Raw genomic sequence first — 58,957 nt, 5'->3', positions numbered from 1 at the left:
TTACTTTTGTGAAAATCATGTTTTATGTCATATTTATGAAACAATTCAAAAGAATTCTAAAGCTTTAACCAAATTTCACGCACCACCGTAGGTGCCACTGAGAGTAATTCAACAGTGGTTTTATTCTGTTTGGCTGATTTTGGCAGCGTCTTTAACAGTCTGAGCCGAGGCCAGGAGAGGCTGATTGGTTCCACAGACAGATGGATGGTTTTACAACCAAACAGTTTTGGTCTGCTGCAGTTTAAGACCTTGTAAAACCCAAATCTGAGGTTGCTTCATGTTATTTCCTTCAAATAAAAATATGGGTGTGAATAAATGAGCATGGTGCTGTATATTGTCTGAGCAACAATGACCAATGGGATAAAAAACCTTAGTGATCAGGTAGACATTATTTTTGTAGATTTCCCATGAAGCACTGTTTCTTCTTCATAACTTATTTTAATCTGTAATTAAGTAAACATTCCTCTTAAATCTGCTAAATGCATGTCTTTGCACTGACATGTACATTGCTATTTACCTTAACCCATGCTCTAATCCTCCTGACAATATATAGTATACAATGTATAATTATTTTAATTCTTGAATGAAAGAAAACAAAAATAAAGAATGACCTGTCCAGGTAAATGGAAACATTGCCCTCTCCTGGACTTTTGTTGTCATTAATATGTTGTAAAAGGTGATTATACAGGACATACAGTCTACAGTTAGAGGTCTGATATGAAGCGTTCCTGCTAGTAAAACATAAAATAAATTAAACATAGTCTAGCATTAAACATGATTTACAAAAATGTATTAAAAAACATTTTAATGTGCTTTCCTACTGTAATGATACAACAGGAAAAAGTCCCATCTTTTCTAAAACAATACACTTTCCTGTAGTCTAATCAATGAGTTATTGCTTAAATGTGTACCTGATACTGATTTCATTTTTAATGCTATCCATATATTGTAAATCTAATGACAAAATTATTAACATTTACTTTTTGTTAATGAACATTCTCCGAAATAAGTCCCGTGAGTGGATATGAGAAATTATTATCCAATTCTAATCTCCAGTATTCTTAAACATGTTTTTGGGAAGGGATAATGATTTAAAAAAAAAAAAAAAAAAAAACCAAAGAAAACCAACAATATTTAGATTTATCCCACCAACAATATTAGGCAGGGTAAACCACCAGTGTCAGTCATAGTTACTTAATCTAGCACATTTCTTTTAGACTAATGTTGCAGCCTCAATATTTATTACTTTGTGATGAACACATCTGTACATTTTGAGAAAAATCATTGATAGACATAAGCTGTGGTTTCTCCAAATTAATTTTATAACCTGAGATTTCAGGATGGCAAGACAGTATTTCAAATACATACAACAAAACCTCATCGGCAAACACTTTATATTCTTATGTTTATATATGTTTTTTAAATTAAGGAAACACAAACTCTAAATAGCATGTGTGGTCATTTTTATTTCCAGGTCTTTAGCGCTCAGAAACAGCTGACCTTGCCAAGCGCTGAAACAGAGGTTTTACATTAGTGATGGTTACTCAGTTCATCAGTTGTCTTAAAGTTTTGAGTTATAGCTTTGGAAGGACTTAATGCTAACGCCAAACTGATCAACGTCATGGTGCGGACGTTTCTTTCAGTCTAAATGAGGATTCTTGGTTTAAATGATTCAGCATAAGCTCAGTAGAACGGAAGACAACAGTTGGCAGATAAACTTGAATTTAGTTTTAGTGAACACGCAGATGGAAATCAGTCATGAAGTCATAAAAAACAAACCTTGTAAATCAGGCCACCCAGGGCCATGTCATCAGCATATTTTAATGTTTTTCTGTTTCCCTTTATTCGTCTGAATAGAGAACAATCAGGATGATAACACAAAGTCCCCGGGTGCCACTTTGCTTGAAATAACCTCATCAGACAAATACTCCTCATCACAGCTCCTCTCTGTGATTAAGAGACTGTTGACCCAGACAACACCCAAGACTCTCATTTACCTCCAATGGAGGCTCAAGCTGTCAGAGAAAGCTGAAGATTCAGCTTTTCCATGTTTTCTCGGAAAGTGTATTTTACTAGAGCTGCATGGATAGCGATTGTTGTCATTACTGATCAATTGGCAGATTATTTTAGCGATTAGAAGCACCCTGTGTAGCTTTTGACCACTAGTACCGATGGATCAGTGATTTTATGAGAGGTCGTCAGTCTGTCCGTGGCTGTGGACATCCGACATTCGTTCTGGCGGTTTCTTGTTATCATCAAAGATGAGCAGCAATGTCCCCAAAAAAGGGAATGAAGAAGAAAAAGACTCATTGCAAGTAAACATGGATATAAACAAAACAGGGTTCTTTTCATATTTTTTTTTATCAGAGAGGAATACTGCATACAGAATGTTGGTTTGCCCTGAATAGTCAGCCCGGTATCACACTAAAGCATGTAATACTCCCGCCTGTCCACTAGAGGATACCGTGTCGGTCACATTTCACCTTGCTTCGGCATGACAAGTACAGCATGTATGACCAGGGTCCAAGAAGGAGATCTTGTGATGGGGGTCATGTGACAAAGTTCACGTTGAGAGGAGGTCATTGGGTTGGATGGAACAAAAACACACTTAAAAACCGGAAGATTCAATGATCAAAAACAGAAAAAAGCAGCAAAATCACACACTTCAGAATTTCAAATGTTTTGGAAAACATCTTTTGAGATTAATCAGTGACCAAAACAGTTGATTTTTTTTTTTAATTCTTATTAGCTCTACATTTTCAAGGCCTGATTTCAACCCAGAGAAATAATTCACATACATTTGAAATGACCTTTAGCACTTTTAAAAAGGTACACTTTTGTTTGTATAAATGATTTTGTAACTAACAGCTTGATTAATACCCATTTAAAATCCCTATCAATGCTTTATAGATAAGTAATGAACAATTATTAAAGTTAACATATGTAGGGCCAGCTTGTGCAAAATCCTTTTGGTTGAGTTCATGTATCTTTTTTTCATGAATGCTTTTTATTTCAACAAGTCCCTCCGTTATTTCATTATAAACAGTATTACTAATAACATTAGGGAATGTCTAAGCAGCGAAGTGAATCCATCATTAAAGAGTCACACAATATTATTAAAGGGTTCTATAGTCTGTAATGGTAATGTTAATAAGTTGTTATTCTCGGATGTCTTATTATATAAAGTGCAAGCATGTCTCCTTTTATAAAATATTGAGGATTGTTACAATATTATAGCCAAAAATTAGATGAAATAAAGCAAGTTATTTTTAGCGTGTGTTACCTGACAGAAAGCTGTAGTTTACCGTATGTCCACAAGATGGCAGCAGAGATCATAACTTGATTTTCTTACATGAATTCCAGGTATGCCTTTGTGATTCAAGATGAAAGGTAGAAATATCGTCCTTACTGTAACCATTCATTCTCATCGCTGAACTATGATCAACACAATACTTCACATTCCTTCAGGGATTTGCATCATCAAATAAATAAGGTCAAAGAGCCGTTTAGAAAGAAGAGTTTGTTTCCATTACATCAGTGGAACGATCACCTGAGCCAACCACTTCCAGTCAGAGTCATACTTATTGTATCTCAGCTCGGAGCACAAACCCGAGCAGGTGCTTTCCTGTCAAATATCAGATCTGCTTCTTCACGTCCTTGTTTGGCCTGTCTGTGATAAACAGGGCAGGGTGGCACCTACATTACAACCTTTTTCTGTAATATCACATGGAAATCTGAAACGGCCCTCTTAGTTTTCACCTGAAGTGTTAAAACTACACAGTAATATATTTAAAAGTTTATTGTGGCATTAATGTCTTTTTATCTTCCTTAAACATCCCCTGAATTACTAGTAAACAATGTGTTCTGTAAGTTTATTCTATTAAATGAGCTCATGGAGGATCAGAGAAGTATCTGTTGATGTCCTGGTGTGTGTGACATCCAACCAAGAGAGCGAACACATCATGAGGAAGTTTGTGAAATCTGTTGTTTGAAGTATTACGTGGTGGGGAAACTTTTAATGATCCCAGATGACAGGGAAGGGTAAAGTTTACACTTTCGGTCAGAGGACAGGATGAACTCACACAGCCACAGAGTGCTTAATACCTGAGCACATTTCTCAACACCGCACCTCAACTCTCTGTTTACCACAAAACCAACAACTTTTCTTTCAGGAAATACACAAACTGACTTTCTTGCCAAGAGTTACATGACAAGATTGATATGTCTGTATGTTCAAGGTGAAGCTGGTGGGTTAGCTTAGCCTGACAAAAAGACGGTTGTCCTAAAGTAACAAATAGCAAGACCAAAGCTCAATAAACTAAATGTCCTCTTGTTTTGTTTTTTTCACTTTCAAAAAACTGTGGTTCCTGTAGGGGCAGGTAGAGTAGTAGCTACGTGCCTCACTCTTGGCTTTTAAAAAAAAGCTGTTTAGTGGATTTTATTACCTTTAGGTGTTCTGTTCCCCTTGCTTCATGTTTTTATGCCCGTTTAGCAAAGCTGCCAGCTTCATATTGAGCCCATGTATCAATCTTCTTATCAAACTGTCAGCAAAAACGTGAAAAAAAAAAACTAGTCGAGTGATGAACTACTCTAATTAAGCTTAAACCTTCTAACCTCAGAATGAAAGACCAAAATTACAGCTTCCTCACACACCTTCACATAAACCCATCCCCACACACACATCTCCAGATATTCATGACTTGACCTAATACTAGCCTACTTTTTAGGGGGCCCTATTGTCATCCCTGGAGGAGCTCAGCTCTGATGTGTTAGGCAATCGCTTGTTTGGCAGCTTCCCAGCAGCTGAGACACTCCAGCTACCCTGTTGATACCTAATCTGACTCTTGTGCTAGCTCTCTCTCTCACTCTCTCACTCTCTCACTCACACACACACACACACACACACACACACACACACACACACACACACACACACACACACACACACACACACGCACATGCAGGCAGGTATGCACATGAACACACACACACACACACACACACACACACACACACATGCAGGCAGGTATGCACATGAACACACACACACACACACACACACACACACACACACACACACACACACACACACACGCACGCACAGTGCTTACGCAAGCCCCGGCCAGCCGTGCCTAGGGTAGTCATAGCACACAGAGGGTGGAGACATGCCAAGCTTTTATAGGTCAAATAGATGATTCACAAGCCAAAGTGAAGTCTGAAAGAATATATACAGTATATTTGAGTTTAAATCGTGCTGCTGTTCAGGGTTTGATGAGTTGACCTCGAGTTCTGCTGGTTATTGTTGAAGCTGAAGGAAAAAAAAGAAAGAGCAGCACTTCTGCTCCCCCTTGTGTATTCCAGGAAAAGACACTGACCCACTATTGACATTTGTGTGTTTGAGGAGTTAAATGTTACATTACGCAAAGGTCAGACAAGAGTAAACGGTTGGAGGCAGAGATGGAGAGAGACAGAGAGAGTGTTTTTTTTCTCTTGCATGGATGAAATTGAAAGTGCTGAGGGAAATGAGAAAATATTTTGTTCGCTCTCTCTGTGATGAAGAGCCATGTGGAGAGAATTCTTGCAGGAAAACCTTTGAGGCACGCCATCGAGCCACGCAGGTGTTCGCATGGGTGTGTTTGTGAAAGACCAGCAGCAGTAATGAAGACAAAAAATTTAAACAAGCCGTGTGAATATGAAAAAACGTGATCTTTATTCAACAACTCCACACATATTTCAAATATACATATTTACATTTTTTTGTACAATGAATATAACTCTTGTGTGTAACCTGTTCGGACTAATAATAGCCTCTAGGTTGTGTCACAAATACATAATTCACAGTGCAATATGACGATTGTGCACCCGTGTCAGTTTACTGTACACGTCACATGAATGCGTGACTCACTTTTACATGTATGAACCAGAAACAAAATCATAAATCTCTTAAATTACTTCTCTATGAGGAACAGTTCAGATTGTCACAAGTCTCTTCCTATGTGGTATCTCAAGCAGATGAGACAAAATAATGAAAGAAGTGTTTTAATAGCCAACTGCGTGGCCCAGAAATTAGATGCGCAGCACTTCTCGGATATATCAAAAATTAGTACCGTCATCAACATTATTGTACCAGAGTGAAACAGCTTGTAACTCTGAATGGCACTGAAACTCTCCATGCGCTTGTCACAAATAATAATTACAAAAAAAAAAAAAAAAAAAAAAAAAAAAAAAAAAAAAGCAAAATTTTTGATGTGGTACATCATGTCATCAACTACAAGGACTAGTCTCCATGGATCCACAGCTTTCAACAGACAACAAATTTAAAAGAAAAGGGGAAAAGATAGTACCATTAGAGAGGTGAAACATTCTGCACAGATTCTTCCAGCCAAGGTCAGGACCCTTCTCTGCAGACACGCTCAAATGTTGAGTCATCAACAGACAACCAACATCAAATATCACCTGACTGCGACTGATTCAGAGTCATTCAGTTTATGAAACACAGTGATACGGGCACAGCACAGCTCGGCTTTGTTAAAGCAAAACAGCTCGACACAATGTTCCAAACAAAAATGAACAAAACATGTTCAACTGCTCAGCTGAGAAAGTCTTCATTTTTCTGTCTCTCTGATCCGATGGTTCCATAAATGGATATATGCAACATTTCTTAAAAAAATACAAACACTGTTAGACTGAGAAAAAAATTGCTATTGCATCAGTAGGAAGTACTGTTTGAATTCTCTGTGTACTTTTTACTTTTCCTGCTGAAATTCCACCGATGCCTTCAGGCGAAATAATTATCCTGTTGCTGCTGAGACATGCGACCGAGTCTTTAAAACCAGAGTTGCTCCCAGTGTTTTGTCTTAAACTAGAAGCATTAGTGTTAGGTCATGCTGTGGCTAATTGCACACGGGTAGGTTTTCAGACAAGCTGAACAGATTGATCACCCTTATCTATATAAGGGTGATCAATCTGTCTATATATTTATATATATATATATATATATATATATGCAGGGTCCGATTAGATACTTCCTGTTCGGCTGCAACCCTTAATGTGGAATATTCAGCTTTGAGCATGTTTTAATAAATGGTCGATAGTTCAGTTTTAAAAGTAACAAATAAGAACATAACTGCAATGCACCTTTCTCTGTTAGCCATTTACAAGGAAATGTGTTAGCCGAGTGTCACTGTTGAGTAAGTGTGACAAGCTTTGCCATTTCTCTGCACGTCTTCCACCAGTAACACCCTGCCTCTCTCAACCTTCTGCGCATGGTGTGAGATTTGTAAATGCTATCCACTTGTTGAGACGCTGCCAGATTGGCAGCGAGACACCTTCGTAGTGTCCCGCTGACTATGACACATCAGTCCTCTGCTAACCATCTTTGCCGCTCTGTTTCACCGCTTCAAGACATCAAGCTCGCGCTCAGCCTTCCTCGAGTTGATCGGTGAGTCAGCCGGTGAAGCCTGCAGCCTGGTCAGAGAGTGAGAGGAACAACATTGCGGTCTCCTCGCCTCCCGTTCAACACTCGTCTAATGCCTCGTGAAGCCTTGTGAGTTCAGGCCGAGAGCGAATATCGATGACTACCGTTTGGGGTTAAATTCCTGTGACACTCACAGAAGCCTGAAAGATTATTTATTTTTAACGTAATCTGACAAATTCTGAGTCACTGTTACTTCTTTTAGCACCAAATCATTTCAAAAATGCACATAACGAAACACAATGACTGATCATTGTGACAATGCCCTTAGCAAGTAACATGTATACGACAACAAAATACAGTACAGTCTTTTTTTGTAGAAAGCTCGAGGGTGTATGTACACACAACAGTACACAAATGGGTTTCTAAAAAGTGCCAATGTAAAAAAAACTACAATGAATCCCTCATAGCAAGTTTTGTTTTGGCCCCTCAGTCAGACTCGGCGGATTTGAGTCCGTCAACAGAACAGATCGTCGTCCTCTTCCACGTCAAAGGACGGCACCATTTGTTCCGCTGAGCTCACTTCCTGTTCACCCAGCGCCACTTCCTGTGACGGTGGCGGCAGGTGGAACCACGGGTGAGCGAGCAGCTCAGTCGCTGTGAGTCTCTCCGAGGGCTCTTTCCTCAGCAGGCTCTGGAGCAGACATTTGGCCTTGGGCGACAAGCCCTCTGGCAAACAGCACTGGCCTCTGCGAATTTTGGAAAACAGCGTGGCCGGGTCCGGGTCATGGAAGGGGTAGCGGCCAACCAGCATGGTGTACAGCATGACCCCAAGGCTCCACATGTCGGCCATCTTGCCGGAGTAAGGTGTGGAGCCGCTGAGGATCTCTGGGCTGACGTAGGCGGGGCAGCCGTGGGTGTCTGACATGGAATCATCATTGGGGTCTTCCAGGACGCGGCAGTCCTCAAGGCTTTCTAGTCTCACCTGTGTTCTGTGAAGACAGAAACAAAACAAGATTCAGGACATTTGGCATGACGTTCAACAGCACCTAATGTTGAAAATGTTTTGTTTAGTATGCATGAGCATCTGTTCTGTTAGTTGTGTGTTTACTCAAAACAGCTAACCCACAACTGCAACTACGAGAGGGCTTTAGCTGTGCTGGAAATTAGGACGAGTGCTGAGAGCATCCTTTCTCTAGCCTTAATCTGCCCAGCAGACAGATGGACAGTCACACACATAGTGTAGATAAATACAACACACACACACACACACACACACACACACACACACACACACACACACACACACACACACACACACACACACACAAACTTTGACCTAAGTGAACCACAGTGAGTCCCGTTTAAGAAACAGAGCTGTCGTAGCAAATTTCCAATGACTGCCTGGCACTCACATGGTCAAGTAAACACATATAAATATACGCCTCCAACACTCCCCTCCTCCTCCTCCCATACTTGCACACACACAATGCTATATTTAGCCATGTAAATGACAGGATGTACATTTAGTCCTACACCAGAACAACTAAGAGTGTGAGAGCGTGTTTGTTGAATGAGATATTTACCAATGAAATGATGACAAAAAGATAGAGGATGTGATGGGAAAAATTTGCCATTTCCAGGGGGGAAAAAAAACATTACCGTTTGAGTGATCAGTTTTCTACAGCAACAGTTATTCAATGTATCTAATTAAAAATGTGTTTATGCACATTGATTGAAGTTTTATCAAGTTAAACACAAATGCACAGAAGAAGTGTTCTGTTTTATCTCGCATTCAGGGGGTCGACTCTGCGAGACACTTCAGTCGTCAGACAGAGTGGCTGGAGCAAGAAATAGATAGCCTGAGAGAGGATAAAAGGAGTGACAGCCAGGAGGAGCGAGACAGAAAGCAAATGATATTTAAACACCAAGATAGTGGAGGAGATAAGTCAGGAGGGGAGAGAGAAAGAAGGAGACAGAAAAGGAAACGGTACAGAGAGAGTTGGAGGGGTGGAGAGAGTGACTCATCCTTCTGTTGAGAGTACATATCTTCTCTCCTCTCTCTCTCTTTCTCGAGTCGAGGCTATCTGCACCTGGGTCCCACACTTGCGGCGCCAGCCATCCCATAATTACCCTCAAATGGCTGTTGCCACATCAGTGACGCACGGGAAGGCTGGCCTGACAGTGAAGCTCTGCATGCTTCACAGTGCTAGTCACCTTTCCTAAACTGGCTTTTCCAACTGTGCTGTGCTGTGCTGTGCTGTGCTGTGCTGTGCTGTGCTTTGCGTTGTGTTGCGGTGTGTCGCATGTGTGTGTGTGTGTGTGCGTGTGAAGATGGCATTTGTCAAATTGTTGTGACTTTCTCTGTCTCTGGCTCGAGTGCTGCATTGTTGGCCGGGACATTACATCACAGCTTGTGTGTTGGGGTTTGAAAGATGTCTGATTGAATTTGGCAGATCATATGAAGGACTAAATGAGGTCATACAGAAATGTAACAGTTCAAGGACACTTATGTTTATGACCACCTGTGATCTCAGGGTGCACCAAGCTGGAAACACGGCCAAATTTCATGATGTCATATAACTCTTTAATGTTATCAGCAAAATCTGCAGGTTTGTTTTCAAAGTCACGTCACGGTAGGATCTTTTTAAGTGGTGCTGCAGTGTGGCGCCCGCCAAATTGAAAAAAGAAGCTGTCATCCCACAACTTCAAGGGTCAAGTGGGTGAATCTACCAACATTAATGTTGCAATGCCGTCACCCTGCTAACAAAATACTGAATTGCAGGCACCGAGCTTTGATCAAAGGATCGTAGCTTTACAAGTCTGAAAGATAAACATGCATGTATAGACACACGCACGCACACACACACACACACACACACACACACACACACACACACACACACACACAAAGAGAGAAAATGAGCTATGCAGGGCCCCCCCTCCCCTGCTCTTCCCCTCTGCACATATACACTGTGACTCATCGTTCTGCAGCCGTATAGCTATCAGAGGGACACAACCAACTTCAACTTCTCTCATGGTCTGTCTGCTCTCATTCATGCACTGTGACCCTGCAAACCCACAGGTCACGGCTGGAGAATGTTACTGTGTAAAAGTCTCCATGAAAAAGGGCCTTTGGAAAGCCAAGGAGGGGTGGTGGGGGGGGTTGTGTGGGATCAGCGGGCGCTTACAGGAAAGACAGTGACGCAAGGGCAAAGAGGCGACAAATAGTTTTGTAAGCAGGGATTTTGTGTGTCTTCCTGAACAGAATGTAGCACTCCGAGATGCAGGCATTAAGGCATATGTGTGTGTGTGTGTGTGTGTGTGTGTGTGTGTGTGTGTGTGTGCGTGCGTGTGTGTGTGTGTGTGTGTGTGTGTGTGTGTGTGTGTGTGTGTGTGTGTGTGTGGGAGTGTGTGTGTGTGTGTGTGTGGGGGGGGGGGGGGGGGGTGTGCGTGGGGGAGCCAGTTCAAAGGATAGTGCTTTGAACTACTCTTTCATGGATGAAAGTGTATCTGAATGAAACCTTGTTGGAAGCATCAGTTATTCTGCAGCATAGATATGATGTAATTTATTAATAAATAATGAGTAATAAATATATTCGAAGATATAGACCGCAGAAGGGTATGATTGTCTCATTCAGCAGCCTCGTCTCGCAGCTTTGCCAAACTACCACCCACTGCATTCACACACACACACACACACACACACACACACACACATGCAAAACAAACACACAACATGCATACAAAGAGACACATCGAGAATGAGAAAGGGAGACAGACAGAGGGCGAAAATCTGGGAAGCTAAGCAGTCTGCCTCCACAAGTACAGAACCTCCTACTCTATCTGTGCCCACATTGCTATCTGCACACATGGCCTCTGTGTGTATCAGCTGCTGCCATGCTTGCTCCGTGTATCACTGGCATGTGCCACTACAATGCAATTATTTAGATTTGAGAGCGTCAATTGATCGTTTGATTACGCTGAGAATCTGTTTCAACGAATGTGAACAGGTGGAGGTTCAGCAGCACAGCACAGAGATTTCAAGTTTTTGCCCTTAAACGTTCTGCTCGTCTCACCTTTTCTCATCAGCGAAGACAAACTTGCGCAGCTTGAGGTCACCTAGCACGATGCCTGCCTGGTGGCAGTGTGCCACGGCCAGAGCAACCTGACGGAAGAGCCCGCAGGCATGCTCCTCATCCAGCCGGCGACAGCTCTTCACCAAGGTGTGCATGTCCCCAAGGTCCTTGTCCAGGAACACGTAGGCCTTGCGTTCGCCGAGGATGATGTCCCTCACGCTGGCCACGTTCTTGTGGGGTGGTAGGATCCCGTAGGCTCGGATCTTTTCCTGGTATACCCCCATATCAAAGACCTGGAAGAGAGATGAGAGTCGGGGGAGGAGGAGGGACGCCGATGCAGGATGGAAATTGGGAAGACAGGGAGGGAGGGGAAGAGGGAGAGAGTGAGTGAGTGTGAGGGGGAGGAGGCAATGGGTCAGTGTGTTCTTAATGATCATCTGAGGAAACAGCCATGCAAATTTGGCAGTGAGATAAAAAAGGCGTAGGATATGCTTTGATTCCAGCTCAATACACTGCTTTTGCAAGAGCATGACAAATGAATCACCAAAGCATAAAGCGATTAACTTTATTAATCAACAAAGCCAAACGCCTGCAGGTCTCTCATGCAAAGTAAACACAAAGATCTGGAACAGTGGAGGGCCTCGTCTTTATCGGGACAGATCCTTATCACGACGAGTCCCTATTTTGCCTCACATGTTTGCATTTTTGTGTCACAGCGTGGCGTATTGCAGTGACGTGCATGCAAATGAGCCGAGTTTACAGACGGTGTGAAGCCATAGTGCTACGGATAGGTGGACTTCAATAGGTATGACTGTGTTTCCACAACACAGCACAGGCTACATGGGGTTGCCTGGGGCTTTCATGTTTTTGTAAGCAGAATAAAAAATAATAGAGCCAGATCAGTATTTACAAATCATGACGCAACACTTGGGCTATTACGCAGTGTGCCACATTTCGCGTAAGAATGACATTTGACAAAAGTCAGCTCAATACGGCTGACATGTCAGACAGGCTATTGAGCAACGCCATGTCTCGAAACATCATTCATTCAAAGAAATTGCACAATGACTGGATTGCGCATACCTTACACAGTAGCTCATCGCCAGTATCGGTGTTCATCGCGCTGTGCATGCTTTCCCGGTCCGCCAGAGGTAGAAGCAGAAACGGTCCTATCCTGGACGGTCCCTGGTGGGTCGGCGGGACGGGGTTGGAGACGGGGCTGATCGGGGAACCGGGAGAGGTGCCGAGGAGTCCCTGCGTGTTGTCCCCCGCCTCGGCACTCAGCCTGACGCATTTGGCCGGCGGCTGGTCGTCTGAGTCCAGCCGCTTGTGCGCGACTCTCCCGGTGCGGATGCAGGGCGCCAGGCTGCTCCACTGCAAGTTCATCCTGATGGGCCGATTCACCATAAAAGCAAAAAAACTAAAACAAAAAAATCCCACCGTAGACAGTGTCTTGTTAAGGATGTGTCCTTAGATGGTTAAAATAAATTACAAACTGTGCGCTCCATTTATCCTTGGTAGACATATAAATGAAACTTCAGCGGATTCACCGGCGGCGCGTTTTGGTAATAATCCAACTCACGTCCTGCTGGAGAGTGAATGCTCGTGGCTCTGAGGTCTGTGTACTTTTGGTGAGAGAATTCCGATCCCTCAGAGCCCAGTGTGTGTGTGTGTGTGTGTGTGTGTGTGTGAGAGAGAGAGAGAGAGCGAGAGAGAGAGAGAGAGAGAGAGAGAGAGAGAGACCGCCTCAAACAACGAGAGGCTGAGAGTGAGTAAGCTCCAGTGATGTTGAGCTCTGAGCTCAAACACTCCGCCCGACCAGTCCAGCCTCCTGGTGACACAACCATTGAGCAATCCTGTAACGGCACCGACTCCAGCTCAGCTCAGCTCGGCTCTGATGACACTGCCCTCTGTATTACCTTTCACAGAATACGTGAGCATATGGTTCAAACATTAGTGTATTTTTTCTTCTTGTTCGTCAGGGTGTCATGAATCTCCACATTCCTACTCTCAGCTCCGAGATTTTGCTGATACGCAAGAACCTGAGAGGAATGAAGAAACCATCTGTTACTTATCATGGCTGCCCCATCAAGCATGCACATGTTTTAGACAATAATTAACAACCTTTAAAACTGGCTGTCTGACTCAGTTGTTCCTCAACCCTCAGCTCTTATTGCCATTTATTACCAGTTGTAACAATTTCGCCACAGACCTCCTGTATGGCACCTGAGCTGTTTGCTTTCCAAATGCAACATGCAACCAAGTGTGAACATGACCGGAACAAAGCTCCAGTGTATGAACCTTAACGCTGGCTTTAACATCACCGTGATATTTTCCCATGTTGGGCCTGTCTGTTATGTGGATATGACTCACCCCCATAAAGATGGTGCTGGGCTATAAGCATCCACATAAAATATGCTAGTGTAGCTCCGTAAACAACATCATAGCAGCTGGGCTCCCAGAGACACCAGTTAAAGCTACTTGTAGACCAAATAACACTATCAAGCGAGCCAATACTGTGCAATCTGTGAGAATTATGCAATATTCTGAAAATATTATCAGTGGACTGTGGACCGCTACTTCAGGAGACTTAGAAATTGAAGGGTGAACTAGTATAAAGTCAAGACATTTCTGACACTATGAGGTAATTATAAATGTGCATGTTTGTGTGTGTTTGTGTTGGTGTTGACAATGTGCGTGTTGTGCAAGAGTTCTCTTTTTTTTCTGCTGCTTTATGTCGAACAAGCACAGTGGCTGCAGTAGAGGCTCAGTAAAACACAGCACCAGCTGGCCTTTGTGTGTGTTTGTTTGTTTGTGTGTGCGTGAGTGTGTGTGTGTGTGTGTGTGTGTGTGTGTGTGTGTATGTCTGTGTGTGTGTGCGCGCACCATCACCCCTCTCTTGTACAATCCTTCCTGCCAAACAGAAGCATGCCGTTTCCAAACCATTTATTTTTCCCGTTTCCAGTGCAGTTCCTTCCACAACAGGTCGCACTCTTAAGCAGGTCACAGAAGTTGGGCTCAGCTTTACTCAAAAAGGTCATGCAAACCTGTTTCTGCACGCGGTCCAAACATGGATGAGCCGCAGATTCCATAGGAATGATGGCTGTTATTTTTAGGCCTCGCATTCTTTCTTTGTGCGGTGGTCGTCCTACGAAAAAGGTGACTCACCAGCTGATTGATGTGTGTGTGTCTCTGTGAGCAAGCGTGTTTGTCATGCTGCCGAGCAGGCACAGGAACAGGTTTCTTCTCTCACCGTGGTCCGTTGTTGTCTGTTTATGAAGTTCAAAAACAGGATGAGCCGTCACTGTGGGAATGGGAGGCAGAGGTACCAAAAGCCGAAAGGTTCATTGTTACCTGACATCAAAGTGGTGATGTGTGTTTGCAGCTTGTTTGTGTGTGACGCAGTATTTTGTGTACACTAGAAAAGCTGACTTGTTTTTGTTGGCTGTGATTGAAAAAAGTGTTTGAATGTGTGTATGACATGACAGTTTGTAACTCAGAGTTTATGTTGGAATCATCCCACAAGGTCGCACCAGGGCTGTGCATTACTCTTACACAACATAGATTATGTTGCTCAACAGCAGGTTGTACGTTCTATAGCTGGCCAGCCAGTGTGCACCTCATGCAGTATGTGTGTGTGTGTGTGTGTGTGTGTATATGGTGCCTGTGTAGGAGTGTGGCTGAATCCCAATGCCAGTGTGCTAGAAAAGAAAACAGTATTCAGGGCATGCTCTCCCTTGTTATAATTAGCTGAGTCACTCACCACTGGCAGCAGTAAAGAGAGGCTGGGAATTGATCTGCTCTGAGAATAGTTCATGTCTGATCTGGCTGACAGCCAGTTTTCAATGTGAATTATTCTTCATTTAAACTAATCTGACACACATGCAGATGCAGAGCAGTAAATTGAGACTGCAACTCGAGTTATGATTACAAAATTCCGGACTCGCAACTTGACCCCCTTAAATCTAAACCTCAGTGAAATATCTTTTCTAAAATGATCCTAAACACAACACATAATCAAGTGTTTGTGCACAGACAACTTCCCGTACTCCTAACTTAGCATTCACAGCAGATGAATTACATAGTTTACCCACTTTTATTGTGTTACATATTTGTAAGATTTGCTGATTAAAAAAAAAACCAGACAAGGCATGGTGCATAGCTTGTTTTTAATTAAATAAATCAGTTGCAGTACTGCTTATATATTATTTAGATGTCATCATTTTAATCTGCTGTTCTTCTGTAGCTCTTTTTACAGTGGCTGTCAGAAATTCCTGATATGAGGCTGATATGTACGATTTTCTTTTACTAGTCAGTACAGTCTGAACAATACGACATGAACATGGCCTCATCCATGACAATGTGACCATGAAGCAGAATGCACAGCACCAGAACCTCCTAAATGGAGCAGCTAAATGGAGCTCAGACATTATTATATATTTCTTTCTTCTGTCAACCATGCTTGTTAAGTTTATTTTCACTGTAATAGTCATCCTCATCTCTAATTCTTCTTATTAATTCTGCTCTGAAGTTGCACTGTACCTCAAACATTTCTACAGCAGCAGAGGACATCAGATCAGCATTTCTTTGACAAAGCAACTGGTGTGCAAAACTGTCAAATATGTAAAGTATTATAATTACTGCTGAACTTTGACCACATTCTCGAGCATCTGAAAAAAGGTCACCTGAGGATAGTATAATGAAGGAAGGCTCTATGCAACAGGAGGCTTATTACAAGTCCACCATGTTCCTGTGTTGGTAACCCACAGCCTGCTGCCACGCTTTCTTTTATATATTTTGTAAAGAAGAGCTTGTTTTCTCCAAATGTCTGGTTGTCTGCCATTACCATTGTGTCTCTGGCCAGCTGACAGTTTTGCTGTGAATGTTCAATTGTAGTGTGGGAGATAGAAGTGGGCCAGTGGATATTCAGCTATATGCTTGCCATAAAAATTTTTACATTTCTGGTCTGTCAGTGTAAATTCTGCCTCTAGAACATAAAAGTAAGTCTAAGAAGTATACAGTACTCCCCTCTTATACTGTTTATCTTGACATAAGCTCCTAGACGCTGTGAACTGTATGAACTCAACTCAAGTGTTGAGATCTCGTCCAAAATTAGTCATCAGCTCACAATAACCATCTCTACTGAATGCACTCTTATGTTTTTACAACCTACACTGACCTCAAGGACAATCAATCAAACCAGGAGCTGAGATGGAGATTGTTTCATGTGGAAGGACTCCAGACTGTAGTCTGGCCAAAATTTCTTGCCTTCCTCGTTATCCAAATCTGTCCATCACTGTTTCTTTGATCTGTTAGGTTGAGACAGGTTTGGTTAGATTACACTGCCTGTCTTCTTGGCAGCACAGATATGTGTATATTTCAAAACACAGTTAGGTTTCATACACTCTTTAAATTTGTACAAAATGCTGCGCGCTCAGGTTTTACACCACATGACCACTAATTGCTTTTGAATTGGAACACACACCTACACATTGTTCCCCACTGATTGAAAACATTTGTTCTCACACAGGGGAGTTGTCATGTTTGCACATACTCAGCACAAAGACTTCCCCAAATGTCTTCTGAGAAGCTGTAAAGCTTTAGCTGAAAAATGAAATTCTTCATGTACTGTCCACACTCTATTCTTGTGAACTGGTTATTATAAGAGCCTGTAGCTGATTTGTGGAATCAATACTCCTCTGATATTAATAGGCTCATTGGGTCCCATTGATACTACCAATGCTGTCAAACTTCATGATCTTCAGTGCAAACCTAGATGCGCTGTCATTTTGAATGCTGTTTGAACATGCAGAAAGTTATTATGACTAGCTATGTAACCAAGCCCCTACTGGTACCATAAAGACATGCTTTAGATGAAATGGTTGATGCCACTACTTAACTGATTAATTGATGGTTAAAAATACTTGCTACCATTGTGATCCTCAATAGGGCCGGACTGGTTGGACGATTTTATCAGCTGATTTTGACCTATCACAGAAATATTGGTATTGGTTTATGTGTTGTCTGTTATGAAAACTTTTTTTTACACAATATAATGCAGAAAAAGATTGGGTAATATAGGAACCATTCTATTTGTGGTTTTTTTTGTTATTATTCATAGTTATTTATAATTATTACACTCCCAGTTAAGTTCACTGGTACAATGTTCACTGATGTCATTTTGGACAGTAAAGCTTATCGTTAAACTGTAAAATATCCTGCCTCTACTACAAGTTTTTGTCCAAGTGTTTGATAACCACATTTTGGCTGATAAATCGATATTGGAATTTTTGTAACTTCGTAATATCAGCAATGGCCCCAAAAATCCAGTATCAATCGCGCAAATAATACCACAAATAATTCCACAAATAATAACACCAGACAAACACAAATTGAACAAAAGTGACGTGATTAATCTTAAATGTTCTAATATTTATACAGAACCAGCTAAAACAGGCCACATTTAAAGATACTCTGGATGCATCAGCTTTGAACATGTGTGAAGTGTTTTTCATTGTAATACAGCAGAAACAGGGAATTTAATTTAACCAGTGGAACCCATCAAATTCTAAGTGAAACCAAATCCTTTCTTAGTACAATAACAGCATTTCATTGGAAAAGTCACTTTAATACCAGGCATCCCCCTTAATCCTCCATCAGCAGTATTTCATTTGAAAGTCAGCTCACTTCCCTTCATGTCCCAGAAACGTCATTTCATAACTCTGTCTTCATCAGTCACTCTTCAACACATGATTTCACTAAAATAGTTTGCCTTACACTCAGAGCTTCACTCCAGGATGACTCAAGGGCTTTCCTGTTGCTAATGGGAAGTGGATGGCAATTACGTGTGCATGCATGCATGTGTGTGTGTGTGTGCGGGTGTGCATGCTGTGCATGCTGTGGCCACACACACACACACACACACACACACACACACACACACACACGCACGCACGCATGCACGCACGCACGCACACACACACACACGTACGTACGTCACCATCATAGTGTCACTAGCCCATCACTGAGGTTACACAAGCTTTCTCTGTCAGGCAGGCCGAATCCATGATGTCACCGGCAAACCGGAATGAGTAAAGGAAACAGGAAATGTCTATTATTTGTATGCTCTGCTGCAAAAGAAAATATGCACATTTTATTATTTTTGGTCACCATTTATCTATTTATTTTATTTTTTACAGAGGTAGGGAGTTACATGAGAAAGATCGTAGATCAAAGTGTGAATTATGATTGGAGTTGCTTTGATGGATGAAGCTGTGAAAGTGCCTCCCTGCTTCAGTGTGGCCTCAGGGGTGAGATTCAAAGGCTGTGTCTGCCCATTTCTATAACTTCCTAAACCAACAATCAAACATTCACATCCACCCCACGTTGTGATCGGTCAACACTATGAATGTCTGAAAATGTGCTGTAACATCTCCGTTTCTATGACAGCTGGCGTTTCACTTCACCTCACCTTCGAGTGTGGTCGTTTGGAACAACTGTAAACAGTTTCAATGGGCAACACTATCACGCACTATGTCGTATGAACCTGCTCTGTTCTAGTATGACCCTGCCCGGAGGCACATTAGTGCTTTGAGCTGAATACTAATATCAGATATTATGCTCACAGTGGCAAAGTTTTACATGCTGATGTGTCACCAATTAAAATTTTACCCCACTGTAAGCGCTAAATAAACTGTTAATGGTTAAGTGTGTAGGATTTGGGGTGATCTAAAAGTAGAAGTGGAATATAATGTTCATAATTAGTTTTTCATTAGTGTATAATCACCTGCAGCTAAGAATTGTTGTGTTTTCATTACATAAATGAGTCCTTAATATCTACATGAAGAGCGGGTCCTCTTCCTTAGAGTGTACCATGTTGTCCCGCCATGTTTCTACAGTAGCCTAGAAGGGACAAACCAGACACTGGCTCTAGAGAGTGCTGTTTGGAGTTCTTTTTCACACTTGAAGGGGTCCTCAGTTGGTTGCAATCCACAATCTCACTGCAAGATGCCACTTAATTCCACATAGTGCTCCTTTAAGGGATCACCAAAGTGTTTATAATTAATCCTCAGTAGACCATGACCATGTGTGCCTAATTTCATGTAAGTCCGTCCAGTAGATGTCAATAAATTCCACTAAAATCAAAAATTTCCGCCTGTTTGTAGTGCTTGAGGAAAAGCAGAGTCATTAAAATTCTTGGGACCGTGAATATCAGTTCATCAAATGTGGAGATAGCACCAAATGGATGGCCCGACTGACTGACAGACCAGAGACATGCTGCTGGCGATGCATTAACATAACTTCTTGCTTGTTTCTCACTTGTCCGTTCTCTTTTAAAAAAAAATGTCTCACACACTTACCCCCGGTGTCACTTGCTTTGATTTATTTTATCGTCGGTGTTAAGAAATATTCTTTTACAAACGCCTTAGAGGATGGCACATGAAAGTGTCATCTGACATTAATCTCCTCTGTGCTGCTTGATGAAAGATAAACCACGGCTGCTGTTCAAAAGGGCTGTCTGCTATTAACATACCTGTAACGAATTATATTCATAGGTGAGCAGGTCCCTTTTCATTTCAATCACTGAGGACGCAAAGTACACCCTCCAGCCAAAATATAAGAGGCTGGATCATCATTAATGACACTTCTAGTGAGAGACTGAGAGAGATTTACAGAAAAAAAAAATCTTATTTGTTTCCAATCCCCTCTACAAGTCCCATAACCCCCAACCCCCTTCCAGAGTGAGTCAACCAGCAGTGAATTTATCAAAGTATGAGAATGCGAGAGGGAGAGAGGAGCTTAGCGTTTGGAAAAAGCAATTAATTGCAGGATAATACCCCATGTAACAGGATTTCAATGACTGTTAGCGCTGCTCTGCTCCAAAAGGAGATTTATTCTCATAATCCTGTGATGAAAGGGATGGCCAATTATTTCCCATGCATTGGAACACACTGCCTGAACCAGGGCTAGGCCAACGGGAGAAAGAGGAAGTGAGGAGCAGGAGGTATAAAAAAAAAAAATAATAATAAAAAAAAAAAATGTGTGTACACACTACTCAGCCAGCAACAACAACCTGTCACTCCACAAATTACCTAACACACAGCCTTTAATGATATGATTGCACCGCAACTCACGGGAGAAAGATGAAAGCAGAGCATCGCTCCATTAACGGCAGACTGTGTGGCTGCTGAAAATTAGGCCCCGTGTTTCTTGGCGTTTCATCAGTTTTGAAGGATGTTGAAAATGTGGGTTAACATTCATGAAGTTTGTGTTTGAGTTTCAACAGCAGAATGTCATCATAAAGGAGTACACATGATGTTATTGAAACAGGCACAAAAATCTTTCAAAGGAATGAATCCATTGGCATTTGTCCCTGGTGAATCGACATCCTAATTAAGAGGAGATTGTAGACCAGACTGTGGCAAATTAAATCTCTAAAAACATCCACAACTGTGCAAAAAACTGTTGATCCAGTATGTGAAGACATTTTACGAGACACATTCTTTGGCTGGAAAACTCCTCACAGTGTATGTATTTGTGTGCTGCTCTGTAGACCTGATATCTTGGATCAGCTCAGTCAGACAGTTAGTGTTACCCCTAATGGTATCGAGCCATGCACAGTGTTTTTTTTGCTGAGGATTTCAGATCTCCATCGCCATAATGTTGCTGAGACCCATACCCCCAGTACAGTTGATATAGACGGGACATAATTGTGGTGTTCAAAACTGTGAAAACTAACATAAACAAAGAGAACGTTTTGAATGATAACTGTTGACAGTAAAGTCTGAGGTCCTTTTCACAAAAGCAATTTATCAGCGCTGCTTACATGCAGATCACAAATGGTGGCAACATAACCTTTCTCAAACAATTGTCACTTGTAAATTGCATAAAATTGCAAGTCTTCCAGGGCTCTCTCATGTTCATGCTCGGATTGTAAGTATGACATTTGTTTTGATTGGTAGAATGAGCATGTGGCAAATTGATAAAAAAAAAATGGGCTCAAATGTAAGGAGGGCACTACTGGAAAGACATTGTTGTAATGTTGTTTGTTTTTCTTCTATCTTTCTTGCCTTTATTTAATAGGTGGCAGGAAATATGCAGACAGGAAGTTCTAATATTAGGGAGCATAGTATGTATGTGGCTCAGGTTTTCGTGTGTATTTTTGAGACCAAATTCTATTCATATCCATTTACTATGAATTGATATCAAGTAGTAGCCTGTTGTTTCAATGTGTGGATATATGGGTCTGGACAGTCTTTGTATAGATTTGTTTCCAGTCGTTACATCCTACTGGGTGTCGACGTCAGGTTAATTTTGAAACTTTCGGAGCAGCCTTTATCCGATAGGCATTGACCACCATATGTGCCGAAACTCCACCACTGTGAGTGGCTGAGCGAACGTTCATCTGATCAAGGTTTCCAGACTATAATGAGTGATGTGAGGAAAACTGAAGTTGTGAGCGATAGTCTGGTACCACCAGGATACCCAATATGGGCTTCGCGGAAAAAATGGGAAGTGACCGTTGAACAGTAGTCAGCAACGGTGGCAATCAGTGTGTGCTTCCTGTTTTTGCTTGGCAGCACTATCAGTTAAACATCAGATAAGGTGGACAAGGTACATGAGGACTGCATTGTATGCGTCAGCCTGGATTCTTTAGGTTCCCTGGTGATTCCTGGACCTCTAGATACAGCAGCTACTCCAGTAAATTAACCATTTGGATTTATGAGAATTAATGTATAAATTTGCCGTAATGGTAAGATCTTTGTCTTAAATACAAACAGGCAAAATTTTTATCTATTTGAACTAATAACACATTTTATTGTCCTGGTCCACATCACTCAAACTTTCACAGAGTAAGTTCTAAAAAGTATGTGAACCCCTCAGCTATTGACATCAACAAAACCTAATTGTCCAGTCAATGAAACAAGATTGAAAGTGTGTGTAAGTTGGTACATTGACTCATAAAAAGCACTCAGACCTTTTGAGTTTGTCATTCACAAGAAGCAACTGTTGATGTGAAACATGCCTCACAAAAAACTTGCGTCATGAGCCAGATCGTTTGATTAACATACAACTAAAAACGTTACAAACTCATCTCAAAGAGTTTTTAAAAAGTATTCACCAGTTTGGAGTGAAACAAACTGTCTACAAAATGTAGATGATTTAGTACTGTAGTTATTCTCCCCTAAAGAATGAACCTGTTAAGATGACTTCAAAAACACAAGGTAAAAAAGAGGCCCACAGTAGAAACATTGGCGCTGGTTAAATCATGTGCGAGTGTGCCACATTGCTAATCATAATCCGTGGTTGAGGAGCAACCAAAAGAAGCTGCTGTTCTTGAAGAAAAAAACATGCCTAAGATTTGAGAAATAGCACCTTCACACACACACACACACACACACACACACACACACACACACACACACACACACACACACACACACACACACACACACAGTGCTGCCAGGAAAATGTTTCGTTAAATCATTATCATCAAGAGAGACAATAATTTCCATGTTTGTCAAGGTATTTAATAAGATCATTTCTGAACGGCTGTGCAGCTGAAGCTCTGTAGATGATGAGTGCTGCAGTAGGACCATGACCCCAAACATCAAAGGAAATCTACCACAGAATGACTTCTAACAAAGACAATCCACCTTGTATAGTGTGTATAGTCTGAGTCCAGACTTAAATACAAAAGAGATGTGACCGAAAGAATATGGCTGAGCTGAAGCCAAAGTTCCTCCTTAATGTTGTTCAGGTCGAATCTGTAACCACTGGAAACACTTGTTTGATGTTATTGCTGCCAAAGGGGCTTTGACCACCACTTATTAAATCCAAGAGTTCACCAGCATTGTGAATGTTTAATGGGTGTCTTCAGTAAAGTCATAAAAGATTTGAAATTTTTGTGTGTTACTAGTTTAAACACATTGTATTTTGCGTTTCTTGTGACTTAGATGAAGAACAGATCCCATTTTATGACCAATTAATGCAGAAAAATGCAGAAAGTCTGATCATATTTCTCCTGTTTTAGCTTCCTTTCACTGTCTGTCTGTTTTTAGAATTTTAAATTCTACTCTTAAGACCATGCATGGTGTGGCACCGAGCAACCTGACTGAGCTCCTAAATCTTTACTCCCCAGCTCAATCTTCAGATAAGGTTCGCTATTCCCACATCAAATTTGACAACCAAGGGTGTCAAGGACTTTGTCGGTAGGCCTCCAACTCTCTGAAACAGCTTATCAGAGAAACTTCTTACTTTTACAGTGTGGCCTTTTTTATAATTTTCTTGATTATTGAAACCGTTACTTATTTTATTAGTTCTTTTGTATTTACATTTATACATTATCTTATCTCTACTTTTAAATGTAGTGTGTGTCATTTTACTTGACAGTGAGTTTTTACTTGACTGCTTTCCAGATTGCTTTCATTACCTTAATTTGTGACACACCATTCATGGAGCAAAGTGCAATATGAACAAAGCTATCGTCATTATTATAAATCCAGGTAATCCCAGAGGGTTTATGGATTTTTTTTCTCACCACTGTACAAGCTGATGAGTATCAAGCAGGGCAGACATAATACACATCATCAGTACACGTAGTTTTTCCACAGATCTCAGCCTTCAGGTCAAAAGTCTCCGTTGAGATTATATTCATGCAGAATTCTGTTGAATGGTGATTCATTGCACCAAATTTAACTAAGTCAGTCAGACCTGCAGGAAACAGGTTTTGTCTTCAGCGCGGCACATTTCAGCGAGCGCTGACTCAGTGTGACAGGATCACTATGGATGCGTGACAGCCGAGTGAACAGCATGTCCTGGAGTGTGTGTGTTCAGAGACAGACAGCTGCAGTTATTTCATATACCTCATCCAATGTTATGGGTGCTGCTGATGTGATCCCTCCGCAGGAAGAGAGTGTGTGTGTATGTGTGTGTTGATGTGAACTGGTGCTGACTGAGGGTTTGTATGTATGTGTTTGTGTGTGTATAGGGTGTGGGCGGAGGTAATTAAGGTGTCAGGAAACATGCATTATTAATTGTAACACGACGTAATAATGGAGAGGCAGCGTGATCTGTCATGCCCGGACGCTTTAACAGCCTTGGGTGTGTGTGTGTGTGTGTGTGTGTGTGTGTGTGTGTGTTTTAGTGTGTTTTAGTGTGTTTTTTTTATGGAAGCTGGTTCCTCTGACAAAAATAAGCACAGGAATACACCATGCACTGTGAGAGTGCTTCTTTTTATGTACTGATTTATGTTGTCTTTCACTGAGAAGGAAAAAAACCAAATACATGTATGACCTATTTCAGCAGTGCTTTGAACAGTAAGTGTCCCATTTCTGATACTGCTTTTTCTTCACGAGTTCATTTTTGCCATTAAAGCATCAAACACAAACAGGCTGTATGGGACACTCCATGGAGTGGAGTCGTGACAAGGCCATCACGCGAATTAGGCCAGAAACCCTCTATTTGTGGCTCAGCGAGCTAGAGAGGAGCAATGCTTGTTTGTGCTACAGTGTGGAGACAGGGCTTAGGTGTTAGGCAAGTTACCAGGCCGTGACTCACTGTTTAGTGTTGATTTTCCCTCAGTGTTTAGTGTTATGTCATTTTCCCTCAGGGTAAATTCTAAAGGGGTTAGGTTGATCCGGTCTTTTTAAATCCAGGTTGAGCGGTGGTAGAACTAATGGAACAAGAGACTTGTGAAGGCTTTGAGAAAGTTGTTTTCACAGATCAGAAAGTGAGCCACAATCCACAGAAAAAAATGCTAAAAGAATCATCTTAAAATTTTTATTTAATTAAAACAAAAAGTGCTTTTCATCTACTGTACCAACTTCAAAAACTGTTAAATCTACATTTATTATCCTGATGGATGATAAAAGTTTTACTCATTCATATATTGCATTTACAAGGTGACATGCACATTACTGCAAGATTAAAGTCTGCACTTGGCCTTGCAGGAACGTATTAACTGTACAGTAAAGAATATCATGAATTAAAAACATTTGTATTAGTTTTGCAGGGCTGTAACTGTCAAATTTAGATTTTACAATGAATCTCAGCAATGTAGCTATTGCCTGTAGCAAATACATCATCTATAACTTTCCCTCTGTACAAACCTGTCTTTGTAGTGTTCATGTGTGAGAATAAAAAAAAACAATTATAAATGGCATTTAGGCTTTTACTCGACTCTAAGACAGCAATGAAAAATGTTTTGTGCAAAAATCTTAAATAAATAGCGATCCAATAATTCTACGATAATATAACTCTTTCCATTGAACTTGTAGCATTGCAAGGTCAACATGAAAATCTGCCTGTGTTGTTTTTTTTCCCCCCCTTCTTGTTGTCCTCTGATCCTAAGCAGCAGGCTCTGGTTTTGGCACTTCATAAATTCAAAAGGACTGTAAGAAATCTTGAAGTGTTTTTCCACCCTGGGGCGTGTTCCATTTTCTGTGGTCTGCGGTGTTGTGAGCTCCGTTGACATGTTATTATTCTTTACCGCACCTGGCTGTGTATCTGAGAGAACAGCTAAAACCTGTGTGGAGGTTTGCCCGGAAATAGAGGGAGAAAAGGAGGAGGCAATGGCTCTCTTTTTCACTTCACCAATAACTGCTGAAATAGTGAAGAACTACAACCCAGTCTGACCAACAATTCATATATTCCAAGAAAGTCCAGCCGGTGTTTGAGAAAATAAACAGTTTTAGCTTCATTTTTTTTTTAATCTTTATTAAGAAATATCTGAATTTATACATTATGTGATCTTTAAATAGAGGTCCACATTTTTTGCAATTAGTATTTCTTCTATTTAAACACCAGTGAACAGACTACATCTGTGTCAGAGGACAATTATAAACACATGATGTGAATCCTTGGAGAAGATGATCAGATCACTGACAGCACTGACCTTTCTGTTTATTTGATTGCTGTCAACAATACGAGTTATTCCACCATGTGGCTGATACTAAAAGGTGGCTCATGGTTCGAAGGTTGGGTTTGGTGAAACAAAAGGCTCACCTACCTGACAACAGAGAGGGGGAAGTATAGCAAAAATCTCCTCCTCCACACACACACTACCGTGAGGTCCATTTTTTGTGTGTGTGTGTGTGTGTGTGTGTGTGTGTGTGTGTGTGTGTGTGTGTGTGTGTGTGTGTGTAAGTGAGTGTGTTTCTGTTATTTGTTGGGATATTTTGTGGCTTGTGTGTGATTTACTTCCCCTGCGGGAGACACACAGACAGTGAAACAATGCACTTCTCTTATGATTACCATTCTGCACCACACGCACACATTGACTTTCATGTTTCCATCACCTCAGAGGACTTTGCATTGACTTACATTATTTTCCCTGAGATTTACTGTAACCCTAACACAACCACACCACAACTACTCCTCGCCTAATCCTCACCCTTAGCCTAACCTTGACTTAAATCTAACTTCACCTTAAACAACCTTAAATGTATTGATTTCCATCGGGAGGAATTTGCTTTTGTCCCCAAAAGGGATGTACGTCCCCATAATGTGACTGTGTAAACAGATCTATGTCCCCACAACATGAGTAATACACGCACGCACACATGCACACACACACACACACACACACACACACACACACACACACACACACACACACACTGAAGCTCCTCTAACACAAGCCAGATGCTCCTGGAACATTGTCGGAGATGGAAAGTTATCCTCTTTATTTCCAGAGGTAAATATTATTCACCGGTTGAAAGGTAACTGGAAACAGCCGGATTGAGAAGAAGGAATGAAACACCAGTCGAGAAACGACATTCTCCTGGTAAATTTCAGGTGCTTTGTACATAAATTTGCTTGCTCATGATAAAAGAATGAGGCTGATAGTAAAGTGAGACCACCGGGATCGCTCGTCTTACCTCCACAGTCTTCACTCATGTAACACTCAATTTTACAAGCATTTTGACACGTCCAGTCCTGTGCAAGTGAGTTCAGCCTCGCACACATTTTTCATCATGAAGTTCTTATAGCAACATTATGGCTGTTAGTGTTTATTGAACACATTCAAATAAAGAACTACAATATTGCATGTTTTAAGCTACAATTTGAGATACATACAATGTGCATCTCGTTTTATTTCTGACAGTTACAACAATGGCATCCAATTGTCACTACTTGACCCTGTAAGTTTTACAAACTAATGAAAGAATAACTCTCGGACTTAAACAAATTGGAATATGTTTTCGTGCAGTGATAAAGAGAAATCACAGACTTACTGTGTGTTTATGTTTTTTTACGTATCCGACTGGCAAGCTTAATGATTTATGTCGATCAATAAACGTCAGCTTGTGTATAACTTTACAGTGAATTTCATAGAGGTGTCTGGCTGGTGTCAGTTTGTCATAATTCAGTTTGATACACAGCACATTGCAGTTGTGGCTTCAGATGGAAAATGCTGCTTTTGATGAGTTAGTGTGTTCATACTGTCGAGGCCAGTTTGCTTCCCAATAGATGATGAATTGATTAATTTTATTGCAAGTCCCGAAATAACAAAAACTGTGCTTACTTATTCACACATTCCTTATTTAAAAAGGATTTTAAAAGTCCTAATCAGTAAATTTAGATGCTCATTCTGCCTGAAATGTTGGTAATTATCCATTATTGCACAGAAAACTGGAGGTGTGCTGCAACTCCAACAGGTATTGATCAAACATAATCATATGTATGACTAAAACCTGTATGATCGTCCAACTGCTCATGCCAGGTTGGACAGATCACCGTCATCTTATTATTCATGATAGGAAGGATGGCCAAAATTTAATAAAGACGACTGAAAGTTCAAAATGCAAAGATTTATAAACACATACAGAAACTCATGGTGAAGTTCTAGAAACCGTCCCCGGAGGAAAGGACTTCCCGTCCTGCACTGCACGGGTAGAGAGAGATCTGCATTTTAGCTGAATCTGTCCAGATGTTACCCCCTGTATCCTGTCCAGCCCAAACAAATCCTCTCACAGGGAGTTCAGGATACTCGGCAAATCCCCGCATACTCCTCAGTCAGGATATTTCATTCTATCTCTCTTCCTCACTTCATCTGTCTCTCTACCTTTCTCTGGTTATCATCTGTCGTCTCTCGTCCTCTTGCGTGTATTCTCTCATCTCCTCCTTCCGTTAGCTCGCTCCATGAAGGGCATTTGGAAACGTGTTATGCTCAGGGGATGTTTACATCACTGAATGATTGATGGTTAGTAATGAAACAATCTAACCATGAGTAGACTGAACATGTCCCGAGCAACCATAGATCAGACGCACACATCTGCCTTTAGAGCTGGCGACACAGTATAGTATTACATTATTAAGAAGACAATACAGGCAAGAATGACGTAATGGCTGAACTCATCCCAGGGAAAGTATCATGTCAATCATACAAAGACATCACCAGCAAAATATACAGAAATCTTTAACTGAAATTGTTTAAAATAACATCAAGGTTAGAAACTTTACAACAACAGTGAAGATCTTTGAACATATGTATTTATATAGGCTATGTATGAATGTAAACTATGAAATAAAACGTGGCTGTGAATGGTGATTCAGCTACAGGTGGTATATTTCGATTTAACACTGTACCAACAAAAATGTTGTGTTGAACTTTAAAAGAAGAAGAATATCTGGTCTAATACTCGGACTAGGAAAAGTTTGGAGATCTATTACTGCAGTGACTAATATTTTACCGCAGATTTTCTTACATTGATTGAATAATTATACTTTTCTGTAATTTCTTTTGGGGACCCTGGTGATTTACTATTTTAAAATTCAGTTTTCTTGAGAGTCAATTTGAAGTTAGTGATCCAAAATTAAACTTAAATCTAAAAAATACTTTGCTCTATCTACTGTACTTATAACTGTACATTACAAACATTAGACACAATTATAATGGCTGAGACTATGCCACTTTTGGTGTATCATTGTTCTCACCTTCAAAATCGTTTTCTTGCCAAAGCCAGTTAGAAACAAAAATTGTTGTTAAAATATTGTTTCAATAATATGTTAGTGCAATTTTCAGACCTCCACTTGAATGTAATATCTTCATGTACCTCTGAGCTGATAGTGCCTATTCTGTTTGTATGTTGTAATATGAGGTGTCAGTGGAAGAAGAATTGAAAAAAAAAAGAAGCGAAAACTAAAAGTGAAATCTCTTGATCTCAGGTGAAAGACATTTCCTGATTTGTTTTGGTCAAATAGTTGAAAGATTAATTACTACACTTTTATGTATTTTGCTATTTCTCAGTAATTCTGGCCTGTATTAAAATATTCCAACAGGTAGTCTGTTTCTTTCCGTGTTTAGTCCAGATCTACCTATGGATCCTATTTCCTAACAACAGCTCCAACCGAAGTTTTTCAATGATAGAATATCAACACAAACTGAAGACGTTTTATATTTAGTGCTGCATGTGCCTCTCCAGTCCCCCCACAAATAAAACAGAGGAAAAGGTTTTAACAAGAGCAAGTCTGTTATTAATAAAGTGACAAATATAGTTTACACAAGTACAGCAGGGATTATGGTAAGGGAGAGACAAATGTTGCTGGAAGGAAAGCCTCTCTCCTGCCAGTGTGGACCCCGTAGGATTCGGTGGAGTCAGATGAGTTGGTGAGCTGAAATAATCTATTGTTTAATGTGGCATACCAGCTCTTCAGATCAGTGTCTCTGTCCATCTCATGTGTTGTAAACAGGGCAGCATTCCTTCCCTAATATAGGTTTGAGTTGACACTAAAATGTCTGTACTGACACATGCGTCAAGATAAGATATCTTAAAGTGAAGGTGAAATCTATAATTCAGAGGATGAGAATACATTCCCGTGTTAATATTTGTTTCTACAGATTGTGTATTTATTGTCCAAGAGTCATGGCAGAAATGTTTGTGTTTGAGCTAAGAAAGGACTGATAAGGACTGAACCTTTGTATTATGAATTTGGAAGTGTCAATTTATCTACGTGGACAGCAATGTGACCTTGTTTTAATGTTCCTCTGAAAAGTTTTGAGCTGCAGATTTGTTCAAACTTGTACGTAAAAAGTCAAAAGAACGATTTCACATGGCAGTGCAATGAAGCATCGGAAAACCAAGTCCTTCTTACAGTCAGATAATTAATATCATTTTCAGTGATTTTTGATGTTGGGAAGTAGATGACATTCACTTTGAAGTAACCATCCACACACAGTTGCCTTGTGATGATTCAGACATGCCTGTTTTCACAGACACTGGAACATGAATATGTATGAAAGGAAAACACCCTGTTTTGACCTGAAACATGCTTATTATGGTGAAAGAAATTCCACCGCTCCCCTACACAGTGTGTGGTCTGGGGCATTAATCAAACAACAAAAAAAGGAACATTTTTACATTTCAAATTTGCTGCATTTCAAAAGATCGTCTGTCTGTGGGTTATGCCTTGCACAGGGCTGGCAGACAAAGGATTGCACAGGGCGCGATGACTCAAGTAACAAACGGGTGGTTAGGAATTTGCTCAGCTCAGAAACCCATCATTATTGAGAATATGAGAGTATCAGAGCGACACTAGAGCTAATTAAAATGTGACCTTGAGTTTCAGTGTAGGAATGGGTTACATACGAGGCATTTTGCATCATATGTTGAAAATGTGGCGTGCGACCCCAGAGCTCATATGAGCTACTTGCAATTAGCATATCATGAAAATGGAGGCAGTTGATTAAAGTCAAGAAGAGGGCACAAAGTAAACAATTTTAAACACACATGTAAACATGCAAACATCCGCTACCACCCACCGTTAGGAAACATATGTGGCTGGAGAATGATACTGTGGAGCAGCTTTAGCATTTTTTTTTTTTCACTCTGATGACTGACTTTGAGGCCAAGTGATGTTTACAAATCAGAAAAATGTGATTCCTCCGGTTACAAGTGTCACAGCTGTGGAGATAAAAGACGATGTCGTGCAAAACAGGCAGACCAAGCAGCAGCATTTCAGATTCTATAATTACATTGCAAAACCACCATTGCTCGTTTCTGCACTCATTCTCTCTTCAAGCCACCCGTGTTTGTTGCCACAGGACAGTAATCATGAACACGTGACGATTAAACAGGATGACTTTCCAACAGCATTAGACTGGACAGAGGAGAACCGCTGAACAGATGACGGACTTACATCCTGATTATGGGAGGAGCAGACATCCGTATGTCACCGCATTGAGGAAGTGCACTGACTAATAGGCTGACATATGTATGCTTAGTGACTGTAAGCAGTCTTTGTACCAGGCATTGACTGGTGATTGTGTGGTCAGTAAACACAGGATTCCCATTGTTAAACAGTGACTTACAGTAGCTCGGGGCAAAAAAAAGAAAAGATCTAAGATCTAAAGTTAGCTTGCTCAGTTTTTTTAATAACAGGAGGGGAAATTGAAAAAGTGATCTGAAATCAGAGCCTTGGTTGGTGTTCCTCAACACTCCCCTCCCCACACACACATATACACACCCACATCCTCTGGTGCTAGCCTTCTGGTAAAATCCCTCTGGCTGTGGCCCTTTTCAGTGAACACAGATTTACAGGAAGGCAGATAGGATATTGCTCCTCCATAAGCACACACAAACACACATATATGCACAAGTGTTATTGCATAGTTCATTGTTGACAGGGTTACCTTGTTACTGAAACATCTGTTTCATCATCCTTCATATTTGTCTTTCGACACAGGTGTTCTGCTTTCCTGTTTGCTGTGCTTGAGTCAGGGTTTTACTGCAGGTTAAGATACATCGAATTGCTTTAAAATTTTCCCTGCTTATTTAGAACTGCCATAATCTTTTTGAATTTAATCGAGTGTCGGTAAAACTTTTAATTTGAGCAAGTTCATGGTTTTTATGTCTGCATTACCCTTTATTTAGTACATTTAAACAAATGTAAATTTGTTTAAATGTACTAAACAAACAAAATGTACAAACATTTTAAAAAAAGTCATGACCTGACTTTTTTTTTAAATGTTTTTTTGTTCTGTAGTTTGCATTTTGTGTGTGGGCTGCTTGAGGCTTCCACCAGCAACCTGTAGCTTCCAGAGGTTATGGTTATGCAGGAATGCATGCAGACATGCAGGCTCTTACAAGTTGGGCCAACACCTATTTAGCAAGGCATTTGTGGAAACAAGATGACCTTTTCAAATATCCCAAGAACCACTGGTAGCCTGTCATCGTAGACTATGATTAAGACACTATTAAAAATGGCACTGCACATGATTCATATCCGCACTTCAGAGTGTATCAGGGTGGTGTTTTTGAATGGAGTACCACAATTGTTTGTGTGATCTTTATCAATGCGTTGCTCAACACCAAATGAAACAGAAAATTGTGCAAACCCTGCAGATTAAACGCAAATGACACTGGTAGAAAATAAAATGAAAAACATGCGAAAAACCTTCGCAAAGCAAAACACCCTCCCTTTTCCTCTTTCTTAGAATGTTGCTATTTGCTTTGGGCAAATGGGCCGCAGTTGCACAACTGTGCAGCAACCAGCGGTGCAAAACTTCACACACTCACGCTTGGGGACGACACACACACACACACACACACACACACACGCACACACACACGCACACACACACACACAACAGTAAACACTGCTTGGAAAAACTCGCTGAGGCAATCTGCTGCATTACAGGACTGTTTTTCCATTCAGTTCAATTTAACAGCCCCTCAAATTAGAAACACCTTGTTTTACTGCAGCAAGCCATCTCACACACCTATTCCAATGCTTTTATTGAACTGTAACACAAGGAGACCTCAGTTTCATGAGACGCCCGTGCTTACTGAACCCTAAAGCTTGTGAAATTGTATAATGGCTTATGATCTTAACTTTGCTTGGGTTTTGTTCCCTAAAAATCTCTTCCAGCATGTAAACTGCAGCTCTTGTTGATATATGCATTTATGAAAACTTAGTTCTCCTCATATCAGCACTGTGGCTTAATGATGGGTGGTTATGGGTGGTGATGGGGGGGGGGGGGGGGGGGTATGGTTATTGCAGGTTTCAAAGAACAAGCCCAGAAATATTAGAAATTCATCTTACTGGAAATCCCCTGAAGATAATTATCCGATTCAGGTCATATAGTTCTTTGTGTTCAGGAAAAAAAAGAAGGCTCCCATATTTTCAATTCAGTCAAATAAAGTAAAAACCACAATGTGTGTACCACAACACTCCCTTAACACGTTTATATTTCCCTCCCACCTTTAATTTCACAAATTTTTATAGTCAAACAGAAACAGGAATTCTTTCAAAATACTGTCTGTGCAATGCCAAAACAGAAAAGACAAAGCTACCATAATTGTGTGTTCTCTGGAGATTACAAACTCACCCCTCATACCCATCCCTCCACCCTTCATGCAGCCCTGTCCTTGGCCATAGTCGGCAGTTTCCCACCCCAGGGCTTGGCCATATGTGAGTTGTGGCTCGATCCCTCGTGTGAAGGTCGGCCCTGACGGGCCATGTGAGCCCCAGATTGTCACCTCTGGGGTTGGGAGGCAGGGCTAATTGACTTTAAAGCTGGCTGCGTGACATGCATCAGGACACAGTGACTGGATTACAGAGGGACAAAGGACACATTTACAGAGGGATGTGGTCACCTAGTAAAACTTGTATGAAAGTGGATAGAAAGTGTGGCTTTCAGTAAAATGAGACATCTGGAAGAGGACAGAAATATAACATTTAATCGTCAGGAAATCCCAGTAATTGAATATGCAACTGAAAGAATCGTTTGAAATTTTGAGAAATGTGCTTTTTTGTTTTCTTGCTAAGAGTTACAAATCAATAGAGACTCATATAGTTACAGCCAGGAGAAAGTAGCTGGAAGCAGTGAGAAACATCTAGCCTGGCGCTGTCCAAAGGTACACAGCATTATAAAGCTCTCTAATTGACACATCTCATTTGTTTAAATTGTACAAACACAGATGAATAACGTGTTTTATTTCCATGTGTATTATTTTTAAAGGTGCTTTGAGGCGAATTTGTCTTTCCTTCTAAACAGAAACAATGTTAGCCATTTCCCCTGCTTCAAATGTGGTTAAAGAAAATAGGTCAAGTAGCAGCAGATCAGTCAAAGAAAAATGAAAACAAGTTTTTTTTTTAGAAAGCAAATTTATTTTCATCTGCAAAATACAATTACAAATGTGTTGCTTGATTTTGCCCCACATATTTGGTTTGTAACCAAATGTACAGTAATCAACAGTAATCAACAGGATAATCAACAGTAAACGGTTAACACTTGTTAAATAAATCTCTTGAGCTCAGAATCAAAATGGCATTTCAAACAGTAAACCTCAGCTTTGTTAAATCCTAAAAAGATTAATGCCCTGCCTCCCCTCCACTTCCTGTGCTCCTTTCATCTCTGTTAGGCCATGTAGGGACAAATGATTGTGGGGAGGCGACTGCATAAATGGTGGTTAATGTGGTGTTTGATGGGATGTCCAGGGCTGCCCGCTGACGGAGATGAGCCAGGACGAAACATTGTGCAATCAATGGGCTCGCTTAATTACAAAAGATCAAACACATTCTCCACGGCAACCCCTGCCACATTTTCCAAAACAAAGACCTGGAAGGCATTCAGCATGCACGGCGGATGTGACATGGTGTTGTGCACGGCTGACACAGGGACGATTAGCAGTGGCCCAGTGTTTATTTCAAGGGATGACTGCGGAGTGGTTACACGGTCATTTTTAGACTAGTCATCAGCACACAGAACATGTTATATACCATTAATGAAACCTGTAATAATTAACAATAACCAGACCACTGTACCGAGCAGAGAGACTTCAAGACTTACCTTTCATTTCTAAAGCTACAATACCAATGCGACTCTATAACATTGTTGGACTATTGGTCGACTGGGCCACCTCCTTGGACTTGACTAAAATTTCCCAACAATACTTGGATAGATTTGAAAGACATTTTGTGAGAGGATAAAAGAGAATGAGTCCATGTACAGTCTGATGATCTCCTGACATTTCCTCCAATGCCATCATTAGGTTGTGTTTAGCAAAATATCTCAACAATTATCAGATTGATTGCCAAGAAATTAGCTCAGAGGATGTATCTACATCTATTCAGAGGTCACCTGACTTTTCATTTAAGCACCATCACCTGGTAAAAGTTATCCCTTCTCCAGTAAAACATCTCCACATGGCCTTTAAGTGTTGTACAGATAGTCCACGATAAATCTGAGTCTGGCCATCCCTTTGACCTTTTCTCTAGGGCAGAGTTTCCCAAACTTTTTGGACCTCGTGCCCGTACAACCAAAGCATAAAACAAAATTCACGGATTTAACCATTAAAAGCCTCAGAAAAGCTGAATAACAACAAAGCTGTTTCAAAATCAAAGAATACATTTAATAATCGGTCCTCCAAACAAACACTCAAAATCAGCGAGAAAGTGTGAAAAACAGCAATTTGCAGATTGCAGCTCTCCCAATGACACCATGCACACCTCCAAACATACCTTTCTGAGGCCTAATATCTAATTAATTATTGAATTTTTTTTTCAGAATGACCACCACAAAGGAGTGAAGGACTGCATTTAGTGAATGACAGAATAATGACTTGTTTAAAAATGTATTGACTTTGTATTTCATTCGAGAAATTGGTGCTTTTTAAAAGGGAGTCTATTGGAGTCATAGTTTTTTTTCTTTTCTTTTGCCAGTCCCCAGTGGTCATCAGTGGTATTGCACTTTAAGGCAGTTCTGCAATGGCTTCAGTTTTCAGACCCGGAGACTATGTTCTTTTTTTTTTTTTTTTTTTGTACAGTATATTGATAGTGCACATACCAATGCACCACCACAAGGTTGACATTTTTGGTTTTAAGTGAAACGTCTTGAAAACTATTGAAAGGATTTTCATCACATTATCACAGTTATTGTGAAGTTCATGATCACTTCATCTTAACACCGTTTTTAGGTCAAAAGTTTTCCAAATATCTCTGAAATTGAGGTTGTTCCTATCAGCCGCAGCTGTCCTTTAATTTTGGGCAAACATTTTACTTAAGACAGTGACCGTGGTATAAAATATCCTTTCTAAATATGTTTTTAGGAAGTTACCATTGTAATTTTAACATATTAGCATGGTGGCATTAGCACCATGTGCCACAATACAACCTAACAGAGCTGCTGTGACTGTAGACTCCGAGACTAGCTGAAACTGACTGGTGGTTCACGTACACTTACACTGACTGAGTAAATAGTTCAAACATCTTACAAGGCAGTGATAGAAACATGTGGAATTTAACCTTTAACTTGTAAAACCATAAAAGTCCATCGTTGTTTCTCATGAATAACATATTCAAATCTCTTTATCTCTGCTACATTTTAGTGCTGTTTATATTAAGAGTTGAACACGGTAGTGTACTTCTGAGTCATATATTGATACCAGTTCAAAACAGACTTGTTCTGTGAAGTTATTAATCTCAAACTTTCACTGATTCGTGTGTTCCCTGCGAGAGTACAGAGACGGACACCCATGCTGTCAGTCTATCAGATAGCAGCAGGCATCGTCACCAGGCCACCAGTGCTGGGGTCTGTCCGCCTCAGACACCAGATCTGTTCCAGTAAAGTCACTCGAGATGGCTTTCACATCTCGATCACGATCCAGCCCTGAGAACAAATGTTAAGTGCAAATAAAAGTCGGAGATTCATATCCTCATAACTCCGTCTCCCTCTCCCTCTGTCTCTCTCTGACCCCTCCGTGCCCTTGTTTATTTATTCCCTCTCCTCATTCTGTTTTCTCAGCCCATTCCCCCCCGTCTCCCTGCCTCTACTCGCTCTCGTCTCAAATTTGTGTCAAATTCCCCAGTGTGCTTGTAATGTTTGTTTCTAATGCAGTAACCTACCAAATTACGAGTGCCCTATTCTTGGATGCCTTCTATCACTTCTCATCCATGTGTAAGAGGGTAGCTGTCGGACAGTAAAGTAGCTCCATCTGTGTGTGTTACATGCGTCTTTGTGTGACAGGCAGGTCAGTCATGAGAGCGGAGGGCCTGCATTCCTCTGTGCAGTACTAAATCCTCATGGGATAGACCTCATTAGTGGACTAGCTGTTCCCAGGCTGTCTCGTAGCCACTGCTACAGTGTGTGTGTGTGTGTGTGTGTGTGTGTGTGTGTGTGTGTGTCTGTGTCTGTGTGTGTGTGTGTGTGTCTGTGTAGGTGTGTGTGTAGGTGTAGGTGAAATACTTTGTTTATGTGTTCACACATTTATTTTTCAGTAAATGTCCTCTTGTGGCTGTTTGTGAGAGTCTGCTGCCTCTTTCTCGTCGTGTGAACCTCCAATTATATTTTGTGTTTGAGTTTCAAAAGACACTTCTCGCTGGCTTCCTGTCTATGTTTTGACATGTTGTGTGATAATCAGTAAGGGAGCACTGCGAGGTTAGTAAAGTCTACAAGTGCATGAGAAGTACCAAAGGGACGAGCTCGCCTAGATGGACTCCTCTGTACCCACAAATGCGCACACACTCCGTCCCCTCTTTTTTTTTTTTTAACCACGCTGCCATGTAATAAAGTGTCCCTGAGAGACACTTAACACACCACTCAGGGACTCCGTGGTTCCAGACATAGCTTTGACCCCCGCTGTTGACCTGAGCTGGGCCTGACAGCTTCTCGTGTCACATTCTGTCTTTGGTTTCACTTTAATTTTCAGCCCGGGGAGAGTGAGGAGGAGGGTGAGTGGAGGTGGTGCAGCATCAAGGGGAAATGCTCTGTTCAGATTTTTCAAAATGTGGAAGGAAAATGCTGCCTTTCTTGTGCAAGAGGGCAGACAAATGTTTTTTTCCACTCCTCATGACCCCGTGTGCACACACGGCCAATTCACACATTCTTATGAATTATAACTTACCTGAGAGCCAGAGATTGCAGCTGCCTCTGCTTCTGTTTGAGACACTGATATCGTAACATGTGCCATGAGGGCTGAGGCCTCTTGGAATTAGATCTCTAGTCTTTCTGTTTTAAATATCATCTGTCTAGTACTGTTTATGTATTTCATTTCCCTCTTACCTCAGTCTTGGCTCTGGATAAAATGTAAGATGAACAGTAAAACAGAAGAATCACCATGTGCTCTGCCTATCAGTTTGTCTTCCTGCCTCATGTCTTCTGTCCCTGACTCACATGACGATCTGTTCCTGTTTGGGCAACAAGTACCTGGTGGCTACAATCAAACCTGCTTTAAATAAATACACCCCTCTATATCGATATGCTGCTCAATATCTGAGAATCTCAAACACACACACACACACACACACACACACACACACACACACACACACACACACACACACACACACACACACACACACACACACACACACACACAGAGTTCGACATCAAGGCTGAAGCTCCTGTACAGGCCCATGCCAATGCCTCCCTCACTGATCACAGCACAACTCTGTCTGATAAGCACCTTGTGCAACTCATACACTGTAAAAAAAGAAAAAGGGTTAAAAGAGTTCAAAACTTCAAGGAAACAAACTTCAGCAATATGTTGAATTGATTTAATTCATTTTTTAAGGTCATAGATTCAATTATTATTTATTTTTTACTTCAGTTAATGTCTCCCAAGTTAGAGTATCATTTTATTTTACATCATCACAACTGTGAATTGTTACACCTGTTAATCTACTTAAAGTAGCTGAAGTCCGTGTTATGTATTCACCTCAAAAATGTGTAGTTTACAAATGAGCTTGGATTCTTTTCATCTATTCATGTTGAACTTTATCCATCCTGACAGTAGTATCTCCAAGTGATACAATGAGCCTGAGAAAATTGTTCTTGCCTTACGAAGGATGCAGGAAGTGTCATCAGGGCTTATATTTTTTAAACTCTGATCAGAGACACAACCATCCATCTCCACTGAGACGTATATAACAAAAGCCACAGAAGGGCCACCGTCATGTAACAATTATGATATGAGAAAACAAATATCTGGCCAATATAACCTGAATGCACAATGAGAGGCTAAAAAAACAATGGTCACATCTGCCTAAGATGCCGCAGATCCTTGGCTGCCACAAAAACAGCTCTGACCCTCCAAGGCACCGACTCTAGGAGACCTCCGAAGGCACCCTGTGGTATCTGGCACCAAGACGTTAGCAGCAGTTCCTTTAAGTCCTGTCAGTTCTGATTTGGAAGCGCTGCAGTAGGACTTGTTCCAGAACATCCTCCAACACCCTGTCATGATACGTGGTTTGTCCCCCTTAAGACCACTGGCCATGAAGGTTTGGCCCTTGTCAAAGTCGCTTATGTCTTTACGCCTTCACATCGTTTCCCGCTTCAACCCTTTAGACTACGAGATTTACCACTTACCAGCTGATATATCCCAGACCATGAGCTGTGCTATCGTTAGAAAATAATCCACACTCACTTAATGGGTGAGTGGTTATAATGCTTTGTATCATTATTTAATGCAAAGAAACTAATAAGGTTTCCAAACAGCTTCAATTGATGAGTCTAGTAAACAATTCGTTGGACATTTAGTCCACTGAACTTATGACTTTAAATTGAGAAAGTGATAATTAAACAATTTGAACATGAAATGGGCAAACGTATCTAATTACAGAGTTCCTATATAATACAAACATTATATTTAATGTAACATAACAGCCCAATATCAAACCAAAGCGTAATGCACCTGTCAGAAGATACAGTGTCAGTGTCAATGTTTTGCCTGCCTAGGCATGAAAAGCACATACACGTGTGTCATGTGGCAAAGTGCAAAAGTAATCAAATCCAAGGGAGACCGGTTGAGGTCGGTTGAAGGAATCAAACCCATAACACTTACACCAGGGTTTTAGTCTGTGAGACAGCAATATGGACAAATATAAATCTTTTCCTGAACAAATAGTTTATTCCTAAACCTAGCCACGTGGTTTTTGTTGGCTAAACCTTAATGCACCCTCCTTTTCTCACCTAGGTGAGGCAAAACACGACACTGATGCGGTATCCTGTGGACACAATTTGCGGGGATACTGGGATGACCATCACAAATTATTGTGCCATTTTACAGTGTAAAGGACAAAGTCATCACAATGCAAAAATTGTTTTTCCTGCATGTCCCAACTAAAATTACCAGCTACTGTCTTGATTTGCAGTGAATTATAAATTATAAATTAACAGTCATCGTTATCAGGGCTGACTCACTTTGACTAAAGCAACACACTACCTTGATTTGTTGGCACAATTCATTTTTTTGACCTCAAATGCTGATAATTTAGGTTTCAGAGACTGTAATTGTTATTTATGGTAAAGAGTGGCTGGCAATTTTTATAGTGTAGATGCAAGCGCACTCAAACACACACACACACACACACACACACACACACACACACACACACACACACACGTTCTCTCTCTTTTCCATTCCTTTGAAAGTGGGTGATTTCGACATTATTAACAACAGCCATGGGGCGGGATAGATTGGCAGGCAGAGTATGAGGCCAAACCTGGATATCAACTCCAACAGACACACACCACACACACACACACACAAATATCAAGCACATACAGTAAACATGACTTATCAACGTGTAATGCACTTGTTATGGAGACACTTACAGTAATCTACATCAGCTCATTCACCTATTTCAGTTGATATCAACGGACATTTATTATCAGAGTTATTATTCCATGTCTAATTTCAACAATGAATGTGACCTTAAACCTTCCAATCACAGTTTAAGACAAACACAATCCTCCTTTTTACATGCATGGTTGTCCCTTTACATGCCTTTTATGTTTCTAAGGATATATACCCACATCAAACACACCCACACAATCACACACACACCCACACAATCATACACACCCACACACACACACACACACACTCGTACTGATATATACTGTATCAGGTTTCTCACTTCCCTCTTATTCTTTGCAAACAGTGATTTATGCTGAGTGGGGTTAGCCAAATGACGCTGCTATCAGACATAAGAAAGTAAATAAGTCACTTTTTACTTTATCACCATTACTTGATGTAGTGCAGCAGTGCACAGCGCAAGGCATTGACACATTCCAATACAGATTTACAATAGTGTGCCCTTGTTTAAAGCGCAGACATCCCTTGATTTACCTCTGTAGCCGTGATCGTGGAATGTGAGGCGGATACTGTACAATAACTATTATGACTTACTGCCCTTGAAAACAGGTACAGTACACTGCCTTTCATGTCGGCGCATAAATCAGAAAGGAAATAGGAGGATGAGGTCCTGCTGTGTGTACTTTACGTTAGGGAGATATCCAGGAGCAGCTTGAGGTCTCGTCTCTTGGTAATAGCAAACACGTGACTGGAAGCATACACAGGGCTTCTGTTACATGAAAACTTGTAATCTTGCTCTCAAACACACGCATGGGTGCTACACATGAGAAAAAAAAACAAAACAAAAAAACAGGAGGGGAAGGAACATTGTGCAATTCCAGGTAATACGTTGCGTTAAGTTGCCCTATCTAGCATTCATAAGCAGAATGTAAACATTTAATAGGCTTATAACATGCTTAAGGACATCTCAATTGTAAATATGCAGTATTTTAACTTAGCACCCTTTCATTGAAAGCTTTAAACATGTATTTTGATTTTAAACCCATTTTGTAAATGCTTATCATAGGAGCAAACATTAGGAGTTCATATCTGATGATGCATTTACCTGTTGAAGTATCATTACAATGTTTGTATGTGCAGTTTTCATTTAAACCCTTTTGGCAAGTAACATATGCTCTTTATTTTCTACTTTGCTATTTTTCCATGTCGTCATTTCAGTGATTATTGGATCATTTACCTGATTCATGTGTTACATTTCATTGACTCTTCATGACTCAATGATTAGATTTAATATGTGCATGTTCTGAATGGTAGTATTAGACAGTGTTGTCCAGCTGAGCTCCGATTGGTCCAGTCTGAGAATAGATGGACAGAAGGACTATAAACCGTGCAGATCTAAAGCATCTGAGTGAGCAGTGTGTTTGTATCTTTATATGAGTTATTCTGCTCGATGATTATTTGGAAACGCCAGACGCAGACTAAAGTTTTTCTCTCTTAAAATTGAATTTTCTGTGAGTTATAAGTAGGGTCTGGATATTTGGCGGCCCATTCCACATGCATAACACACAAGCCGTTATAGGAAGGAAGAGACACACTTTCACTCATGCACACATAACCTTGTTTTGCTGGTGTGAAATCCAGGGAATGTGGCAAGGTTCAGAGTTCTTAGAACACCAGCAACACGCAGCAGGTCTACCAGAGAAACCATAGAGTGTCAGACACACACACACACACACACATGCACGGAAACATACACACGCCATGGCAGTGCTGCCAGTGAGTCAGTGTGTGAGTCACACTCCGGCTATGCTGCCTCTCGATTTTATAACAGCCGCCAGCACGGCACTGTATTTAATATTCCAAACAACTGTACTGAAGGAGTCTGTGGCACACATGCACATGTGTTCATAGATGGATACTGAACTTCCATAGACATTCACACACGCACACACACACATTATTTACTCTGGCCACATATTTCTGCAAAATTAAGACTGAGGAGTTATATCGGCACATATAGAAATAACACACACGCTACCTTGCCTTTTTCCTCCTTCATTCAAATACACACACACAAACCGAGCGGTGCACACTCGTCACTGGGGATAACTGCAGATGAGTCAGAAGGCGAGAGGAGGGAATCCTTAGCTCTTCATGTGCCGGATCTATAGGAGAGGCAATATTAGGCTTCATAGATACTGACTCCATTAGATTTGACCTATGAATTATTCTCCTATATATTATTCCTGCAGGAGAATGTGTGAAAGCACTCAGGAGGAGGAAGATATGGGAAGGACTGCACCAAAAATGTCAATCTGTGTCAGCCTCTGAGATGGAGAGTTGAATCCCCACCTGTTTCACAGTGCTAAACTGGCAAAGTGGATAAAACATTGGCTCCGACTGTTATGGTGGATGCCAGGTCTGGATCAAAAGGACTAAACCCCTTTGCAAATGCACCGGTAGACCCAGGATCAGTCAGTTTACCTTTGTCAAAAAGTGCACTCTTATGAAGGTGGAGCCAAAAGGATTCAGTCCTAAATTGAGGTTTTGAAGCTAAAAAAAAAATACTTGACATAACTGGAAGATTTTTGTGCCACAGTTCTGCAGCTTTCAAATTGCAATCAGCCTACTTGAGGTGAAACATACACTGGAGTTAACCACAGGCTGAAAAGAACACAATGTCTCCATATCATAGTTTCCCAAATTGAACAGTGCAGGTAAGAAAGCCTTTAAACATCCCCCTCTGGTGGTGTTTAGGGGAGGTGAAGAACCTCAGTCACCGTGTCACACCATTTCAAAAGACAGCATTATTCATTTGCCTGATCATTAATTGTCGGGACTCTAGGTGCCATATAATGATCATAATGATATAATATAGAAAACATTTGCAGAACTGTGCTCGAAGAAACTGCATCAATTTAGTTTGATGTTCAAAGAGGCACATGAGGAAGCTGCTGGCAAAGTAAGATCGGCAGCATGAAGCTCAAGGGGAAAGATCCTGCATATTAAAGTAGCTGTATGAAGCTGTGCAGTGGTTGATGTGTGCCGTGGGTGTTGGATTTGATAGGAGTGGCATGACGCCGAGGGGCAATGAGTCAGAGTCAATGATAAGGACCTTGAGCTATGCCTGACCTCGCTCAACTGTCCCTCTCATCCCCACAATACCTCGCTTCTTTCCTCTTTGCATCTTGTTGTTTGCATGAGTATCTGTTTGTTCTTCAGAGTTTGTATAAGTCAATGACTCAACCTTTTATACCTTTTGACTTGACTAATAATGAACCGGTCCGTCTTTCACCGCCTAAGTCGCACGATTCTTTCGGTTTCTTTCAGACCCTTTTCCCTCACAAGTCATCGTCCATTCCCCTCCTGTGATCAGGGAGTGGAGCCTTTAGGTTTATCTGTGATTGGCAAAACTCTCTGACTCACTCGCGCACACAAACACACACTTTATAGGGGATGACTCACTGCAACAAGGCCATTCAGATCCACAGTACACCAAACTCAAGACTGGTACGTGAGTGTGTGTTAGTGTGACTGTGTTTGCATACACATTAACCTTTATATGCATTAAAGTGCCGTTGCACGGCGGGCTCATGACACGCCACCTACGCAGCTTTTATCTCAGAGTCACTGAGATGATAAGTGTGGCTGCCAGGGAGGTTTCGGTAGCCCTCATGTTTGTTATATCAAAAATGTGTTCTTTTGCATGTGTGCAAATGTGCGTGTGTTGTGTCTTTGGTGAATTGATTATCATGCAGATAGTAATATGTATGTTTATGCGCATAAGGCCAGAGGCACAAAAGAACCCCTCATGACATGGGCAGCTGAGGAATGATAAATGTGTGGAGTGACTCATGCAGGACAGACATGGAGGCCATCAGCTGACACAGCGGCAGCAGCCTCCGCTGTGACAGACAACGCATAATGTAACACACATGCACATAATTGCTTTCTTAAAGTGCCATAATAGTACGTACACATACACACTGTGTATCTCCAGATGAACCCAGACAGTGTGGTGCAAAATGTCCCCGGCTTCATTTGTACCATTTTTGCATGTCTGTGGAATAGATGAGTCACTTTTAACCGCAGTCGTCACGTAACTACTGTCACTTAGGACTGATTCACACTCCTTACAATTTCTAAAATAACAATCAACCTCTGTGCTGACATTTTTATGCAAAGCGTACTGAGGGTACACCCTGCACTTATTATGGAATCGCCATTCACTGGAACAAATCAAAGCATGCAAATTTAATGATTTACTTATACAAGACAATGACAAGTGACATTATAATGTACTTTTGGAGATTGCGTGCGATATAAAAATATAGCTAAAACAAGAGTTGGCAAGACAAAAGAGAGCACAAATTGTAGCGAGTAAACATATCCTTTACGAAGCATCACGACGAGACACGACTACAATACTGCTCAAACCACTGGTGTGAAGTGGCTTTGGCAATGACACAGCTTTCCTTTTAGTTAACACACCCTTTGTTGTTATTTTTGCCCCACAAACACAAAGTACAAAAATTCAAGGGAGTTTAACTCTCATCCTCCGTGTCCTCCTCTTCATCCTCATCACCCTCCTCTTCGAAATCATCCTCTTCCTCATCCTCGTCCTCCTCCTCTCTTCTTGTCTGGCGACTGCAAGCTCTTTGTTGCTGTGACAACAAATAAACAGTCACTATGCGACTAAAACACTTAGCAGGTAGTCATTAAGCACAATTGGTGCTTCCATGGAGTCGGTTTTCGCCGCAACATTCTCTGTCATTAAGAGTTGCGGTTCGTAGAGTCAATACAGGTAAAGTAGTGAACACACCCTAAAATGCACCGAGACTTCATTCACTATTTTTAGTGCAGTACTATTTGAACATAAATATGTCTCATGTTGAATGGTAGGTGTATGATCTAAGTAAGAAGGAGACTTTCTGCATTGTCATATTTTACTTTCCGTTTTCCTTTTTAGTTTTATCTGGTATGCACACAGTGTTTGCAATCTACTTTTCTTGCTGTACATCTGACATCTTTTTTTTTTTTTTGTCTGGCACTGATCGTAGTTTCTCTCAGATAAAATCAAGCCTAACCATAGAAGCAAAGAATGATGTGACGCAGGACATATTTGTTGCACAATGGTGCAACAGGTGTGGACGGCAATCTGTCTCTGCGAGCTACAATCTGGACATCTCTAGGCAGACACTACTGCTAGATAGAAATTAAAGAAGAGCTGCCCAGACATTTAATGAGACAAGCCTATAAATTCAGGCGGTAGTTCAGTACCGCTGATCAGATACTCGGGTAAACTGAATGTGGGAGGGAATGCATGATGTTACTTCCATTCAATGACGTGTGGAATTCAAGCTGAATGATGGCTGGAGTGATAATCACTGAGAAAACTGATAAGACTCACTGTTATCCAGCATCAGCCTCTACTGGTATGAGGACGCGGGTTCAAAAAAAGGGAAGAGGGCAATTTAAATTTTTTTTTTTTTTTTTTTTTTTTTTTTTTTAATCTCCACTATGAAACGTATGCAAAAGTCAAAGACAAAACTAAAAAGCAGTGCCAGAACAGAACTAAGTCAAAGAGAGATCTTCTGGGGAAAATTTTTGTATTAGAGCACTGTCTGTATCTTACCTGTAAGGTCCCTGATGTACTCAGGAAGGACCCGGTCCGATCAAGGGACGTTTTGGAATTAGCTCGCACTATATCTAAGCGTGAGTGGTAGTCAGGGGTGTGCATCGAACTCCTGAACACCTGCCAAAGACAGTAGGAGGCGCTACACTTTTCCACAGAGACAAAGCAGAATGGAAGCAGTGCCTACACACACTAATGGGGCACTGAATGCTAGAAAGATAAGATATCCATGAATTAAAAAGAAAACACACAGCTGAGTGCACATTCTTAAATCAGATCAACACAGTTCAGAGATGTTAGATCATATTGGGGACAATTTATATTGCAGTTATATAAAATCAAGTGTTTAAGGGGGAAAAAAAACCTAACGTAAACAAACAGAGGAAATACTCTACAACTTGGATCATCCTGCAAATCAGCAGCTCGGCCGAAGATCTGCTTTGATCACACAAAGCAGCTCAGAAGGTATTATTCTCACAGCAAAATGAGCAAACTGCCAGTTTAACCACACCAGTGGTAAAATATAAATTCAGCCATGGCTCTCGATCAGGATTAACTTCATGCCTGTCGTTGTGCCTGTTTCAGATGATTCATTCTCCCATGCTTTGTACTATGAGTCACTAAAAAACAACCTTGTCTCGGTGAGACTTTGATATGAATGGAAGGGAGATGATTCAGTGCAAAAACACACAGATGAGATGGCTAGGGGTGGAGGAAAATAGCACAAGGGCATCTTGCAGGAGGAACCTCGCTTGCTGCATATCATTGATCCTGTGTGTTCCCACTACATGCTTTCTCTCTTAAAATAGTACAACAAACCTCTCACCAAATGTAAACAAAGGAAAACGCTGGCATGACTGAATGAATTGTGCAGTCATCACTGCAGATTAGAAGTTAAAGGGTGTGGACAATAAAATACGTATGAGTAATACGTTGATGAGTAATGGATGGATAAGGTCATGAAACTTTGGGCATATTAAACATACGTTTCAGGTTAATCAAGTAGCGAGCAGAGGGTGTAAACGTTACACCTAAATATACATCCTTTTTATTGCGACTTTGTTAGTGACACTCAAGTGGCACCTTCAACTGATCTGATATCAATACAAGGTGCAATCAAAAAGTTCAGAGATTGTGCCTATAACAACCAAAAACCGGACTTGATTTAAAACGGTCTGCCACATCGAACACGGGGCCTGATATTGATCAAGTAATGTAACTTGGAATATTTACTCACGAAAGGTATTGCTTTCCCCTGCTCGATGTGCATTTAATGCGCTGCACTCCGTTCATGTGCAACAAAAACAGCCTCTGAAGTTTTTGATAGCACCTCGTAACGACACCTCTGGGGACATTTTTCCAGTCTTCTGCTTACCTCCAAGTCCTCCTCTTCATCCACACCCTGCATGCTTTGGTAGGCCAACGTGTACACCTCCAAAGCCTTGGCATGGAATGACATTTCCACCGTCACAAACTCACCAAAGATTTTCTATACAGGGAAAACACCATATTTAATATATATATATATATATATATATATATAAAAATAATATTTCAACTCTGAATAGACTGGCACAATTCAAGTGAACCACAATTGCCTGGTGATAAGATAAATTACATAACAAGAGTTGTCTCAAACAACTGAAAGAGGACTGAAGGGTGTGGGCAGATTTCAGAGAAGACCTTCCAAATCATCACTGCTTTTAATTCACTGTTGTCACCTCCTGTTTCAACAAACTTATATTTCCCTCAACTGAAACTGTAATTCTTATTCTAAGGAGGATAGAAAGCTCAGTGCAGCAGACCTTGATGTCTTGGATCTTCTGCTTCTCAAACTCATCTATAGTCTCCTCCAGCTGCTTAGTGGTCCGTGTGGCATCCATGGTGGCTCTCTGGAGCTCACTTTCAGCCTGATGGCAAAAAAAAAAAAGGAACATACAACATAACATACAAGACTAACACTACAGATTTTGAGAAAAAGTATTACTGTGCGAAAATGCTTTCTGTTGGCGCTGTCGGTTGACTTGTAACAGTGATCTTCCTCTTGTGGAGAATTTGCAGTGGATTTGTGAGTTTATAAGATTCCAACTTCTTCACTTTCATGATGCACTTACTATTTAATCAAAACGAACGTGCAAAAATGAGTAGGTTTCGCTGCATTTACCAATCATTGTACCTTATGACATATTGGATTTTTTTTTTTTTTTACAGAAGCGAAGCAAAATGTTCAACTTTGTTGCCACTTTTATTTCAAAGTAATTCTAAATATATATTTAATCATTTTAGTCATACATCACCAGTGATTAGATGCACAAATTACGTGGGACACACCTGAGACTGTAGGCCTGGTTGAGGAAACTTAAAAACATATTAGCCTATTGTCTGTGTTCATTCTGCATCCTGAACAACAGTGTATACATATCATTATTGCATCAAGTACACAGCAAGATACTGGCAAATAAAACTTTTCAAACTTGAGAGAGATACATATTTTGAATAGCTTCAAGTTCATTGTCATGGTCTTCAAAATGTTTTTGTAAAACTAACACAGATATAAACGAATATGAATTGATATTGCTGTTTTGACATTGAAGTATTTTTGGCGATTCGATAATAGAGAATTTCGGAACAGAAGAGAAACAAGACAAGGATACAATGATCTGTCTGTCTGAAGGGTTTCGCTGTCTGGTCCTCTCAAGCTGAGCCATCTGTTTGGCTTCTCTGTCTCTGGCACTCTGAGTCGCCTTCAGATCCTCCTGCATGGATGCACAAGCACACAAGGCCACAGTAGTCATTATGAGAATTAACAAAGATGCACAATTTGCGGCAGTTTTTGAAATGCTAAAGAACACAATCTAACATCAAAGAATTTGGTGACCCTCAGTGTTTACCGATCGAGACCTCCACTCAAACCTATCCTGAAAGTTTCTGTTTTCTTCACTCTCCGCATCAACATTGGAATGTGTCCATGTGAACTGGCGCTACTGCAGAGAATGAAGTGTAATAGGATAAATTAATTACCATCAGTATGATCAAATTTGGGACTCGGCAGAAAATGAAAAGGAGAAAAGTTCCCTTTTCACATGACTTAATGACCTTATTTAGCCCGATCTAATTCAACTTTGGCACTCTCGCTCTTCCTGAAAAATAAATGACCAATGATAATCCTTCAAAATCAGACTGACACACAGCAAAACAACAAACAAAGCTAAGTAGTGTGTTGTGATTTTTTTTTTGTTTACTGTAAAATTCTGCACACCTGCAGTTTAAGAGTATGTAATGTTAAAAGAAATACGATGATAAAAAAAAACATTTATTAGAACTGTGAGCAACAGGACAATAAAAGAAAAATGACCAATTTAATTCTTAATGTCAACATCACTGATCAAGGTAAATATCTCCTGCACATCCTTTAAATAATACGATGGCAAATGCAAAATACTCCAAATGCCTCAAAGAAACAACCAAATTTAAGGCAGAGCTGTGTCGGTGCTGGCAATGGCTAAAAAAAAAAAAAAAAAGAGTTCCTCAAGAGGGAGTAAGATATTGTCATTGAAATGATACTGCCCTCTTGTGGCCATGCAGGGGTAATGACACTGAAATAAGAGTGTGTCTGCATCTTGATATCTGTACAACTGTTTAAAATGTGATATTTTAACAAGCAAAGACATTAAAGTAATTTTAATGCTCTGATGAATAACATGAAAATTCATATATTTAAAAATTATTTTTTTAGCTATTTTCTCTTACCAATATTTTTTTTATGTTGCATGAATCTACTAATTTTACAGTTAGCGTCGACATGGATCAAGCTTCATCACCGTCATTTGGTTTACTTGTAATCAGTGGAGACGTCCAACATGGCTGCGGTTGATAGTAATACTTACCCTTTTGCGTTTCACTACAGATCCATAGCTTTTTAATGGCTCTATGACTTTGGCTTCAAGTCTTTCCACCTGTAAAGGCACATTTTATGTTAGGTTCTGTCTTATGTTTCAATTAAACTGTTGTTATAAACATGAAATTATGACTGAAGTCAAAGCATCTGGAAATAAAATACTGTTGTTTCACCTCAGCTTGGCGGTAATCTTGAATCTTGGCCAGGTGCGCAGCAAACTGCTTCATACCCATCTTAAGGTGCGGCGTTTCTGTGTCTGCATACATGCCGATTTCCCGGACCAGAATATCTGCCTTGTCTCGTAGCCTGGCTGTTTTGCGGACATAGGCAGCAAACAGCTGGCACATATCTCCAAAATGTTTTTCCACATTAGAGATTTTCCCCTGGATCCTCCTCGTCTGGTTGTCCCTAGAGAGGATGACGGACAGCATTAACAGCAGTTATAAAACAGTAGTTTGTCACAATGGGATTTTTTTTTTTTATATATACATATATTTCTTTATGTGGATTAAATTATTAAATGTCTACTTTGTACAGGAATCCCTATTTACGTACATTTTCTAATTTCATCTAACTGTAACTAGACATCCATAGCCAAAACATGGACAAGGGCGTTCTGTCAGAGGAGGCAAACCAGGCAAATGTTTCGGGTTCCCCCCTCATTTGGGCACATTTTGCAATAACAACTAAAAACCACTTAAACATCCCATAAAAGCACTGTACAATGCACCTCCACTGCCACCAATCCATTAAGTGGGGCCCCTTTTAGCTAACATATGATAGCTGGTTATGATTAGTTAGGCCAGTCAGCTAGCTCCTGCAAGTGTCATACATACAATGTTCGGTGTTACAATCACGCATTGAAACAAGCAGACTTGTCTGGTCATCAGAAAAGAAAGAAAAAAATTAGAAGCGGAGGAAAAATGACACCAGGATAGTGGGAAGTGGATACAATTATGAAAGATAAATGTCATTATATATTAGATAAATACATGATTAAATTTCACCTTTATACTGTCTGTGCAGGCAAATGTGCCAACGTTAGCTAGGTAATTCACGTGTCAGTTCATCTAATTGGGCATGACTGAAAAGTCAACTTCTCTCAAAACATTTATTTGTATTGTCAGTTGACAAGTGTTTTTTTCTCTATTTGCAAAATGACACAATAATAAAGGCTATGCAAAAGCAAGTTACAAGTTAACTTAGGTTGTAATGACCTCTCGGTGATTTGGGTTTGAGGGGGAGGGGGGGGGGGGGGCTGCGATTGGCCCCGGGCCTTCTCTGAGTCTAGGATCGCCACTGCTGTCCCGTGTTTTGTTTTCCCTGATTCTTTCCCAGAGTCCATTACTTCATCATCGTTTAATGACACAGACACTTAGACAGCTAAACGCAGAAACACTTTCCATCCGGAGAGGTTCGTACGTGCCTTTTATTTCGATTTTAAACAGAAGTCCGTTTTGTGACTCGTGAAGAAGTCAGTTTGGAGGTAAACAGGATCACCGAGACAAGACAACAAATAACTCGAAGGGTTAACACACTGGGTAACTTGTTAACAGACAGATAAACTACTCATCGATGTCCTGACTGCTCCTGCGACATGGGGTTTTATTACCGCTAACGTTAACTTACTGAGCTGTTTAGTCACCTACTGAAAACAACAGGAGGAGTTGCTGTAGCGTTTATGATCTCCTACCTCGCTCTTGCATCGGGGGTTCGACTCATTTCTGCAGACAGATTTTTTTTTTTTTTAAATTAAATGTATTTAGTGCGCCGCCACGTTTATCCGCACCCTGATTTTAACGTTAGCTCGCTAACTGTACTCTCTTCTCTGCCAGCCCAGCACGCCAGCCAGCCGTTTCCATGGAGTCCCCCAGCGTTTCCGCTTCAGAAATGCATTCTGGGAGATTGAGTCTTTTGTTGTCTGCTGGCCAGTTCCAAGTGAGGCAATAAATGGACCTCAGCAAATTTACATGCACTACTGGAGCTTACGGGTCTTGTGGGAGCTACTTGTTTTTTTTTTTTAAATATATGCAACTTATAGGGTACTTAGATTCTACCGAATTTAATAGCTATTGGAGCTACTTATTACACCACGTTATTATCGTTACCTATTACTGAACCTATTGTCATGTTCAATGTTAAAAAAAAATGTATGTTTCTATTAGGAATGATTTTTAAGTGACACAGGAATTCAATTTAGAATAAGTGTATTACTTATTCGTGAATAAGTCTGCTATCAAAGGTAAAATATGTACCACATTTCTAAGAAGTATGCAGGTGTATGATTTTTGCCGATATTTAGCATTGGGAACAACCCTCTTTCAAATGCTCCATAGAGCACTGGTTCATACTGTTTAGAATACATATTAATAGGAGAGTATAGGCTTACAGGAAAAAAAATTTTTTATGGGCTATAGAGACATTTAGAAAACTGGATTCAGAATGCAAAAATATTTTTTAGCACAGGACAAAATCTTTGTTGACAGGTTCATTACACAGCCCACCTGGCTTGCTGATAATAGAATAATCACCTTCATATCACCTTTCCTGGTATTAGTGTATAGTGTCTGTGACACTGACTTCTTATTAAATCAACAATGATTATTTCATTGTTATAAATCCCCTATTCATCTAAACACGCATGTTTTGTTTCACCTGTTTCACCCTGGTATTGCTGACAAAGTTTTACTGACCTTCAGATTATATTTCTATGTCAACTAAATCAGTAAGAAATCAAATTTATACTTTGAATCCATCTTGCTTGATTGGCCAGTAACCTATTCATTGCTTCATTTTCCTGTTACGTACATGGGCAGGTACTCAGAGGAAAAATTAAAGAACATTTCAAGCTAAATGTTTGATTGCTGCAGTTTGATCTCTGACTTTGGCTCTTTGATCTAAAAGATACATTATTTTACATATTGTTTTGTTGGCTCACTGAGCTGACTTAAAAGCCCCCCAAAAAGTGAATCCATTATGAATCAGAGTATATGCCCTAGCTATCAGAGATATTGAACAACATATTAAAGAAGTAATTTGATATCTCCATGGTGTCTTCCCCGGACATTTAGCAAGGGAATATTTCTGCTGGAAAATCTAAATATTTGGCTGCTTTCAATGGTTTCTCTAATTCCCAAAATAGATTAAGGTACATTGCAACAAAGAGGGCCACAAATAGTCCTTTTCAACAACAGCTTGACTGTTTTTGAACTGGTGCCAACAGCAGACTTTGTGATCACTGAAATGAATGGAGGCCTCGTTGTAATTCCCTCCTCTGTGTTTGGGAATGCATGAATGTCACCAGCTGCTACGTCTGTGCCTCTGTGGAAAATGTCCAAAAACCTTAATTATCACGCTTAATCATCCATGGGATTGAAGCAGGGGAGATCCCACTGTAACAGATTGGAGATGTAAAACACGGTCATTGCATTGAGCTGTGTGTCTGGAATCCCAAGAGGACCTGGTTTATACTATCTGATACAGCTAATGCAGGTATAGATTTTTTAGTTTTTTGTTAAATGCTTCTGATTGAACCTTCCCCTGCTCAGAGTGATGGGCCATTACACCTGGACTTTTTGGTAATTGGATGAAAATACCAACTCATTTTCAATCAGGAAATCTGTTGCATGTCAGTATCGTACATGCCTTCAAATAACCTTCCTTACAGTATATGCTGTTATAGAGAACTGCGAATTCTTTTAATTGAACAGCAGGATTTACAAATAGTAAACTGTGGCTGGAGCTCAGATAGCAGAGCGGATTGCTCACTAACTGTAAAGTTGATGGTTTGATCCCTGGTTCCTCCTGTGCACATGCTGAAGTGTTCTTCAGCAAGACGCTGAACTGAAGCACCTCCATTGGTGAGTGAATGCGTGTGTGAATGGGAAACAGTATAAAGCACTGCTAAGGTGATAAAGTGCAATATAAGTGCGGACCATTTACCATTTATTGTCATTCAATATCTGACTTTACTGCGCATGAGAAAAACACAGATAAAACATGGAAGAAATGGAGATAACAGCATATGTGTTCAAGGCAAATGGCAGCAGTTGTGCAACATTTCTATCCATTACTGTAAATCCAAGTGTGTAAGTGTGTATGCAGGAAAGGGAGTTGAGGTGTCTATTGATTTAAGGGAAACGGCTAGTTATAGATTTATGCTTCTAAAAAGGGCCTCATTTTTCCTTTTCTGTTAAATCTTTAGAATTTCAAGATCTGCAACCTTCAAATGGCAACAAGAAGAGCTGACAGACAAAGCAGGGCTTTCAGTTTTGTCAGTGTGATTTCATTACTCAGCCACATGATGGCAATCCACTTCCATTTGTGCCTCAGTCGAGGATTAAATAGGAATTTGCATGGTTACAGGTGGATTCTGATTTAATCCCCCTTTTTCATGCATAAAAAAGATTGTGCGTCTCTCCTCACTCCATCTCCATCATCATATATTTACATTATTCAACACTCCCTGGCAGTAACCCAGGACTAGATTCAAAATCCCTAAACGTTATAACAAATATAACAGATGCCTGTCTAGCTGGTGTCCTGCAGGATCTCTGTGTTGAAAGAAGCCTGGGGCTGTTGAGTTATTTGCCTTGGCTGCTGGTAAATGTATTCAGGAGTGGTGGCATCTCTTTATACTGTGCATCTGACTTTCTTAAAGAACAGATGGTGTTGTTTCCAAACCACCAATTAGCAAGGAAAGGGTAGGAACCCGCACCAGCAGCAGCTCTCTGTGCCTCTTTCATGCTCTCTTCTCACTCTCTTGCTGTCTTTGTCCCCTTGTGCCCTCTTGTTCAGTCCTCAGCCCGTTCTCTCTCTCTCTCTCTCTCTCTCTCTCTCTCTCTCTCTCTGCCCGACTTTCCCCCTCTGCAGCCCTCTATACACTGCAGTGGCAGTATGACACTGGGGAGATGTGTGGCCTGCTGAACAGATTGGGAGTGACATATGTCAGACGCGGGGGGACTTGGTAGGGCAACTGAGCATGTCCCCCCCAGCGTGCTTGTGTGTGTGTGTGTGTGTGTATGTGTGTGTCTATGTTGTATGTTGACTCTCCCCCTTCAGGTGTGAGTCCTGGTGTGCACACCCCAGACTTGAGGCTCTCCTCCCATACGGAGGCACGCATACGGCTTTATGTTCCCTGTTAACGACAAGAAGGAGTCTGTGGGTGGCGTTTGTGTGTGTGTGTGCGCGTGCGTGCGTGTGTGTGTGCGTGTGTGCGCGTGCGTGCGTGCGTGCGTGTGTGTGCGTGCGTGCGTGCGTGCGTGCGTGTGTGTGTGTGTGTGTGTGTGTGTGTGTGTGTTCAGGGATGCTGAGGATTATGAACAGTGTGATATCTTGTTTGCCACTTGGTGTGTAAAATGAAATTACAAGCCAAGAGTCAATATCTCATCATGCTGATTTTGGCTAACCTCGCTCCCCTTCCTCTAACTGCTACATTTCTCTGATTTGGCAGAAGGACACAGCACTACTCTCTTGCAGAAATTAACTCTGAAATATCCAGTGGGAAATATATCGGCCCTTTCACCATACTTCAGACTCAGTTTTCATTGTTATACCTTTAAGATAGTCCTTTAATTAAGAATTGATTTGGGCTCAGATGCAATTAAATGCTCCGTCACAGCGTGTCTAAATAAAAAATAGCAAAATTCCCAAGTCTATCACGCTGCCAGTGAAGATGTCTGTCTTGTTAAGTTGAGCATTTACATCAGACTAAACTTTATGACAGCAGAACTGTCAGCTTTGACAATGCAGTATTTTGTAGCTGCTGTCAAAGACCCATTTTCCCTTGCGTATATGTACTTTAGTTTGACGCATAAACAAGATGTCCCGTCTTTCGTTTATGATAAAAGGCTCTCTGAATCACATATTTCAGACATGGAATTTGGTGATATTTCCCTTTAACTCCAGCAACCTTGAACAAAAGTCCTCACTCAGTAGTTAAGAGGGTGCTTGAAGGGCAAGCTAACGCAGACACGGTCCAGTGCTTTTATTGACCCAATGAAAAACCTCTCTGTGTCTCCAGGGGCTAGGAGCTCAGGTTAGGGTCTTTGGTGTCTGCGTTCATTAGTGTCTCCTTCACCATGTCTCTCTCTCTCGCCCCTACTCTCTCTCCAAACACCTCCTTTTCTAACTCCCTCTCTCCGTCTCTGCTGCTCTTTTCCCCCAAGGAGCTGGAGAAGAAAATGTCACCAGATCAAATTAGTGGGAGCCTCCAACACTGCCTGTCTGCCTCCGTCTATTCCACCGAGTATAACATCACTCATAGAACTTTCAAGAAGTTTATTTGTGTCCAAACTTTATCTTCCTCAGGTATGACACTCTATAACTTGAATATTAATGTGTTTTTCACTTAAATTAGTGCTCAAGTAAATTTTCACTACACTACACGACTGGATTTTTTCTTTTTTAGTCACATCTGTTGAAAGGAAAATATACATGCATGTTGTTATTTAATCAGATTCATCATAGTTCAGTTTTACATAAACTGGCTGCTTTGCTAAAGGACATAGACACTGGCTCTATATATAAAAAAAAAGTATGGTATTGTAGGAGAATGTGTCATAGCTTTGAATAAATTAACAAGAATTAACCAACATGTCCTCATACCGAAGCAACACTATATATATCCAATGACTACCGAAACGAGATATGTGGGTGTTTCCAGCACCCTCTATAGGACCAACGCTCCCTTACACCTCACTTACAGAATAACTCATTTGCCAACTTGACATGTAGTATATAAACATTGTCATCATGTCAACAATTATAAACACACGGTTAATGTTGTAAAACGATTGCAATTATAGGTTTAGGTACCAAAAATGTTCAGTTTAGCAAAAGCTGAGTTCGTTACATAGGTCATGTTACGTACTTGACTGAAGTTAAATATGTCACATAAATTACATTTGTAAGCTAAAATAAGTCAATGTCGACTGCTCGTTTTCACACCGGAAACAAACCTCAATCCCCGAGATGAACGTCCTGTGTTTCATCCATCCAAACAGCCCCAACCTCCTAACTACGTGAACTTAGTTACTTTTTTTTTTACGTTACCAGACTTCCTCTTTTTTCCTCTTTTTTTCATCACTACTACGTCCACTTAAGGTCATCTGTGTAAACATCAGTAAATTTTAACTGTCTCAAATAAAACACCAGTGTTGTCATTTTCTGCTGAGGTTAGGTTGGAATGAACATCATATATCTTGTTGGTTTTACCCATATAAAAACTGAATTCTTAAAATGACAAGTTGTGATTTTAGTGAGGGATAATGTTTATTATTTTGACTCTTCGGTCTTTAAACAGATTAAACAAGTGATAAATTGACTAATGTGTTAATATATTTTATAAGCTTTAGAGGTGCCCTCGAACAGATGCAGGCTGCTGTTTAATGCACCAATGTGAATGGTGTTGCTTTTCTCATATGACTCTGGCAAGAGTATCTTTAATAATGTCAAACTATTCCTTTAAATATGTCATTTAATTCATAAAGCACAATCAATATTGCACTGGATGAGGGAGCCAACAACTCTGCATTCTGGAAAACCTCTGATCTCACAACCAGTCCTTTTTGCAGTGTCACCACCACCACATAACTTATTCATTGCACATTTCATATTCATAGCCTTCTTTACTTGACTGAGACGCATCAGACATAGTGATTTCTCTCTTGGTCTGGCGTTATTTACCTTAATGCATTTTAGTGGAGTGAGTGAGAGTGTAGCCAGACGTTGATCTTCGCAAACAGATCACTTTAATGTATGTTAACCTTGGTGGCAGTAAAAGGTCTCACCATTATTCCTCCTAAACTATACAGCTCACACGAGTCCACTGGGGAGAAACTGGAGCACTTCCAGGACTCCTCACCTACCAACCTCAAAAAGGCCCTAATTGAAAATGACTTCAGACTATTAAAAAAGAGGGAGAGGCTGTGTTGAGAGCATAATATTAGGCAGATGTTCTACTTTAAAGATGTGGGGAAAAAGACTGTGTGGTTGTACTTTGTGTTAACTGAATGTAAACCATTTAGATTAAAGAGAGCAAACAGACAAAGAATAAAGATTCGAGCTACTGTATCTACAGGAAGAGTGAAAGGAACACACAGAAGTCCATTTCCACAGTGCTTCATCACAGCCGGATGAAAGTGGCCACTGTCTTTCTGTCATCAATATGCAAATGTCAAAAAATGGCCCTTGAGTGTGCGGAGCAGTTCCCTCAAGTGCATTCATTAGCCACCATTAGCATAATTGATTCCCAGTCCTGCCATAAAACTGGTCACTCCTTGTGCCTCTCGCTCTGAGGGATCCTCTGGGGACTTCACGGCCTAACTTCAATCATAAATTATTAAAGGACACTACTAGCCAATGGACTGTGCCAAGGCCCCAGAGACA

General features: G+C 40.7%; 2 protein-coding genes across 2 annotated transcripts; both read right to left on the bottom strand.

Annotated features, from left to right (window-relative positions):
* Positions 1-5,687: 5,687 nt before the first annotated feature.
* Positions 5,688-13,192, bottom strand: trib1 (tribbles pseudokinase 1). The gene is made up of 3 exons (XM_069176609.1): positions 12,577-13,192; positions 11,494-11,786; positions 5,688-8,406 (listed from the first exon to the last, which is right to left on the bottom strand). The coding sequence occupies exons 1-3, from the start codon at positions 12,898-12,900 to the stop codon at positions 7,932-7,934; spliced, it is 1,092 nt and encodes a 363-aa protein (XP_069032710.1). The 5' UTR covers positions 12,901-13,192; the 3' UTR covers positions 5,688-7,931.
* A 32,083-nt stretch (positions 13,193-45,275) lies between these two features.
* On the bottom strand, positions 45,276-52,297 carry cibar1 (CBY1 interacting BAR domain containing 1). Its single transcript, XM_069176439.1, is given in 8 exon segments — positions 45,276-45,700; positions 46,672-46,791; positions 48,047-48,160; positions 48,477-48,632; positions 49,326-49,427; positions 50,559-50,627; positions 50,743-50,977; positions 52,263-52,297. Coding segments are annotated over 8 exon segments (945 nt in total). The 5' UTR covers positions 52,292-52,297; the 3' UTR covers positions 45,276-45,580.
* Between the last annotated feature and the right edge of the window lie 6,660 nt (positions 52,298-58,957).

This window comes from Embiotoca jacksoni, unplaced genomic scaffold (genome assembly GCF_022577435.1).
Source record: "Embiotoca jacksoni isolate LCO1_2020_lvr unplaced genomic scaffold, fEmbJac1.0.p SCAF_7, whole genome shotgun sequence".
In the NCBI taxonomy this organism is placed as follows: domain Eukaryota; kingdom Metazoa; phylum Chordata; class Actinopteri; family Embiotocidae; genus Embiotoca; species Embiotoca jacksoni.
The sequence above is the reverse complement of the archived record's forward strand: the minus strand, read 5'-3'. Positions and strand labels throughout refer to the sequence as shown.

Bases quoted from the DNA above. Each gene is read 5' to 3' on its own strand.
- trib1 (XM_069176609.1), bottom strand. From the start codon at position 12,900: ATGGTGAATCGGCCCATCAGGATGAACTTGCAGTGGAGCAGCCTGGCG. The intron at 11,787-12,576 runs GTATGCGCAATC...TCTCTCTTCCAG, and splicing joins GCGATGAGCTACTGTGTAAG to GTCTTTGATATGGGGGTATA. The intron at 8,407-11,493 runs GTGAGACGAGCA...CTGTCTTCACAG, and splicing joins GTCTTCGCTGATGAGAAAAG to AACACAGGTGAGACTAGAAA.